The sequence below is a fragment of the Gossypium raimondii genome, chromosome 10 (assembly GCF_025698545.1).
Source record: "Gossypium raimondii isolate GPD5lz chromosome 10, ASM2569854v1, whole genome shotgun sequence".
NCBI lineage: Eukaryota > Viridiplantae > Streptophyta > Magnoliopsida > Malvales > Malvaceae > Gossypium > Gossypium raimondii.
In genome coordinates this window covers 12,142,043-12,214,131 of record NC_068574.1, presented here as the reverse complement: position 1 = coordinate 12,214,131, position 72,089 = coordinate 12,142,043, and the positions used below count along the sequence as shown (strand labels likewise).

At 34.4% G+C, this 72,089-nt stretch overlaps 5 protein-coding genes across 5 annotated transcripts in view; 4 read left to right on the top strand and 1 right to left on the bottom strand.

The window, feature by feature from the left end:
• Positions 1-93, bottom strand: part of LOC105778310 (protein RALF-like 34) — an 865-nt gene extending 772 nt beyond the window's left edge. Inside the window, exon 1 of the mRNA XM_012601996.2 lies at positions 1-93. This exon is cut by the window's left edge and continues 772 nt beyond it. The gene's annotated coding sequence lies outside the window, so the exon portion shown is untranslated.
• Positions 94-12,268: 12,175 nt separating this feature from the next.
• Positions 12,269-14,338, top strand: LOC128033881 (uncharacterized). The gene is made up of 3 exons (XM_052622366.1): positions 12,269-12,477; positions 12,696-12,843; positions 12,950-14,338. The coding sequence occupies exons 1-3, from the start codon at positions 12,269-12,271 to the stop codon at positions 14,336-14,338; spliced, it is 1,746 nt and encodes a 581-aa protein (XP_052478326.1).
• A 22,283-nt stretch (positions 14,339-36,621) lies between these two features.
• LOC105778225 (uncharacterized) lies at positions 36,622-37,703 on the top strand. Its single transcript, XM_012601888.2, has 2 exons — positions 36,622-37,117; positions 37,208-37,703. Exons 1-2 carry the CDS (start codon positions 36,676-36,678, stop codon positions 37,285-37,287), a joined length of 522 nt encoding a protein of 173 aa, XP_012457342.1. The 5' UTR covers positions 36,622-36,675; the 3' UTR covers positions 37,288-37,703.
• Positions 37,704-44,153: 6,450 nt separating this feature from the next.
• On the top strand, positions 44,154-45,951 carry LOC105778021 (heat shock factor protein HSF24). The gene is made up of 2 exons (XM_012601569.2): positions 44,154-44,763; positions 45,062-45,951. Exons 1-2 carry the CDS (start codon positions 44,560-44,562, stop codon positions 45,710-45,712), a joined length of 855 nt encoding a protein of 284 aa, XP_012457023.1. The 5' UTR covers positions 44,154-44,559; the 3' UTR covers positions 45,713-45,951.
• A 23,560-nt stretch (positions 45,952-69,511) lies between these two features.
• On the top strand, positions 69,512-71,729 carry LOC105777903 (caltractin). The gene is made up of 7 exons (XM_012601415.2): positions 69,512-69,661; positions 70,247-70,367; positions 70,455-70,491; positions 70,582-70,609; positions 70,708-70,860; positions 70,948-71,050; positions 71,443-71,729. Exons 1-7 carry the CDS (start codon positions 69,659-69,661, stop codon positions 71,505-71,507), a joined length of 510 nt encoding a protein of 169 aa, XP_012456869.1. The 5' UTR covers positions 69,512-69,658; the 3' UTR covers positions 71,508-71,729.
• Positions 71,730-72,089: the final 360 nt, after the last annotated feature.

Genomic DNA, 72,089 nt, shown 5'->3' with positions numbered 1-72,089 from the left:
ATGCTCTCATTTTAACGCGTAGCGCTTTGGTTTACACATAGGTCGGGGTTTAGCCATATCAAGTTGGTCTATGTTTGATGAGTTTAGAGCAATGTGTATGTATGTATGTCGGAGAGAGACAAGTGATGCTGAAAGCAGCAGACATGGCGCACATGCGATGGATGGGAAGCGATTGGGTTGCTTCATTCCCTTTTGAAATTTAATTAATTAGAGGTATTAATGTTGCAAATTAGAGGTGTTTTGGTGAGGGCAGCTTTCACTTTCTTCCTTGCAGCAAGGGAAATGAATGATCTGAATTTTAGTAGGGTAGGGTCGTCCTAGTTAGTATTTTTCAAACATACTAGTCCTATGTGTATTAGAATAGAAAACAGTAGGCATTAGTGGGAAAAATATACTCACAGATTTTTAGGGAATTGAAGTTCCCTGCCCCTATTCTCTACCCCATTAAAATCACGCCACCTGTTTCCTTTTTAAGTTCTACCTCATTTTACTTTTATAATAAAAAACATTTTTTCTTTATTAAACAAAAAAAACCCTCATTCAAATGGTAATTTATTTTAAATTATATATTAGTGACAGAAAAATATAATAGAAAATAAAATAAATTATAGTTATAATAACAATAAAATAACTCAATTCATAATTTTTTATTTATAAAATAGAAAAATAAAAATATCAAATATTGAGTTAGTCTAATAGTTAAATTTTTGCAAATTAATTCTTCGAATTAACTTATATTTTCTTCATTGATTTAGTTTTATATTTGAAATTAAGAAAATATTAAATTGAAAAATAAATTTTGAAAAAAATAGAGGTTCATAGGTGGAGATTTACTTTAAATTTGAAGTTGTTTATGTGTCAAGTTAGGACGGAATTTTGGTCATACTTATACACGAAGCCAATACCATATATAATTGCGTAAGTCCAACCCATATTGAAATATGAACCTAAAATTTTACTGAAATTCACCATATTTGTAAATGACTAACCTAAATTCATTTAGGCTCATTCATATTTTTAAAAATTTTTAAAATATAACTTAATACATTTTTTGTATAACCACAAGTGTCCTTATAGATTTTTTATTTTACAATATAATTTAATATATTTTTAATATTTTAATTTTTTTGTATGAACACAAGTGTCCTTGCCGATTTTTATTTTAAAATATAACCTAATATAATTTTAATATTTACATTTCTAAGACTAGTTCTATCCAGGCAGGGAGTAGTATTCAAATAAAGTCCTTCCAACAATATTAACTCCAAAATTTGAACTTAGTCCAAATACTTAGGGAAGAAATCAACTTCCACTTCTTCCAACCCATCCACTTGTAAGTTGATATTTAGTTATTTACATAGTATAATATATGAAATTTTTTATTTGCTATAAATTACATATATATACTTATAAATTAAATGAAAAGTAATATAATACAAAGTTGAAAACTAGTCGAGTCGTGTTGGGTTCAAGTTTCTAATCTGAAACCTAAGCTTAATCTATATTTTAAATAAATCTTTCTTTTTCAAACTCATTTTTCTTTTAATATTCTTATCAATCCCTCTTAAATTTGAGAGGAATCTTGAACTAAACGAATAACTCGACTCTTGAACAAATTTATTTAAATTTAACTCTTTTGATTCTACAATACTTATTATATTCATTATTTAATTTATATATACTAAGATAAATATAAAAACTTAATTGATAAAAAATAATGGTTTGATTTAATATTTTAGATTTAACTTAAAAATAATGTTGTGAAAACTCAATCTATTAAGCTAGTATAAGGCACTTTTCAACTACTTTTATTTGTATGTTGTATAAATTAAAAATATTATGATGAATTAATTTAATATTTAAGTTATTATTATAATTTTTTTTAAATTTTAATTCATTTACGAATAATATGTAATCTAAAAAATGGATGATATTAAGACTAGATAGTATTTGTGTTACGTGAAGGATGGGGAAATGGAGCAAGCTGCTTTCAGTCGTATGTAGCACCTAAAATGCCGCAAAAGTTAGCGACAAGTTCAATAGTGGCATTTTTTGCGGCCCTTGTTGAAGCGCCAGAAATACTTTTAGCGGCACTAAAGGCTTAAAAAAGCGCCGCTAAAAGCCTGTTTTAGTGTAGTGATTTTAGATGTTGAATAGAATTTCAATTTTTGGATTACATTACATAAAACTTTTATTTTAACGTTAAATGTTAATATGCTCTCATTATGCTCTGGAAAAATATGATTACAATTTTGAATGACTAATAAATATTTGATATATTGTCGGTAGAATTTTTATACTTTTAGATTAAGAAATTGACAAGCATCCTATAAAGTTATAATAAAATATTAAAAATAAATAAATACTTTTAAAAAGAGACATAGGGTAATTTTTAAGACTATTTATGGAATAAAACGTACACTCTAGTGTACCAAATACTAATCCTTATTTAAATATTTTCTCAAAAAATATTTATATAAATATAATGGTAAACTATTTAGTTGGTCACCCTACTTTTAGGGTGCTTTTATTTGCTTTTATTTTGGTCACTCAAAATAAAATCCTTACATTTTCATCGCCCAACTTAAACGTTAAATTTCTGACAACAATTAACTATACATATCACGTCATGTTTACACTTTCATTTTGGTCACCCAAAAAACATCCTTTTTTTAGTATTGATTTGGGCAATTAAGCACATTAAGGATTGAAGTGAAATAACAATAAAGACTAAAATAAGTTATTGAAAAAATTTATCCCTTGACGGTGTTAGCCGATTTATTACTATAATATTGGAATTAATTAATTTAAACTCCTAAAATTTAAAATTTTATTTTACGTTTTAAATTGAAATAAACTCAAATAACTAATCTTTAATGATTTTCTCTGAAACTCAAATTTCTTTTGATTATATGGTCTTGAATCCTCCATGCTAAGCTAAAAGTAAAGGAAAATCGTTGCAATTAATTAAATTAATTAATTTAATCTTCCATACCAAACAAAACCCGAAAATGTTTCATTACTTATTTACCCAAATGAAGAACAAGCAACAAATTCAATTAATTGCAAAGAATTTTTTCTTTGCTTTTAGCTTAGTATGGAAGATTCAAGATTATATAATAAAAAGAAATTGTATAACAAGCTCCAAAAGCAGATGTAAAAGAATGTTACTAGAATTTTGTAACACCCCCTCCGGCTTGGAAGTTGTGGCCAAATCTGGTGGTGTTACATGGTAGTGTTTTTCGAAAAATGAGTTGTCGTCGAAAACCTCTTATCTTTACCATCTCTTTACACTATCTTATGCTTAATTCCAAGACATGTCAATCAATTTTAACGTGATTCGTATTCAAAAGTTATTCTCTTTCAAAACGTCATTAATTTTCAAAACGTCACTTACTGCGGAAGTTTTTCAAAACAGTTTGCATGTTTGTGCAAATTTTGTTAAAATGTTTGATCCGTTTTAAAAAATCGATTATCCCTACTACTAGCAGCTGTAAATCAAAACAATAAAAACCCCAAATTAAAAATAAAAACCCAAATAGGCCATTATTACAGTAAAACACCCCAAAATAAAATCAAAATTATAATTAATTACTAAGTCGAACTAAATAGGTTGTGTGGCCACCACTGAGTCCTCCGTCGCACCGATCTGCCTATGTCTGGGGATTACCTGTACAGTCAAATCAGAAGGGTGAGTTTACGAAAACTCAGTGTGTAATCCCATATAAAGCAAACAGTCAGAAGGCAATCGTAATCTAGGTCTAAGCCCATTTCAGTACAGTTTCAGTTTCAAATAGGGTCATAGCCCATTACAATACAGAAGCAGTCATGCATTTGGGCCTTGGCCCATTACAGTATCAATAATAAGTGCAATAACATATATACAGTTTCAAATCCTACCCAGCGAGCCTCTACACTCCAACTCCGTCCATCCCTGCACTCCATGTGGGGATATAATTAACCCACCCATCCCTACACTCCAAAAAGTACCGAATGCGACACTAAACAGTAGTTCGCAGCAGAGCTGCTAGGAACTTAGGCTCGAGGCCTTTCAGTACACTTCCTCCGAACATTATAACTCCCTAACCTAATGTAATGCAATATACAGATATGACATGATGTAACATAATATCATGCATGTAAACAGAGCATACAGTATCAAATCATTGAGACATCATCAGGCTTAATCATATCAGTCATACAGTCGTTTCAGTCAGTTATGGGTCTAGGTAAACTTACCGTCCCTATAGTAGGTTCACAGTCGACTTGGGCGACTTGTGCAACCTTATTAGTCAAACAATGAAAATGAGCCTACAAGCCCAAGAAGTTCGCCCGTGTGGCCCACATGGCCCAAATTGGCATTGGCCTCGTGATCCATTTTAGTGTAACCCATGCTAGATAATTATTCATATGTGTTTCCACTATTTACTTATAATCCTTCAAAGTTGTCTACTTGAGTCACTGTTACTAAATTATTTGTATCTTAAGCTACAGAATTCTGAACCAAGGTCTACAAATTTTCCTTGAAACTAGGCTCACATATCTTCTTACCATAAAAATTTTAGAATTTTTGGTTTAGCCAGTAAGTACAGTTTATTCTTTAAAGTTTCCCCTACTCTGCTGTCTGGCAATTTTGACCTTTCTGCACTAAAAATTAATTATCTTCTTGTACAAATTTTGGACGATGTTCCCGTTTGTATATCTTGAAAATAGACTCATTCAGAATTTTAAACATATAAAATATAACCCATAATTATTTTTATAAAATTTTTAATAATTTTCAGAAGTCAGGATAGGGGATTCCGAAATCATTCTGACCATGTCTCACAAAAATTCCATTATCTCATAATATGAAATTCTTTTGCTTACTTCGTTTCTTCCATGAGAAACTACGCTCAAATATATTTAATCCCATATTTTTTTCACCCTCTAACTCGATTCCCACAATTTATGGTGAATTTTTTTAAAATAGCCTACTGCTGCTATTCATACAACAAGCAATATCGGCTTTTCGTCGAATCCCTTATTTTTGTGTTTTGGGTACACACCTAGTATCAATTGATGCTACAACGATCCCTGAGCACTCCAGAACCTATAATTGACCAATTTTACTCAATTTATCACTTAATCGATCGAACTAAAACTAAATCCGAAACGATAAACGCATCCCTTAAGCGATGAAAAGCTACCCCAGCACCTCAAAACAGTTGGTTACGCAATAGCACGATGAGACCCCTAATCCAAGCGAGATGCTACTGCCAAACGCCACAAATCCCTGAATCAAAGTTGGAAAAAAACCGTAAGTTAAAGAGAGCAAAAACTCTACTTACCAGAACGTGCGACGAAAATTGACCCAACGGAACAAAGGTGTGGTAGCCAACAAAAGAGATGGAAACAGAAAGAATAATGGAAAGAAAAAAAAAATCGGGTTTGACAACAAAAAAATAAAAGGTGAAGAAGAAAGGGAGAAGAAACGTCAGAAAGGTGGGGAGTTTTCGGAAAATCAAAATTTTACAAAAAGGAAACGATAATGCTCAGAAAATATGATAACCCCAAAATCCACTCCCCTAAATTCTCTCTATTAAACTCCCACTCATGCAAGGATTTGAACTCCTAACCCTCTGCCAACCAACATTACCCTTAACCACCAGACCAACAAGCCCATTCTAATAAGTACTTACAAACTTTTAATTAAAACTAGCCGAAAATAGGGGTTAAGTGAGAAAAATACTAGAATTTGCCATAGTTAGGACTTGAACTCAAGACCTCCCAAACTCACCTAGAACACTTAACCACAAATGTCAATACACAATTGTATCACATTTTCACTATAACAAAAATAAGAATTTTGGGGCGTTACAAATTTGACATAAAACTAATATAAAAATCGGTTGTATAACAAGCTTAACAGTTACAATAAAATATTATTATAAAAGGGTTAATTGTATAACTATTTATAATTGATTAAGTTTTAATTTAATTGACATCATTGCTATTATAACAGTCATGAGTATATGGTTAAATATTTTTTCTTTTATTTAAAAATTAACTTAAGTAAAAGTAAACATTTTATAAAAAAATATATTTATATATATGTCAAACTAATAAATCTATTTATCTATGCAAAAATTTATTACAAGTTTAACCATATGTAAAAATTATATTAAAATTGTAATAAGGCCCAATTGGCCTGGGTCCGAACAAAACAAAAAAACAGTTCAAACCCAACAAATAAGCGGCCCAAAACAAATCCAAGCCCAGAACAAAAAAACAAAAAAAAGAAGCCCTAGCCCTAAGCAGCAAGGAGCGCCACAGCAAGCCCTCAAGCGCACCCAGCAGCCCCACGTCGCACCCAACGCCTCCAGCAGGAGTCCAGTCACCGCAGGACTCAGAGATCGACTCCTCTCCATGCACGTCGCTCCGCGACACCTGCAAAAACGTGGACTCAAAGAGTCCCGAAAGAAAAAACAACAATTTGTATTCAGTTTATTTTCTTTCTTTCGACCTATAAAAGGTCATTCTTTAATCTGTAAAAGGACTAATAACAGAGAAATACACAAGAAAATTGAAAGAAACACTGAGAGTACAAAGTTTCTAAGGTGAACCGATTTTTTTAATATATGCTTTATTCTTTTTATTTTGTTTTTTTTAAGAAATAATACAAAAAAGGGTGAGGGGTTTACCTTCGAAGCTTCGCCGATGAAGCCCACGTTTGCCGCGCTCAAATTGGAGGTCCGGCGGAGGGCTGAGGCTTGAAGCGATGGCGTGTTGCGGCGGTCTGGGTTTAAAACCCTAGCAGAAAACGATTTTAGGGAAAGGGGGGTTCTTTTTATTTTTATTTTTCTTATCCTCTGTTACAAATGATTTTAAGAAAATGTTGTTTTAAATAGAAATACAAAACGACGCCGTTTTGTCCAAGCCTTGACCAGCGCGGTGACCGACCCGAAGGGGAGGATCCGCGCGTTTGGCTTTAAAGGTCTAATTGCGCATCTAGGCCTTCCCTTTTGCAACGTGCTTCAATTAAACCTTTTTACTTGTTTTAAATTTGGGCCGCACATTTTAATTTTGCCTCAATCTGGTCCCATGCGGCGCAGCGTTTAGGAAGGCGGGAATAATTTCCCTTTTGGTCCTCCACTATTGCGCGCATATACAATGTGGTCCTGTCTTTAAATTTGCTTCGAATTTACCCATTTTTTTCTTTTTAAGTTCAATTTAGTTTTTTTTTTGAAACTATTTTCTTCATTTTTTTATTATAATTATGTTAAACTATGGTTTTATTATTATTATTATTATTATTATTATTATAACTATTATAATTATTTTATTCATACATGCTTCGTTCTTTTATTTGATACATATCTGCATTTTTTATCTAGTATACTTGCATGTTTTTATAATATATAAAATATTTATGCATGTTTTACGTGGCACGCCTACCTATATTTTTATACATATATATATATTTATGTTTCAACTTCTATATATATATATATATATATACTCTTATATTTTGATTTCGAATTCTTTTTACTTTTGTGAATATATATTCATGCATCATTCAAAACTTTTATAAGCATTTTTTATATACCTATATATCTATATTCTCATAATTTACTAATACATTATGTTTATTATTTCTAAAATGTATGTATATTGTATTATTGATTCATTCTCATGATTTTCGTATACATATATATGCATTAACATTTTATCATGTTTTCAAAGGAAATATACATTTGGTTTCGTCGAAGCATTAAAATCGTTCTTATTTTTAAATATTTGGCATTCGTGATTCTCGAGAAAGATCGTGTCCTAACTTACTGGATCGCGGTTATTTTTCGATGAATTTAGAACGCTAAGTATTCATTTTGCATTAAATTTGCAAATTTTAAATGAAAATTTATTCTCGGGAATTCAAAAATGTTGGGTCCTAACTTACTGGTCCTGAGATTTTGACATCTCGAGATAAGAATTTCCAAAAGCAAAAGGCAATATTCCGGTATTTTGAAGATTTAAAAATATTGTGCCCTAACTCACTGGGTGTGGTATTTTATTTCTTTGAAATAAGAATGTCCTATTATTTTGATGCATTCATGAGATAAAAAGTTTCCTTTTAAAATCTTTTCAATTTTTCGACACCAAGACATTAAAGAATCAATTTGGTACCGATTTTGGGCGTTACGAGGGTGCTAATCCTTCCTCGTGCGTAACGGACTCTCGGACTCATTTTCTCAAATTTCGTAGACCAAAACCATTTTAAGGTGAGCCGATCACACCTTAATAAAGGATCGGTGGCGACTCTAGTTTTTATTTTTTAAAAGTCGACAACTAAATTTTTATTTTCAAAAGATGGTTTCGACAGCTTGGCAACTCCGCTGGGGACATCGAGAGTCGAGCCATAAACTGATTATATTTGTCTTTGTGTCGAAAATCAAAAGTTTTTTAAAAAATTTCATGAGTTCTCTTCGCATTCATTGATTTTTCATCTTGAAAAGTTGACAACTTTGCATTTGCATTTTGCATTTCACCCTTTAAGTGGGGGCGAGAAACTAGTCCTTCGTGAGGTTTTCACCTCCGTGCAGGGTAGTGGACCGCTTCCGGGATACATCTGTACCTATGTCTTCGTGAGATTTTCATCTCCGTGCAGCCATAGGGAAATGTGTCCCCCTGAACTGAACTCGATCCACATGAGCCTATAATGGGTGAGGATCGAGGAATCTACTGGTTTGAGTACCCTTACTCTAGAAAGTAAGCCTCATATAGTGAGCTTTAGGAACTTGCCCTAGGTAGAACTATTCCAAAACCCTAGTAGATTCCTGAATAAGTGTTCTTGCTATCTTATATTGGATTATATCTCTATATGTGATACTGACTTGGGTTATTTTGTTTTGATTGCATGACATCATGAATGCATGACATTTCATTATAAAGGTGTTGGTTCATATTCGGTTGCCAAATAGAAAGCTTATCATGGGAAATGGGTTTCTTGATAGAGTGGAAGACAATGCGGCTGCCCGAACTTGGTCTGAGAAGATACAGCGTGAAAGAGGTGATAGTTTGGCTGTGGTGTACGTATCAGAGTTATGAGACTTCACTCGTGTTAGCGTAGCTCAAAACAACTTGCAGGAGTTGAAGGAGATTTGGGATCAATGGGATAATGAGGTTAGGCTGTTATTCTATTTAAATTATGGGGATCTGCCTTATTTACTTGACATGAAGGTAGACAAGCATCTATTTCGAGCTCTTGCTCAGTTTTGAAATCCGGCCTACAATTGCTTCACATTCGGGAAGGTTGATTTGGTGCCTACAATAGAGGAGTACACGGCTTTACTTCGGTGTTCGAAGGTTCAGGTAGATAGAATTTATTCGAAAGCGGTAAATGTGCCGACCTTCTTGAAGAAGCTGATGAATATAACAGGGATGAGTGAGCAGTGGGTTACAGCTCGGATTAAGCAAAAAGGGGATAGTAGGTGCATTCCTTGGAAAAGTTTGGGGGACCTCATTTTAGCACACCCAGATGCGAGGAAGAAAGTAGATGTCTTTGCCTTAAGTATATATGGTTTAATTGTGTTTCCTAAGATTTTGGGACATGTTGACGAGGCGGTCACTGATTTATTTGATCGGCTTGATAAGAGAGTTACACCAGTCCCGGTAATTTTGGCAGAAACCTTTAGGTCATTGAATGCATGTCGAAGAGCGGGAGAGGGTAGATTTATTGGATGTGCGCGGCTACTACTTGCGTGGTTCCACAACCACTTTTGGAAGGTTGATAAAATTTCATATCAGGTCTTTTCTGAAAGTTATTCACCATTGAAAGAGATAGTGGCGACGTCAAGGAGAGATGACATCCCAGAGGAGAAATGGATGGCAATCTTTTAGAATCTGCAAGAGGAGAATATCAAGTGGAGAGCTCCGTGGTTGCTTCCAGATGAGATCCTATATCGGTGTGGGGATTTTGACAAGGTTCCGTTGCTCGAGATTTGGGGAGCTGTTGGTTATGCCCCATTGCTAGTACTAAGACAAGACAGGTCAAGACAGTTTGTGCCTGCCACTCAGGGACTAGCTGAGTGTGAATTCTCGTATAAGGATGATAGCTATAAGAGGAAGGCTCGTGAGATGGCCAATGCATGGAATCAGACTCGGCAAATGAAGAGATTAGCTGTGGGTCCAATGACAACTTCTGAGTATAGCGAATGGTGTGTTAGGAGGATTAATGACAACATTCCTAGGCCAAGTCTAGAAAATAGTCAGTCGATAGAGGAGCATTTGCGTGTCGTCCCTTCTGAACTAGAAATCATAAAGCAAGACCTCGAAAGAAGGAATGCAGAGCTAGAGAAGAGAATAGAGCAAATGGAGGAAGAAAAGGTGAATTTAAAGTTAGACATAGATGTTCAGAAGATGGAAACCGAAGGCCTGAGAAAAGGGAAGCGCAAAGTCGAGGAAGATCTGAACAGCTTGAAGACTGATTATAAGAGACTACGTTTGTCAGTGAGAACTATTGGGTTGGGAAAAACCTCAGAACAGTGGCGTCAGGAGGTTCAAGAAGAAAATGCCAAATCTGACAGATGGGAAAAGAAGTTTCAGGAGTCTCAGACGCAAAATAAGTCATTCGAAAAGAGTTTGTCAGAAAGCCAAAAGGACAGGGATGAGCTAAGGGCTAGAGTGGCCGAGCTTGAGAAAATAGTTCATCAATATCGAAATCGCAATTCAGTGGTGGAACTGCAAGCAAGTTTAAGCAGGATCGAGTAAATGAAGAAAACTATAGAAGAATTAGAGGTGGCATTTCAGAACTGTGAAGCCAGAATCGAGTATTTAGAGGCAAACGAAGATCGTCAAAGCGAACAGTTTCACCATTTGCAGAATTAGGTCAAAAGTAGAGATCGTGTTATGGGAGAAGCTTTGGTTCAGATTCGAGAAGTAGCAGATCACCTACAAACTTTGGCAGTACAAGCTGACACGTTGAGCGTAACGTATGAATTGGAGTCAGACGGGGGACAAGAGTTAGCCTCGTTGCTTAAAAAGATCAAGGTCTTAAGTGTTAGGGTGAAGTCGTATTTGTAGTCTATTCTATGTAAAGAGATGTGTTTTCTAATAAAGTTTTCCAAGTGGAATTGAATCATAATTAACGCCTTTCTTGCATTCATCTCATGCATCGCATCATATGCATTGAAAACTTTTAATTGATCCTAATTAACTAAAATCATTGCTCAGTTAACCTGGAAACTAACTAACCAACCCAACACCGATACAGCACTCGGGCAAAGACGAAAGATATGGATCAGAGATTGGAAAAACTCGAACACTGTCAAAAGGAGATGCAGGACCGACTTACTCTGAAAAGCGGAGGCGGTTAGACAAGATGAAACAAGAGATGTCTGAGAAGATGCGAGAATCCCAAGAAGATATAGTGGCAAACTTAACCCAACTGATAACTAAGGGAAGTGATAAAGGAAAGGGCCCCATGGCAAATGTCGATGAGGGAAATGATGATGAACCTCTCTATCCTCCAGGTTTCACCCCTCTACATGTATACCCGTACAAATCTACTGTCACCATCATGTCGCAGCAGTTTCGGGCTGGTGTTTCGAGCTTCCAAGCTGGACTGGGATTTAATCCCGAAAATAATCCTATTAACTCTGTCATTCCTGACTTTGATGAAGTGGTTGAGAAGGAAAGAATGAAAGAGGAGTTACCGAAACAGTTAGAAGAAAGATACAAGTGGCTTGAGGAGAAGTTCAAGGCAATGGAGGTGGCTGAAAGTTATCGAGGCACTGATGCCAAAGAGCTGAGTTTAGTTCCGGACTTGGTGCTCCCTCATAAGTTTAAGATGCCGGAGTTCAAAAAGTACAATGGGACAAGTTGCCCAGAAGCTCATATCACGATGTTCTGCAGAAGAATGGCGAGATATGTTAACAACGACCAACTCTTTATACATTGTTTTCAAGACAGCCTTGCAGGGGCAGCATCCAAATGGTACAATTAGTTGAGTTGTGCCACGATTGGTTCATGGAGGGACTTGGTACAATTGTTCATGAAACAATATATTTATGTGACAGACATGGCTCCTGATAGAATCACCCTTCAAAACATGGAGAAGAAGCCGAGTGAAAGCTTCAGGCAGTACGCACAGAGATGGAGGGAGGTCGCGGTCTAAATTCAACCACCGCTCTTGGAAAAGGAAATGACCATGTTGTTCATTAACACCCTGAAGGCACCATTCATTACACATATATTAGGAAGTGCCACAAAAAGCTTTACTGACATAGTCATGAATGGCGAGATGATTGAGAATACCATCAGGAGCGGGAAGATCGATGCGGGAGAGAGTAACAGAAGATCAGCCTCGAAGAGGAAGGAGAACAAGGTGAACAATGCGAGCATGTACAGCAAGGGTTACTCGAGGTCAGTGACAGTGAGTCAGCCAAGAAAGGTGGTTGCCAATCAGCAAAGCTCGTCAAGACAGGAGGCTGGTACAAGGTAAAATACTGAGAGGCCCCAATTCACGCCAATTCCTATGTCGTACAGGAACTGTACCGAAATTTATTTGACACACACGTAGTTTTCCTTTTCTATCTGAAGCCCTTACTGCCCCCGTACCCCAAATGGTACAACGCAAATGCACAGTGCGATTACCATGCGGGAATCACAGGGCATTCCATAGAAAACTGTACTACCTTTAAAAAATTGGTGGAAAGGCTCATTGGTATGGGTGTTGTTAAATTTGATGAAGTAGCTAAAACGGAAAATCCATTACCAAACCATACTGACAGTAGAATAAATATGATGGATGAAAACAGAAGGATTAAGACAGATATTGCGGATGTGAAGACTCCTTTGAGATGGGTCTAGAAGGAGATGGTAAAAATGGGGACTAATTGCTGTAGAAGGAAGCTGTAAAAAGAGAGGGAACTACTGTGAGTTCTACCATGAAATAGTGCATGAAATCCAGGAGTGTACGGAGTTCAGAGCCATGGTACAGGGTATGATGGATAATAAGGAGATGGAATTCTGTGAAGGAGTTCAGAGGGAGAGTCATATATGCGCGTCAGAGTCGGCATTGGGAGTCCCGAAGGCTAACCATCCTGTGGTCATCATTTCGCGGCCTCAGAACAGTGAGGTTGGGGCACGAGTAACACCAAAGGTAATCATTCAAAGACCGACTGTGTTTGCATATAAGGATAACATGAGGGTTCCTTGGAATTACAATTGTAATGTGACAATCCCGGGGAAGGAGGATACAATCAGTAAAGAGGATCAGGATGAAGGAAGGCATTACGAACAGATGAAAGCTCGAGTAGAGCCAATAAGAGAAGAAGCTTCGGCTGGAAAGAAGAGGAATGCGGTTGAACCCGAACTATTGGTCAATGAACCAATAAAAGAGGGGGAAGCTAGAGAGTTCTTGAAGTTCCTAAAGCATAGCGAGTACAGGGTTCTGGAACAACTGCACAAACAACCAGCTCGCATATCTGTGCTAGCTTTACTCCTGAACTCGGAGGGACATCGAAATGCACTACTGAAGGTGCTAAATGAAACTTATGTGGCCGACGATATCTCTGTTAACAAGTTGGATCGACTGGTCGGTAATATAAGCACTGATAACTTCATCTTCTTCAGTGATGTTGAAATACCACCTGGGGGTATGAGATCTACTAGAGCTTTACACATCACTACAAGGTGCAAAGGGTACACATTAGTAGGAGTGCTGGTAGACAACGGATCGGCATTAAATGTATTGCCCCTATCCACGCTCAACAGGTTACCAGTGGATAGGTCGCATATGAAGTCGTGCCAGAATGTGGTTCGAGCATTTGATGGTACCAAGAGGAGGGTCATGGGAAGAATCGACATTCCCTTGTTAATTGGCCCAACTGTTTATGAGGTGGACTTCTTGGTTATGGACATCAAGCCTTCTTTCAATTGTCTATTAGGAAGGCCATGGATTCATTCAGCAGGAGCGATACCGTCATCATTACATCAAAAGCTGGAGTTGGTGTCAGAGGGTCGGCTAGTGACGATAAATGCTAAAGAAGATATCATTGCATCTGTGACCAATGATGCGCCTTATTTGGAAGCAAGTGATGATGCAATTCAGTGCTCTTTCCGATCCTTGGAGTTCGTAAATGCAACATTAATCCTTGAGGGAAACAAGATCCCAACACCGAGAATATTAAAGACCACAAAGATGGGTCTTCAGTTAACAGTTGGAAAAGGAGCCTTGCTAGAGAAAGGATTGGGGAAATATCTTCAGGGCCGAGTTGAGGCTCCAGTGTTGAAAGACAAGCAGGACCGTTTTGGCTTAGGATACAAGCCAGATACTAGGCAGAGAAGGATAGAGTAAGAAAAGAAGCGAGAGAGAAGAAGGGCTCGTTTGACAGGTGATGAAGTCAAATGGGAGCCCATGACCTTTCCTCACCTATCCAAGACTTTTGTATCGGGAGGATTCATCTATCAAGGAATGCTAGGAGTCAGAAGTATTAACACGGAGTTAGAAAGTATTCATGCCGTGTATGAAGAAGCGACGGGAGGAGGAACATTGCTGGATATTCACCCTTACAAACCGGGGAGTGTGCTAAACAACTGGACTGCAGAAGAAATACCTGTAGTTTTTAGGATTTCCTCAGAGTAATGTCCAGAACACCTTATTGCTTTTAGCCTAGAAGTGATAGGGATTCCTTTGTGAAATTGGCTCATGTCCAAAAAATCGTTATTTTAATAAAGTTCATTTTTGCAGTCATTTTTAGAGTAAATCTTTCTTTCCATAAGAGCAGTTATTTTGAATTTCTCTCAAACTACACTTGCATTTCATTCATAACCATACTGCACCAAACAAATTCCTGAATCCATGTTGCTTTTCATACCTATAACAGGTCCTACGATATCAATGATACGAATGTCACTCTTACAAATTTAGAGTCTCCTTTTGAACGAAACATGTGTTTAGAGGGATCGCATGATTTTGAAAATAACGAAGACTGTGGTTTGTCTCCTGACTTGTTGAAGATGGTAGAAAGGGCCGAGAAGCAAATCCTACCTCACAGGGAATCAATAGAAATTGTGAGCTTGGAGGAAGGAAAGGAGGTGAGGATCAGATCGAATATCTCTGCAAAGACAATACAAGGCCTCATCGAGTTACTCCGAGAGTTCAATGATTTGTTTGCATGGCCGTACCAAGATATGCCGGGGTTGAGTACCGACATTGTAGTCCATCGCCTTCCTATAAGAGAAGATTGCAAGCCAGTGCAGCAAAAGCTTAGAAGGATGAGGTCTGATATCGTGTTAAAGATAAAAGAGGAGGTCCAGAAGCAGTTTGATGCCGGATTTCTGCAAGAAGTCAAGTATTCTGAGTGGGTGGCCAACATCGTACCAGTTCTAAAGAAAAATTGAAAAGTACCAATGTGTGTGGATTATCGGGATTTGAACAAGGCTAGTCCAAAAGACAATTTCCCATTACCTCACATCGACACATTGGTAGATAATACGGCAGGCTATTCATTATTCTCCTTCATGGATGGTTTTTCGGGGTACAATCAGATAAAGATGCATCCTGAGGACATGAGAAAGACTACGTTCATTACGTTATGGAGGACGTTTGGTTATAAAGTGATGCCGTTTGGATTAAAGAACGCGGGAGCGACGTACCAAAGAGCCATGGTAGCCTTGTTCCATGATATGATGCATAAGGAGATCGAGGTTTATGTCGACGATATGATCTCAAAATCTAGAACGGAGGAGGAACATGTGCAGGTCTTGAGAAAGTTATTCTTAAGATTGAGAAAGTTCCAGCTCAAGCTTAATCCAGCGAAGTGCACTTTTGGGGCCAGGTCAGGAAAATTGCTAGGCTTCATAGTCAGTGAAAAGGGAATCGAGATTGACCCAGACAAAGTCAAGGAAATACGAAACTTACCTCCACCTCGCACTCAGAAAGAAGTTCGAGGTTTCCTCGGAAGACTGAATTACATCGCTAGGTTCATTTCACAACTAACTGAGAAATGTGACCCTATATTTCGTCTTCTGAAGAAACATAATCCTAGTACTTGGGATGAAGAATGCGAAGAAGCTTTTAACAAGGTGAAGCAGTATTTGTCTAATACTCCAGTGCTGTCACCACCTAGCCCGGATAGGCCGCTGATATTGTATCTGACAGTATTTGATAATTCCATGGGGTGTGTGCTAGGCCAACATGATGAAACGGGGAAAAAAGAAAGGGCGATATATTATCTCAGCAAGAAATTCACTGACTGTGAAATGAGATATTCGCCTATTGAGAAGTTATGTTGTGCCTTGATTTGGACAGCCCGAAGATTAAGATAGTACATGTTATACCATACGACTTGGCTAATCTCAAAGTTAGACCCGTTAAAGTATATGATGGAGTCAACTACTTTGAATGGGAGGATGGGCCGATGGCAGATCTTACTGTCTGAATTCGATATTGTCTTTGTGAGTCAAAAAGCTGTAAAAGGGAGTGCAATAGCTGACTTTCTGGCCAGCAGGGCTTTGGAAGATTACGAACCGTTAAGTTTTGATTTTCTGAATGAAGACTTGTTGTATGTAGCCGTTACTGAAGGAAATCCCCAAGAAGGTCACAGTTGGAAGCTAAACTTTGATGGAGCCTCGAACACTGTGGGTAATAGAATTGGGGCAGTCTTAGTATCCCCGAATGGTGATCATTATCCGTTCACTTGCAAATTGGATTTTGATTGTACAAACAACATGGCAGAATACGAAGCGTGCATCATGGGTATTCGTGCAGCTATAGAGTGAACAATCAAAGTGTTAGAGGTCTATGGAGATTCGGCATTGGTGATATACCAGCTTAAAGGTAAATGGGAAACGAGAGATCCCAAATTAGTCAGTTATCAAAAGTTGGTCCTTGAATTGATTAAAGAGTTTGAGGACATTACTTTTCGCTATCTCCCGCGAGACGAAAACCAGATGGCTAACGCACTGGCTATGTACAAGCCCAAATTTACCCATTACAGACCCATAACCCAAGCCAAAGTATACCTACACTAAGCAGACCCAAAATAATCCATGGCCCAATATCTAGCCCAACAACAACGGCCCACAAACTAAAAAAATTAACAGCAAACCCTAATCCCCCTAACCCTAGGTGTGCCGCACCTAGGGCCTTCTCACCAACTCCTCTGCTCCACCGTTCACTTGCCCTCTGCCTGCGCCACCTGCTCTGGGTCAATTACCTGCAAAATCAATCAAGTACACAACCAAAAATAGAGGTTAGCCGAATCGGCTATATAGGAAAAGAAAAAAGATTGTAATGGCCACTAGCCTTTAGACGAGTAAAAAAAAAGAGAAAATAAATAAAAGGTGATTTCTTGGTGTTCGAATCGGTTCCTAACATTTATTTTCTGTTTTATTTTTATCTTTTACACAGAATAACAAAGAAGCAAAGAAATCTTACCTGCGCCGCGCCGGAGGAGAGAAGACGAGCTGTTTCCCCTCGTTCTTCGGGTCTCGGGCTCTTTTTTCTGGGATATGGTCCTGGATTCGTGTCCTAGAGATACTCAGCTTCAAAAAAGGATCAAAAAGATCCGATTTTGAGCCATCGGCCGCCGCACCTGGCGGTGCTTGGGCGAAAACTCGCCGGAAATCTAGGCCGGACTATGGCCGGGCCTGAGAGAGAGAAAAGAGAGTTTTCTCTCTGTGTTTAAAAAAATAATAATGATGAAACTGCTTTTTTATGGCTTATTTCTTAATATTTATATTAAACATGAAACGACGCTGTTTTGGTGAGGAGGATCCACGCGTTGACTCGACCCGACCTGAGGGTCCGCGCGTTTTGGGACAATTGGGTTATTTACCCATTTGCTCCTTTCGCCTTTTGGGGTGTTTCAATCTAGGCCAATTTGCACTATTTATATTTTACAAATTTTGCCCTAATTGTTTTTAATATTTTCAATTTGGTCCCGCGTTCACTGAAGCGACACGTGTCCCAATAATTGGAATATTTTCTTATTTGACCCTCCGTCCTTTCGCGCACGTCACATTTTGGTCCTTCTTTTTTTTGTTTTTGATTTTGCCCCAAATCTTTGTTTTGGAATTTAAATTAGTCCTTTTTGGTTATTTTGTTAATTAACTTAGTTATTATAATATTTTTATATCTCGGTTTTATATTATTATATTATGTTATTAGTTTTGTATTATTATTGTTATTATATTTCTATTTTGTTTATTTATCTAAGTTTAAATATCCATTAATCTTGTATTATTATTATTGATTATTATTATTTACTCATTTTATCTTTTAATCTCAAATTTTGTTATATACATATATATATATACATACATACTTATATATATTTTTATATTTTATAACTTATATACATATATCTATATTTATATTCTTTATCTTCACAAATATATGTATACGTACCTATATATTTATATATATATATATTATTTTATATATATACATCCTTTTACATTTTAGGTTTTTATATTTTGTTCGTTTTTTATTTATTTATATCTTTGTTATTATTTTAAAAGATTGCTTTAACTTTATTTGCTTATATATTCATTTTGTATGCTATTGATTTGTCCTTTTTATTTATCTTATCTTTGATGCTATTGCTCGTGTTATTTTACTTACATTATCATCATCATTCCATTACACCCATTTTTTATTTAGATTTCAAAAAAGAACTTTTAAAAATATAAGTAATATTCGGTATTTTAGATCTTCGAGAGAATCGAGCCCTAACGTATTGGGTTCCAATTTTTTTCGTTGAATCTAAATAATCGGGATTACTCTTTTAAAAATGATAAAAAGCTCGTTATCAAGAATTCAATATGTTGTGTCCTAACGCATTGGATGTGACACGTTGTTTTCTCGAGACGAGGATTTTTCGAAATAAATACAATATTCAATGTTTAATATTTTGAGAAATTGTGCCCTAACGTATTGGGTTGCGATTTCTTCATTTGATTTAAACAATTGAATATTCTTTTAAACTTTATTACGCGAATCTTTTCAAACTCAAGTTTTAAACGATATCGAGAACTAAAAAAGGATCGTGTCCTAACTTACTGGTCGTGATCCCTTTTTAATCCAAGATAGTTAAAATATCTTTTAAAATAAGCTTTTGCATTCGCGTATCGGGAATTCGAGACATTGTGTCCTAACTTATTGGATATGATTCTCTTTCTTGAATAACGTGAAACATGCCCTTTTCCTGAAAATTTTGAACTTTTTAATACAAGAATCGTATTTTTTAATTCTTCAAAGTTTTCACTCATCGACACTAAGACATTAAGTAATCAACTAGGTACCAATTTTGGGCGTATCGAGGGTGCTAATCCTTCCTCGTGCGTAACCGACTCCCGAACCCGTTTTTTTTAATTTCGTGGACCAAACTTGTTGTCTTAATAAAATCAAACCGTTTATTAAAAACAACCAGTTTTTGAGGTGATCCAATCACATATCATAAAAAAGGATTGGTGGCGACTCCCGTTTCATTTTTCAAAACCCAAGTCGACCCTATTTTTCATCCAGAAAATGGTGTCAACAGCTTGGCGACTCCACTGAGGAATTTAAATAAGAGAGTCAAGCCACGAGTTGATTATTTCTTGTCTTTTTGTCGAAAGTTAAAAATTTGATTTAAATATACGATCCTCTCATTGCATTTCATTTGTTTTGAGTTATAGTTTTCATCATGTTTTGTATTTTAAATTTTTATATCTTTCTGCATTGCATTGCATGACCGTTGGTCACACCTTTTAAGTGGAAGTGAGAAGCTAGTCCTTCGTGAAGTTTTCGCCTCCGTGCAGGATAGTGGATCACTTTCAGGATACATCCGTACCTATGTCTTCGTGAGATTTTCATCTCCGTGCAGCCATAGGGAAATGTATTCCCCTGAACCGAACTCGGTCTATATGAGCCTATAATGGGTGAGGATCGAGGAATCTGCTGGTTCGGGTACCTTTACTTTAGAGCCATACCTTATGTAGTGAACCTTAGGAGCCCACCCCAGGTAGAACCACTTTGAACCCCTAGTAGTCACCCGAATAGGTGTTCTATTTATTCTTGCTTGCTCTTGCTTTGTACTAACCTATTTTCTTTTGTTTTGGTTATGATTGCATTTCATTTTCATCATAAAGAGGTGTTGATTCAGGTTCGGTTGTTAAATAGGGAGCTTGTCATAAGGAAATGGGTTTTTTGATAAAGTGGATAATAATACGGTGGCCCGAATATGTTCTGAGAAAACACAACAAGAGAAAGATGATAACTTAATAGAGGACAACACAACTATTGCTCCGTTGCCCGAGGATTCAAGGTGACAAAGATTATTCGAGAGCCGCTGAACTTTCTTAAAGAGAAGCCAATGAGCATCATGAGGATGAGCGAGCAACGAGTCAAGGCCCGGATCAAGCAAAAAGGAGATAAAAGAGACGTCCCTTTTGAAGAGTTTGTGAGATTTATCTTAACGCGCGAATGAAGAAAAAGGATCGTTCTCTTGGAACATAAGGGCAAAGCCGTATATATATCCGCTTTATGTAAAGAGATTTATTTTCTAGTAAAGTTGTTATAATAGAATTGAACCAAGAATCAACATTTTTTTTTTGCATTCATTTCATGCATTTGCATTGCATTTCATTGTATACATCAAATTTCACTAAAAGACCCTAATCAAACGAAATCATTTCAGAGTTAATGGAAACCAACCTACCAAACCAACACCCTTGCGCTACCCGAACAGGAACTAGAGAAATGGAACAAAGGTTGGAAAAATTAGAGCGAGTGCAGATACAGATACAGGAGCAATTGATCGAATTTCAACAGGAGATGAGAGATCATATGCTAGAATTACAGAGAACTATGATAAGCCAATTCAACCGATTGCTAGCTGGAGAGTTAGAAAAAAGGAAGGACCTGATAGACCACTCTGAGGTTGATAATGAGGATTTTGCTTATTTCTTAGATTGCTCTCCGACAAGTGTCCAGTTCCAGCCAGATGGGCACCCACAAGGGGCACTCTTTACCATAGGATCTCAACAATATCAGACTGGTACAACAGCACCAATGAGTGGCTTGACGGGCCCAGTAACCAATTTGAGGAACAATTTTCTTGTTGCACGTGATGATCCAGTAGAAATGAAGCAGGTGAGGGCAGAGTACCCAGATACTATAGAGGCCCCAAGGAAGAAGGGGAATAGGGGGAATAATGCGAACAGATATAACAAGGGCCACTCAAAACCAATCACTATGGGCCGGTCAAAGACAGAAACCACCAGACGTCAGAGTCCTTTAAAGCAAGAATCTGGGGTGAAACCAGGTACCGAGAAGCTCCAGTTTACACCAATTTCGATGTCATATAAGGAACTGTATCAGAGATTATTTGACGCACGTGTTGTCTCTCCTTTCTACTTGAAGCCTTTACAACCTCCGTATCCCAAATGGTATGACACAAATGCGCAATGTGACTATCATGCGGGAATTACGGGGCATTCTATAGAAAGTTGCTCTGCCTTTAAAAAACTGGTGGAAAGGTTTATCAATATGGGCATTGTCAAATTTGAGGATTCACTCAGCACAGAAAACCCTCTACTCAATCATACGGATAATGAAGGGAATGCGATGAATGAAAAAATGTTAGGAAATGTTCACATCAGTGCCGCATACGAAGAAGCAACTGGAGAAGAGATCTTATTAGATGTTCGCCCTTATAAATTTGAGAGTGTTCTGAATAATTAGACTGCAAAAGAAATCCCTGTAGTATTTAGAGCTTACTCAGAGTAATATTCAGAATACACTTGTTGCTTTCAGCCTAGAGGCAACAAGAACTCTTTTGTAAAATAGGCTCATGTCTGAACGTCGTCAATTTAATGGAATACATCTTTGCAATCTTTTGAACCAATATTCTTTCATTTCTTATGAATGATTATTTTTATTCTTTTAATCTTTCATCCAAATCATTCTTTCATTCATTCATAATCATACTGCGCAGATAATTATTCTTAAATTCATACATTCTTTGTTTATTCTCTTGTACCTACAATAGGTTCCTGAATATCAACGACATGAATGACACTGCTACAGACTTAGAACCTTCTTTTGAGCGAGACATGTGTTTAGAGGGATCTCACGACTTTGAAGATGACATAGATTATAGCCTATCTCCAAACTTGTTGAGGATGGTAGAACAAGAGGATAAACAGATCCTACCTCTCAAGAAATCATTAGAAATTGTGAGCTTGATAAAGACTAGAATTGACCTGACCACAGAGACAAAGCAAGACCTTGTTGAGTTACCTCTAGAGTTCAAAGATGTCTTTGTATGATCATACCAGGGCCAATGCCTCTCTCGTCGAGTCAGCATAGCTTTGCCCATTTGAAGTCGAGTTTTCATCCTTTCAAAATATTGTTGGATTTTATCCTGATTAAAGAGGAAGATCCAAATTTTTCTGTCGTAGTTGCGTCCCAAAAGGGCTTTATGAAAGAAATCTGGTACCAAAGAAGGTTTTTCACATACAAGATGAAAGTGGAAGATCTTATGTGGAAGACTTTAAAATAACATTGATTCTGGTCGAAGAGCATGACCAGGACTTGCCTGATCTCATGAGTTCAGACTAAAAAAAAAACAAAAACAAAAACAAAAACAAAAACAAAAACAAAAACAAAAAAAAAAGAAAGAAAGAAAAAAAAAAGGTAGAGGTCAAGGCGAAAACCCGCAAAGGGCGCTTTGACCAAAGGTGGATCTGAGTTGAAAACCTGAAAAATGGTGACTCAAATTTTGAGCAAAATGGGGCATGGACATCACCATTATCGAAGACTTCTAATGGGCATTGCTTCATTTTTGAGAGGCTACTTCATGGATTAAGGTCATCCTATACCGATACAGAATTTCAGAGAGGATGGTATTGGAAAATGCATTGAACTTAAATGATAGCACGATAACTGAGGTCTGAAATCAATTCAGAAGCAGACACCACATTTTGTCACCAAATTACCTAGAGGTGAACAAGGACTGGCATGAGAAATTACTGTTTGCCCTCATCGTTTGTCGAGCATCTGTACTGGGGCAACACTTCTCTTTTTGGTTTACAGGATTGAGGTAGTTTTACCTATTAAAATCCCCTCACTGCTTGTTGGAGGGATCCAATTGCGATGTGATCAGTTGGCCCTAGGAAAAGGGTTAAAAGCTATTCATCAGGGTCGGATGTACCATAAATAAATATTATAAGCCCATAATAAACAGACTCGTCTCAGAGAATTCCACGAGAGGGCTAGATGTTGAAAAAGATTCTTCCTTAACGAAAGGATTCTAAAGGGAAATGAATGCCAAACCAAGAATGTCCCTATGTTGTAAAGAAGACCATTTTCAGAGGAGCACTAATCCTGAGTGAGATTGTCAATCCTATAAACTCGGGTCCAGTTAAGAAACACTTCGTTTAAAGAAGAAGGAAGGACCAATGTGAGAACCTGCAAAGGGCACTTTGAATCAAACAAAAAAATAAAAAAAATGAATGAAAAAAATGAAAAATGAAAAAAGAAATGAAAAAGTAAAAATGGAGAGGCTAAGGGGAAAACCCACAAAGGGCATCTTAGGCCAAAGGGGATTTGAGTTGAAAACCCGAAGGGCGGCTCAAATATTGATCAGAATGGGGCATGAAGTGATCAGATTGGGGCATGTGGTAATCTTGCTATACCTGAAAGGGTAAGGCGACATCTTGGGGCATCGACAGAGTCCTGTAGATCTCCTAAACACATGTCAAACTTAGGAAAGTCTTCAGAAAGTTTGTACAGAGAAGTTCAAGCTGCGATATATGGGGCACCTAACCTTCATACTATTTATATATTGAATTTATTGTTGTTCTTGGAATACTTCATTCTTTTTCAAGATACGTGTTCCAATCAATTCCTCTTTTATTCTTGCTACCCTTGATAATTCATTCATTTCGAGCTTGCTCTCAAATCAATTCTATTTCATCCATCGTTATATCCTTTTTTGCAAACATGTTGCATTGGAATAATGATTAATGGACTAATAAAACTTTCACAAAGAAAGTTTTGCATATTACTCTGAAAAGTTTCGAAATAATATAGGAACCTGAAACAGGATTATTGTTTAGAAAACACCAAGTTTAAAGGGTGAAATATCTAAGAAGGAAGAGTTTAAGTTAAAGGTTATCTTTTCAGATTTTGTTGTCCAAACATTGATTGAACAAAATAACAAGATGTCGTGTTGGTGACAAAGCTTCAATGAACAAACAGGCAATGATCACCGAGTGATAAGAAAAGGTTTTCTCGGTGATGAAAATTTTGCAATTGTGCATGAGCATTTGGTATGACACCTTGGGAATGGGGTAAAAGAACCAAAAAAACTTCACATTTTGTATCCTTGAATTGCGATAGGAGAAGATTGAGAAAAGTCATATCTTTCTACCCTTAGGTTACAGTGGGAGATTGATGGTACAAATTTTATGTCCTAGTGGATTGAACTTTGACGTTCACAGTGGGGGCAATCAGATTAAGTGTTTCTTTGGATATGCCAGCTGAGCAAGAAGGCGTTGTAGCACGTCAGTGATAAAGCTTTAATAAGCTTTTGCGTGATGATAACCTAAGCATTAAGAAATCATTTTCATGACATTTTGCATTCATTTAAATGTAATTCATACACATCTAATTAGGAGCATTTGATTCATTCAGATAATGTCATCCTAATCACTAAACACAATTAGGTTCAAAAAATAGAACATACAGGTCATGTTCCCCAGAGAACAGATCAATGAAGTTGCAGATTTTGCCTTCCTGTATTGACAGCGAAGCAGGTCGAAGACACAAACCTTGCCTCTCTCGATTGTGACGGAGTTGGTTGAAGACAAAAGATCTTGCCTTTCTGTATTAACAGCGAAGCAGGTCGAAGACACAAACCTTGCCTCTCTCGATTGTGATGGAGCTGGTTGAAGACAAAAATCTTACCTTTACGTATTGATGTGAAGCGGTCGAAGACACAAACCTTGCCTCTCTCGGTTGTGATGGAGCTGGTTGAAGACAAAAGATCTTGCCTTCCTGCATTGACAGCGAAGCAGGTCGAAGACACAAACCTTGCCTCTCTCGGTTGTGATGGAGCTGGTTGAAGATAAAAGATCTTACCTTTCTGTATTGACAGCGAAGCAGGTCAAAGACACAAACCTTGCCTCTCTCGGTTGTGATGGAGCTGGTTGAAGATAAAAGATCTTGCCTTTCTGTATTGACAGCGAAGCAGGTCGAAGACACAAACCTTGCCTCTCTCGGTTGTGATGGAGCTAGTTGAAGACAAAAGATCTTGCCTTCCTGCATTGACAGCGAAGCAGGTCGAAGACACAAACCTTGCCTCTCTCGGTTGTGATGGAGCTGGTTGAAGACAAAAGATCTTGCCTTCCTGCATTGACAGCGAAGCAGGTCGAAGACACAAACCTTGCCTCTCTCGGTTGTGATGGAGCTGGTTGAAGATAAAAGATTTTGCCTTTCTGTATTGACAGCGAAGCAGGTCGAAGACACAAACCTTGTCTCTCTCGGTTGTGATGGAGCTGGTTGAAGACAAAAGATCTTGCCTTCACTGCATTGACAGCGAAGCAGGTCGAAGACACAAACCTTGCCTCTCTCAGTTGTGATGGAGCTGGTTGAAGACAACAGATCTTGCCTTCCTACATTGACAGCGAAGTAAGTCAAAGACACAAACCTTACCTCTTTCGGTTGTGATGGAGCTGGTTTAAGATAAAATATCTTGCCTTCCTGCATTTACAGCGAAGCAGGTCGAAGACACAAACCTTGCCTCTCTCGGTTGTGATGGAGTTGGTTGAAGACAAAAGATCTTGCCTTCCTGCATTGATAGCGAAGCAGGTCGAAGACACAAACCTTGCCTCTCTCGATTGTGATGGAGCTGGTTGAAGACAAAAGATCTTGCCTTCCTGCATTGACAGTGAAGCAGGTCGAAGACACAAACCTTGCCTCTCTCGGTTGTGATGAAGCTGGTTGAAGACAAAAGATCTTGCCTTCCTGCATTGACAGCGAAGCAGGTCGAAGACACAAACCTTACCTCTCTCGGTTGTGATGGAGGTGGTTGAAGAAAAAAGATCTTGCCTTCTGGTATTGACAGCGAAGCAGGTCGAAGACACAAACCTTGCCTCTCTCGGTTGTGATGGAGCTGGTTGAAGACAAAAGATATTGCCTTTCTGTATTGATAGCGAAGCAGGTCGAAGACACAAACCTTGCCTCTCTCGGTTGTGATGGAGCTGGTTGAAGACAAAAGATCTTGTCTTCCTGCATTGACAGCGAAGCAGGTCGAAGACACAAACCTTACCTCTCTCGGTTGTGATGGAGCTGGTTGAAGACAAAAGATCTTGCCTTCCTGCATTGACAGCGAAGCAGGTTGAAGACACAAGCCTTACCTCTCTCTGTTTTAGTGGAGTAGGTTAAAGATTGCATATTCTGTCACCCTATGCAGTAGTGGAGTAGATCAAAGATGGTGAATCTTATCTTCCCAGTACAGTGGGGAAGCAGATTTAAGCCATTAGTCCTATCACCCTAAGTAGTAGTGGAGTAGGTTGAAGATTGCAGATTCTGTCACCCTAAGCAGTAGTGGAGCAGATCGAAGATGGTGAATCTTATCTTCCCAATACAGTGGAGAAGCAGATTTAAACTAGGTTGAAGATTGCAGATTCTGTCACCCTAAGCAGTAGTGGAGCAGATCGAAGATGGTGAATCTTATCTTCTCAATACAGTGGAGAAGCAGATTTAAGCTATTAGTCCTATCACCCTAAGCAATAGTGGAGTAGGTTGAAGATTGCGATTCACACACCTAGCGAGAGTGGAGCGGATCGAAGATGGTGAATCTTATCTTCCCAATACAGTGGAGAAGCAGATTTAAGCCATTAGTCCTATCACCCTAAGCAGTAGTGGAGTAGGTCGAAGATTGCAGATTCTGTCACCCTAAGTAGTAGTGGAGCAGATCGAAGATGGTGAATCTTATCTTCCCAATACAGTGGAGAAGCAGATTTAAGCCATTAGTCCTATCACCCTAAATAGTAGTGGAATATGTCAAAGATTGTAGATTCTGTATCCCTAAGCAGTAGTGGAGCAGATCAAAGATGGTGAATCTTATCTTCCCAAGATAGTAGGGAAGTAAATTTAAACCACTAACCTCACCCCCTGAAGTTACAACAGAGTGGATTGAAGCTAAAAGTCGTATCTCTCTGAAGTTGCAGTGGAATGGATCGAAGCAACAAGGCACAGTGGACTGGAGTGAAGCTACTTGAAGAGAAGCGTCAAGAGAAGTCCAGACTCGGTAAGACCGGGCAAATTTGGTCTTTCTTGGTCTTTGCTCTGTTCTCGTTACACGACAACGAGCAAAGAGGGGCAGCTGTACAAGCCCAAATTTACCCATTACAGACCCATAACCCAAGCCAAATTATACCTACACTAAGCAGACCCAAAATAATCCATGGCCCAATATCTAGCCCAACAACAACGGCCCACAAACTAAAAAAATTAACAGCAAACCCTAATCCTCCTAACCTTAGGTGCGCTGCACCTAGGGCCTTCTCACCAACTCCTCTGCTCCGCCGTTCACCTGCCCTCTGCTTGCGCCACTTGCTCCGGGTCAATCACCTGCAAAATCAATCAAGTACACAACCAAAAATAGAGGTTAGCCGAATCGGCTATATAGGAAAAGAAAAAAGATTGCAATGGCCACTGGCCTTTAGACGAGTTAAAAAAAAGAGAAAAGAAATAAAAGGTTATTTCTTGGTGTTCGAATCGGTTCCTAACTTTTATTTTCTGTTTTATTTTTATCTTTTACACAAAATAACAAAGAAGCAAAGAAATCTTACCTGCGCCGCGCCGGAGGAGAGAAGACGAGCGGATTCCCCTCGTTCTTCGGGTCTCGGGCTCTTTTTTCTGGGATTTGGTCCTAGATTCGTGTCCTAGAGATACTCAGCTTCAAAAAAGGATCAAAAAGATCCGATTTTGAGCCATCGACGTCCTTTGGCGGCGCTTGGTAAAACTTCATGGAAATCTAGGCCGGACTATGGCCGGGCCTGAGAGAGAGAAAAAGAGAGAGTTTTCTCTCTGTGTTTAAAAAAATAATAATGATGAAACTGCTTTTTTTTAGCTTATTTCTTAATATTTATATTAAACATGAAACGACGCCGTTTTTGTGAGGAAGATCCGCGCGTTGACTCGACCCGACCTGAGGGTCCGCGCGTTTTGGGACGATTGGGTTATTTACCCATTTGCTCCTTTCGCCTTTTGGGGTGTTTCAATCTAGGCCAATTTGCACTATTTATATTTTACAAATTTTGCCCTAATTGTTTTTAATATTTTCAATTTGGTTCCGCGTTCACTGAAGCGACACATGTCCCAATAATTGGAATATTTTCTTATTTGACCCTCCGTCCTTTCGCGCACGTCACATTTTGGTCCTTCCTTTTATTTTGTTTTTGATTTTGCCCCAAATCTTTGTTTTGGAATTTAAATTAGTCCTTTTTTTGTTATTTTGTTAATTAACTTAGTTATTATAATATTTTTATATCTCAGTATTATATTATTATATTATGTTATTAGTTTTGTATTATTATTGTTATTGTATTTCTATTTTATTTATTTATCTAAGTTTAAATATCCATTAATCTTGTATTATTATTATTGATTATTATTATTTACACATTTTATCTTTTTAATCTCAAATTTTTTATATACATATATATATACATACATACTTATATATATTTTTATATTTTATAACTTATATACATATATCTATATTTATATTCTTTATCTTCACAAATATATGTATACGTACCTATATATTTATATATATATTATTTTATATATATACATCCTTTTACATTTTAGGTTTTTATATTTTGTTCGTTTTTTATTTATTTATAATTTTGTTATTATTTTAAAAGAATGCTTTAACTTTATTTGCTTATATATTCATTTTGTATGCTATTGATTTGTCCTTTTTATTTATCTTATCTTTGATGCTATTGCTCGTGTTATTTTACTTACATTATCATCATCATTCCATTACACCCATTTTTATTTAGATTTCAAAAAGAACTTTTAAAAATATAAGTAATATTCGGTATTTTAGATCTTCGAGAGAATCGAGCCCTAATGTATTGGGTTCCGATTTTTTTCGTTGAATCTAAATAATCGAGATTACTCTTTTAAAAATGATAAAAAGGTCGTTATCAAGAATTCAATATGTTGTGTCCTAACGCATTGGATGTGACACGTTGTTTTCTCGAGACGAGGATTTTTCGAAATAAATGGAATATTCAATGTTTAATATTTTGAGAAATTGTGCCCTAACGTATTGGGTTGCGATTTCTTCATTTGATTTAAACAATTGAATATTCTTTTAAACTTTATTATACGAATCTTTTCAAACTCAAGTTTTAAACGATATCGAGAATTAAAAAAGGATCGTGTCCTAACTTACTCGTCGTGATCCTTTTTTTTAATCCAAGATAGTTAAAATATCTTTTAAAATAAGCATTTTCATTCGCGTATCGGGAATTCGAGACATTGTGTCCTAACTTACTGGATATGATTCTCTTTCTTGAATAACGTGAAACATGCCCTTTTCCTGAAAATTTTGAACTTTTTAATACAAGGATCGTATTTTTAAATTCTTCAAAGTTTTCACTCATCGACACTAAGATATTAAGTAATCAACTAGGTACCAATTTTGGGCGTATCGAGGGTGCTAATCCTTCCTCGTGCGTAACCGACTTCTGAACCCGTTTTTCTGAATTTCGTGGACCAAACTTGTTGTTTTAATAAAATCAAACCGTTTATTAAAAACAATCACGTTTCGAGGTGATCCAATCACACATCATAAAAAAGGATTGGTGGCAACTCCCGTTTCATTTTTCAAAACCCAAGTCGACCCCTTTTTCATCCAGAAAATGGTGTCAACAGGCTACTCTAGCCTCCATGATCAAGGTGAACAGACAATAAGACATGAAGCCAATTCAAATGAGTATCTACGAAGACCCAGCTCATTGTTACAATATAGAAGAAGGAGAAATCGATGATAACCCTTGGTATTAGGATATACTACGATATGTAAAAAATCGTGAGTATCCTGGCCAGGCAACGGAGAATGAAAAGAGAACTCTGAGAAGGCTAGCCATTGATTACGTCTTAGATGGGGAGATCTTATACAAGAGGGGAAAAAATCAGGTACTGCTAAGATGTGTGGACGTCGTGGAAGCAAAGAAAATCCTGGAGGAAGACTATGAGGGCATCTGTGGAACGCATGCTAGTGGTTTCACAATGGCCAGACAGATTATGAGATTCGGGTATTACTGGGCCACCATGGAAGGGGATTGCATCAGTTATTCCAAAAAGTGCCATAAATGTCAAATCTATGGTGATAAAATGCATGCACCTCCTTCGCCTCTTCATGTCCTGACTTCTTCATGGCCTTTCTCCATGTGGGGTATGGATGTCATCGGGCCAATATCGCCGAAGGCTTCAAATGGGCATCGTTTCATATTTGTGGTTATTGACTACTTCACCAAATGGGTAGAAGCTACTTCGTATGCTAACGTTACAAAGTCATCAGTCAGTAAGTTTTTGAAAAGAGAGATCATATGTCGGTATGGAATGCCAGAAAGAATCATATCCGACAATGCGTTGAACTTGAACAATAGCTCAATAGCAGAAGTCTGCAGTCAATTCAAGATCAGACATCACAATTCATCGTCGTATCGCCCAAAAATGAATGGTGCAGTGAAAGCGGCTAATAAAAATATAAAGAAGATTGTGGGGAAAATGACCGAGACTTATAGGCACTGGCTTGAGAAATTACCGTTTACCCTCCTTGCTTATCGAACGTCAATCAGGACCTCCACCGGGGCAACGCCTTTCTCTTTGGTCTACAGTATGGAGGCAGTTTTGCCCATCGAAGTTGAAATCCCTTCTCTTCGGGTGTTGGTTGAGCTAAAGCTGGATGAAGCAGAATGGGTCCAATCTCAATACGATCAATTGAACTTAATAGAGGAAAAAAGGGTAAAGGCTATTCAGCATGGTCAAATGTACCAGAAAAGAATGATGCAAGCCTACAACAAAAAGGTCCGTCCCAGAGAATTTCACGAGGGGGACCTAGTGTTGAGAAAAAATTTTCCTCTACAAAAAGATTCTAGGGGGAAATGGATGCCAAATTGGGAATGTCCTTACGTTGTAAAAAAGGCATTTTTTGGAAGAGCCCTGATCCTGGCTGAAATGGATGGAAGAAACTTGCCTAATCCAGTAAATTCAGATTCGGTCAAGAGATACTTCACTTAGGAAGGAGAAGGAGCCAAGGTGAAAACCCGCAAATGGCATTTTGATTCCGAAAAAAAAAAGGAGGGACTAAGGTGAAAACCCGCAAAGGGCACCTTAACACCAAAGGGGATTTGAGTTGAAAACCCGAAAAGGGCGGCTCTAATTGCGATTGAGACACGTGGTAGTCTTGTTCGGCAGAAAGGAATAGACGACATCTTGGGGCATCAACAAAGTACTGTGAATCTCCTAAGCACGTGTTGAATTCAGAAGGTTGTATACAGCCATTCAAGCAAAGATATCTGGGGCATTTGTTCATAGTATTTATATTGAACTTGTTGTTTCTAGAACACTTCATTCTTTTTCAAAATAAGTGTTTCTAGTCAATTCCTCTGTTAGACTTGTTTTCATTGATAATGTATTGCAAGTTATGATCTCAAATTAAATTTGTTTTATCCATCGTTATGACCTTTTCGTACGCATGTTGCATTAGAATAACGATTAATGGACTAATAAAACTTTCACAAGTGAAGTTTTTCATATTACTCTAGAAATTTCTAAATAATACAGAAACCTGAAACAAGACTATTGTTTAGACTTCACCGGGTTAAAAGGTTGGAGATATCTAGAAAGGAAAAATTCAGACTAAGAATTTTTGAGTTTTGACGAAGCGTTGTTGTCACAAAGGAAGCCTAAATGAGTAATAACAACTTCAACATTCAACATTAATAAATCATTTTCATGACATTGCATTCAAATGTCATTTATACACGTCTAGTTAGGAGCATTTGATTCATTATGTTCATGACATCCTAATCATTAGGCATAATTAGGTTCATGAAGTGAATTATACAGGTCATGTTCCGCAGAGAGCAGATCAGTGAAGATACCAGCCTTACCTCCCTCGGTTGCAGTGGAGCAGGTTGATGGCAGATTTCCCTCCCTGAGGTAACAGTGGTGTACATTGAAGTCAGTAATTTGATCCCCCTGGGCAACAGTGGAATAGATTGAAGATTATAGATCTTATCTCCCTAAGCAGTAGTGGAGCAGATCAAAGATGGCAGATTTTACCTCCCTGAGGTTACAGTGGAGTATATTGAAGCCAGTAACTCTATCTCCCTGGTCGGCAGTGGAATCGATCGAAGAAAGCAGATCTTGTCTTCATGTATTGGCGTGAAGTAGATCAAAGATAGCAGATCTTGTCTTCCTATACTGGTGGCGAGGTAGATCGAAGAAAGAAGATCTTGTCTTCATTTATTGGCGTGAAGTAGATCGAAGATAGCAGATTTTGTCTTCATGTATTGGCGTGAAGTAGATCGAAGATACAAATCTTATCCCCCTGAAATTGCAGGGGGCAAATTGAATATTACAGATCTTATCTCCCTAGGCAGTAGTGGAGTAGATCGAAGATGGTAGATTTTACCTCCCTGAGGTTACAGTGGAGTACATTGAAGCCAGTATTCCTATTTCCTTGAAGTTGCAATGGAGTGGATTAAAACCACAGATCTCATCTCTCTGAAGTTGCAGCAGAGCAGATCGCATCAGATTTATTTTTAAGTTGTGGCAGAACAAGTTGAAGCTATAAGTCTTATTTCCCTGAAGTTGCAGTGGAGCAGATTAAAGATAGCAAATTTTGTTCTTTTTGAGAAGCTACAACGTACGAAGCCTATCTCCCTGACATTGCAGTGGAGGGGATTGAAGCACTAGTTCCTATACCTATGAAGATGCAGTAAGAAGGAATAAAGCTATTTGAAGCCATTTTTGCGCTGAAGAAATCAAGACTCAGGCACAATTGGGCCTTAGGTCTTTGCTCTATTCCCGTCACACGACAATGAGTAAAGAGGGGCAGCTGTAATAAGGCCCAATCGGCCTGGGTCCGAATAGAAAAAAAATAGTTCAAACCTAACAAATAAGCGGCCCAAAACAAATTCTAGCCCAGAACAAAAAAACAAAAAAAAGCCCTAGCCCTAAGCAGAAATAAGCGCCGCAACAAGTCCTCAAGTGCACCTAGCAGCCCCACGTCGCACCCAACGCCTCCAGCAGGAGTCCAATCACCGCAGGACTCGGAGATCGACTCCTCTCCATGCACGTCGCTCCGTGACACCTGCAAAAACGTGGACTCAAAGAGTCCCGAAAGAAAAAACAACAATTTGTATTCAGTTTATTTTCTTTCTTTTGGCCTATAAAAGGTCATTCTTTAATCTGTAAAAGGACTAATAACAGAGAAATACACAAGAAAATTGAAAGAAACACTGAGAGTACAAAGTTTCTAAGGTGAACCGATTTTTTTAATATATGCTTTATTCTTTTTATTTTGGTTTTTTTTAAGAAATAATACAAAAAAGGGTGAGGGGTTTACCTTCGAAGCTTCGCTGATGAAGCCCACGTTCGCCGCGCTCAAATCGGAAGTCCGGCGGAGGGCTGAGGCTTAAAGCGATGGCGTGTTGCGGCGGCCTGGGTTTAAAACCATAGCAGAAAACGATTTTGGGGAAAGGGGGGTTCTTTTTATTTTTATTTTTCTTATCCTCTGTTTCAAATGATTTTAGGAAAATATTATTTTAAATAGAAATACAAAACGACGTCATTTTGTCCAAGCCTTGACCCGCGCGGTGACCCGACCCGAAGGGGAGGATCCGCGCGTTTGGCTTTAAAGGTCTAATTGCGCATCTAGGCATTCCCTTTTGCAACGCGCTTCAATTAAACCTTTTTACTTGTTTTAAATTTGGGCCGCACATTTTAATTTTGCTTTAATTCGGTCCCATGCGGCGCAGCGTTTAGGAAGGCGGGAATAATTTCCCTTTTGGTCCTCCACTATTGCGCGCATATACAATGTGGTCCTGTCTTTAAATTTGCTTTGAATTTATTCATTTTTTTCTTTTTAAGTTCAATTTAGTTTTTTTTTTGAAACTATTTTCTTCATTTTTTTATTATAATTATGTTATACTATGGTTTTATTATTATTATTATAATTATTATAATTATTTTATTCATACATGCGTCGTTCTTTTATTTGATACATATATGCATTTTTTTATCTAGTATACTTGCATATTTTATAATATATATAAATATATATGCATGTTTTACGTTGCACGTCTACCTATATATTTTATACATATATATATATATATATATATTTTTTTTTTATGTTTCAACTTCTATATATATATATACTCTTATATTTTGATTTCAGAATTCTTTTTACTTTTGTGAATATATATTCATGCATCATTCAAAACTATTATAAGCATTTTTTATATACCTATATATCTATATTCTCATAATTTACTAATATATTATGTTTATACATTCTTATGTTTATTATTTCTAAAATGTATGTATATTATATTATTGATTCATTCTCATGATTTTCGTATACATATATATGCATTAACATTTTATCATGTTTTCAAAGGAAATATACATTTGGTTTCGTCAAAGCATTAAAATCGTTCTTATTTTTAAATATTTGGCATTCGTGATTCTCGAGAAAGATCGTGTCCTAACTTACTGGATCGCGATTATTTTTCGATGAATTTAGAACACTAAGTATTCATTTTGCATTAAATTTGCAAATTTTAAATAAAAACTTATTCTCGGGAATTCAAAAATGTTGGGTCCTAACTTACTGGTCCTGATATTTTGACATCTCGAGATAAGAATTTCCAAAAGCAAAAGGCAATATTCGGGTATTTTGAAGATTTAAAAATATTGTGACCTAACTCATTGGGTGTGGTGTTTTATTTCTTTGAAATAAGAATGTCCTATTATTTTGATGCATTCATGAGATAAAAAGTTTCCTTTTAAATCTTTTCAATTTTTCGACACCAAGACATTAAAGAATCAATTTGGTACCGATTTTGGGCGTTACGAGGGTACTAATCCTTCCTCGTGCGTAACGGACTCCTGGACTCATTTTCTCAAATTTCGTAGACCAAAATCATTTTAAGGTGAGCCGATCACACCTTAATAAAGGATCGGTAGCGACTCCAGTTTTTATTTTTTAAAAGTCGACAACTAAATTTTTTTTCAAAAGATGGTTTCGACAAAAATGTTAATTGAGTCTTTATTTGATTGATATGGGTATTTGTTGGCAAAGCAGGAGGATTTTAGTTTGAGTGCGTTGAAACACATCATCCTCCTATTTATGTGTTGGAGAGAAATTATGGGTTGTTTTAGGCATTATATCAAAAAGAAAACCTATAATGAAATTTTTAAATATATATATATATATATGCAATTTACACAATCAAATTTAATATAATACAAAATTAATGTAATTTTTGGTTATGTAAACATCCTTTGTCTTATGGTTTGTGGGACCAAATATAAGGTAAGGGGTAATTTGAGATTGATGAGACCTTGACACAATGATTGTCTCCCTTGACCATGTCTTTCATGAAATTATGTAGCAAGAAGACAGGAGGTATTTTGACGTTGATGACCCATTTCAGCAGCACATAAATTTTGTGAAAAAAGAAAAACAAGTGTAAGATACTTCCATTGTACATGAATTTAAGTGAGTTTTTGTTGCTCTACCTACATTAATTGACTCTCTCTATCCGTTTTTTTTAAACTGTGATATCAGGAATGACGGTCTAAACAATCTTACTTAAAAGTAGATATAACAATATTTAATTTAAGAAGTAGAATGCATGCTTATGTTTTACAATCACGCTGCAACGAACCTATCCACTCCAATCATTTTTGGACAAGGAAAAAGAAATTCTTATTGCCAGCCGCCAGAGAGTTTTCTACCACATCACAACATTAAGTTATTTTAATATGTGACAATATTATTATTATTGCCCAAGTGTAGGGCATCCACTTGTAATTGTATTTTGTACCCGGAGAAGAAAAAGAGAACTGATAAGAGACAATTGTAAAATAAGCGTTAGCCATAGGCATAAAAAAGAAAAATCTAATATTGAAGTAGGGCTATAATATTTTGATTTAAAAAAGAAGAAGAAGGAATTAAAGTGGGCATCAAGATATGGAGGAGATTCCAAACTTTCATACTTATCAACATGATTTTAAAATTGTGAAAAAGTGTAGCATTCATCCCACTTGTGGAGGTAAATCATCTATACTTTGCTTCAATCCAGAGAAGCAAATATATAAACATATAATTATGTAAAAATTCGTTTTTTTAGGTTCTCCATTTTTATAGACTCTTTTTCTTTGTTAATGTTTATACACATGGATTATAAAATACAATAAAAAAAAATTGAGACAGGACAAGTGAGGCTGAGTCGGATGAAGCCAATGAGAAGCCCCTCAGCCTCCCCCCCTGACCCACCCCCCACCACCTCACCCCCTTATTACCCCATCTCCCTTTAACCTCCCCTCTTCACTTTCCAACCTAATCTACCCTCTTAGGGGCACCGCCTCTGCCTATGTCCCCACCCCAACCACCGCCATCGGCACCGCCCTTGCCACAACTGGAACCATCAGATCATTCACCACAACTTCCGGCGTCGGCGGGGCTGATGCCGCCGCCGGTTCCGCTTTACAAACATCCATCATGGTCGCCAGACATTTTCCGGGACGAAGCATGGCTTAGAAGGAAAGGAAACAGCAAGAAAAGGAGAAGCAAGAGCGTAACAGATGAAGACCTCGATGAACTCAAGGCTTGTATTGAGTTGGGATTCGGCTTTGATTCCCCTGAGGTGGATCCACGTTTGTCCCAAACTTTTCCTGCTTTGGGTCTTTATTATGCTGTTAATAAGAGCTACAACGACGCCATCTCCAAGCCTTCCACCTCCCCTCCTTCAGTTGTATCGGATTGTGATAGTATTCCTTCCCCTATTGGCAGCCCCCACGCCATTGTTGGCCCTGGTCTGTCTCTCATTATTCAATCCAACTTACACCATCTTTGGTCTGATTTTATTGATTTTGATTTCGTTTTTATCTGGTGAATTGGTGAAGGAGATAATCCGCGAACGGTGAAGACAAGGTTGAGGCAATGGGCGCAGGTGGTTGCTTGTTCGGTGAGGCAAAACTCATGATGATGGATGTGTCCTATAACTTGATAAAGTACCAAGGGTTTCAAGATGAAATGATAAGAAATCAAAACCAATGAAACCAGAGTCGTTATGGATGTAAATCAAACACCAAACATCTTTTTGTTTGGTAACTTGGGTTAGAAAAATTAAAGAAAAGAAATCAGAAAAATCCACAAGTTACTGAAAAAGAAGAAAAAAAACACAACCCTGCTAGATTGACTTTTCTTACCTTTAATCACAGAATTCTGCAATGCTGTCGTAGTTTGATTTATGTTTTTTTCTCTTTTACTTTTCCTTAGTTTTGCCAAATTTTACAATAGTTTCAGTCTGAACATGATCTGCACAAAAAGAAGAAGGTGAAAACATGTTTGCAGCTTGATTCCTTCTGCATCAAGAAATTGTTTGCCCTCACTCTTTCATTTTTCTTCCACGTATATGTTTTCAGATCTGATTTGATTTCTCCTTTTTGAAGATTCTTCAATTTTTAGCCTATCTTCTAAAATTTAGATACAATTAATCACCATCAATTGTGCATAATTTTGACTTGTATAATACAAATTTAACTCTTGATTCTAACAAATTCAACAAATTTAACCTCAACATCTACACATTTGTAAAATGTTTACCAGTCAAATTTATTTAAAATTGACGAAAATCATTAACATTACAATTAATTGTCCTTAGTTGCTCACTTTTGAAATTGACAATGATTAAATTCCTCCAAGTTTTATGAGGGCCAATTTGCTCAATATTAAAATTGAGAGAAACTAGAGATGTATTTTACCTAAAGTTAAATATATCATATTAGACACATACTTATATTCATTCATTTTTAAATTTACTTTAAAAAATCTGAAAAATGAATTTTTTATATATATTAAAATGTTAAAATATGCTATTAGTCTCTATATTTTGACAAAATTAGATTTAACCCATATAATTACCAAGATAAAATTAAGTCATCATATTGTTTTTATTTAAAAATTTGAGTCCAGTAATTGACATTGATAGTATTTGTTATCAAACTGCCAATTTGATATGTTCATTAAGCTATTATTCATATGACGCGGCATATAATTAACGATAATTACCAACAACGATAATAATTGGATTAAAATCGAAAAGATAACAAACCTGCTGTGCCAAGGGCAGACAAATGAATCATTTTAATATCTTGAAAGGAAAGGCAATTAGGAGTAAAGTTGTTATGCTTAGTCCTTAATGCCAGACAGTTAATTAAACACCCTTTTTATTTGCATTTTGCATCCTCTCATCATTAGCTGCACTGCTAAGAGTAGATATTTTGATTCCCATCATACTAAACCCCAAAACAAACTCCACAAATAATTATTAACTTTAAAACATAACCCATCACATATGTAAACACATACTTAAACCTCAATTCTTATACCTATTATTCATGGTACTTACAAAGTAGAGGAAAATTGTTTAAAGAAAAGTTAAAATTATAAATTTTTGGAGGGGTTAAAATATAATTTTATCTTATTGGAAGACAAGACTACTACTTCCCCTAGAGCTTCCCTTAATTACAAGGTCGGTCAAAAAGCAGGGTTGATAACCTTTCATGCTTAAGAATAAAGAAAAATTTAAATCTTAATAACACAAAGTCGAGGGTCTTTGACATAAGTTGATCAATAGCACTAAATATATTGTAATTTTAGAAGGTTAAAGTAACTGGGAGGTCCATGTATTAAATTAGTCCCTCTATTATTAATCAGATTGCCTATATTATTAAAAAGATTTAAATAGTCTAAATTGTAACTGAGCTAACATTTACTACATAAAAAATGTCTTGAATTTTATTTATTTTTAATTGCAGTTCAATTACAAATAAAAAATTTCATTTACAAAACCATAAAAACTTTATAAATATTAATGTTGTAATTTTTAAACAGTAAATGTTTAACTCTATTCCAATTTGACCTATTTAATTTATTTTAATAGTATAGAGACTACAATTAGTCCATTTAATAATAGACAGTTCCTTATAATTAAACAACGTTTAAGGTACTACATTCACCAATTTTAGGGGCAAGAAAAAGAATGCAATGATGGGGGAAACGAATTTTAGGCCCAAAAGAAACTTGACTTCCCAAGAAGATATTGGCCTCATATCTTATATGATCCAAGAACAGCAAAAGCAATTTCAGGCTTTTATCACTCATGAATTAATGGATGAATTAAAATCTCTATTTACTTTGGATAAACGGTAAATGAATTAAAATAGATAAATTAATTTTTGTGAAGAATCGGTATTTTTTTTAAAATTAAAAAAAAAAACACTTTTGAATGATGAATTTTGAGCCTAACTTTTATGGTAGCCTTTCATTCCTGGTTACACCATAGATGAGATTGGTAGTTGCTTGCATGAATCCCCTCATATATGCCCCCACGTATGCCAAATTTACAGATCGCCAATAAGTGGGAGTTTAGCTGGGAAAGGGTGCAAATATGGACAGCAAAGAAGAACCCACTAGGGCAACTGGTCGGCATCCTAAGCATCCATGTAAGAAAAAGGGTGCAATTCATGACAAAACACACATGCTATCTTATTAGTGCTCACTACTCAAATCTTCCAACTTATAAAAACACCCATTTAAGTGCTTCACACTATTTAACTTTTCGGCCATGGTTTACTCATTGGATGAAGATAAAGTTTCAGACACATATAAGGGTCCAGTGAAGGGAACTTGATGGATCTTGTTCCAATGAATTTAACACCTTCTGCGCCATTATTCGCCACTCCTATGATAATGTGTCAATTCTTTCTTATTGCAATTGTTGGAGACTAAAAGCTATGGCTTAGGACTTGATTTTTATTTATCACCATACCAACCTTTCTAGTCCTCTAATTTGTGTCGGGCCTTTCTAGTCCTATAATTTGTGTCGTGCCTAAGTATGATATTAATATACTTTATATTTGCCTAAACTTGACCCGACTCGAAATATGAGTCTAAAATTTTATGAAAATCTGTCCATATTTGTAACAGATTAACCCAAACCTATTTTAGACCTACCCATTTTATTTTTTAAATTTTTTTTAAAAATATTTATTTTATTTTAATATTTAATAATTTTATATTTTTTAATTGATTGAAAGATTTTTATATAGTTATCTTAACATTATTTTGATGTTTATGTTAGAGTAGTATTATATATCTAGTATAAGTTTTTTTTTATACAAAAGAGGGATTAAACCAAAACAAATTAAAATAAGATCACACTACATTAGATAGATCATCATGCAGAGATTGAATGACTTCATCCAGGGGTTGCATGGATATAAGCTTGCCCAAAGGTCTTAAGAATATCATTTTTGCCAAACCATCCGCTACTTTGTTGGCCTCTCTGAAAACATGTATTAAGCGAATTGTCCAATCACGTTGCAGAAGCTCCTTGATGCTACAGATCACCGAAGAACCATGCTACTCCTTTCCAGCTTCTTGAACTTGAATAACTTCCTTATTGTCCGTCTCAAGAATCACTTTTTTCAATCCGAGGTTCCATGCTAATTGGAGACCATCAAGCATACCCCAAAGTTCAGTCATGAGCACCGAACAACTTTCAATATTTCTTATGAATCCTGCAATCCATACTCCAACCTGATCACGGATTATTCCTCCTACAGTAGCACTCCCTGAAAGCTGGCACACAGCACAATTAGTATTCACCTTTTTCCATCCGGTGATTTCCATCTTATGACTTTACAAGAATCACGATTTCTACTCCTCCATGTCTGGTTGGATCCATGGTTAGCTGTAGGAAAATTGTCTCTCATCCAACAGTTTTTCACCAAACTACTATTAGCTTCCATATATAAGCTCAACATTAAATATATAATTGTTTCTCCTAATCCAAAGTTGCCAGCAAATACTACCAAACACTGTTAACCATCTGCTAGTCTCACAAGCAAAATATTTAGGATTAGAAAGATTTTTTACAAACCATTCTTTAAAACTGAGATTGAAAAATTCCTATCTTGTTTCCACCTTAATAACAGAAAGCCATGTTGCCACAACTAGGGTACAAAACCGTAGCACATGGTCAGTATTTTCCAACGAACTTCCACAAATCATGCAGCTTGTATTAGTAGCCAAATGTCTTCCCACTCTGTTTTCATTAGTTAGAATTCTATATAAAAAAAGCTAGCCAAATGAAAACAAGCACCTTTTGAGGAACTGGAATGTGCCAAATCCGATGCCAAATTTCATCGCTCCTTCTCAACTCCATCCCACAATTAGTAGCATAGGCAGATCGCACCGAAAACACACCTTTTTTGTCATGAACCCAACCTACAGAGTCAACAACGTCATGATCTAATGGAGGCTTATAAGTTGAGATGCTTAGGATGATTGGGTTTGGCAGAACCGAGTTAAGGATAAGCCAATTTCAATCTCCATTTGGTGAAACCAACTCCTTCACAGGGACATGCTGCTTAGGAATGCATTTGAGCTTTGTACAACTGTCAAAAGCAGGTGGACCCAATACTTAATCTAGTTATCCCTCCAAAAATCAACACTTGCACCATTCCCAATATTCCATATTATACCATCTCGGACCATACTCCGAACTCCACAAACTCCCTTGCACAGATGTGAGGCGTTCCCTTTATATAAAGAGATAGGCAATTTGCCCTTCCATCTATATTTTGCACTAAGCACTTGCACCCAAACTTGATTAGGTTTTTTAATAAGATTAAACCTAATTTTAATGAGAAAAGCATTGTTCAGACAGTCAAAATTTTTAAATTTACATAATATATAAAAAAAACATAATATAAAATATTATTAACATAAAAACGGGTTGAGCTCTATCCCGGCCGTTATTTTAAATGAGTCTAGTTTTTTGCCCAAACCCATTTTCGGGTCTAATATTTTTGTCCAAACTCTCTCAAATTTTGGGCGGACCTTCGAACCTGGATGGATAACCCGACCCATGAACATATCTACCTTTAATTCTTGGGATTTAGCAATATGTTGATTTATTCAATTATGTATATTTAATGTTGTATTGTTATTAAAAAAAGATAATAAAACCAATAAAAAGTAAAAGCAGTGGAATATCAAATGTATGAAGCAGCTGTGGTGGAAAACGGAAATTATTAATGTTTGACCAGAGAAATATTTTCGAGGATGAAAGCTTCTGGAGGTAAAAATATACAAAAGAGAACAAAAGCGGGCTTTAATGGAGTGCTGCTTCTGACCACTTCATTGCTTGTGTGTTGTTTCAGTTGTTTTTTTATGCTGAAATCGATTTATTGTGTGGTAGTAAGAACTAAGAAGGATAGAAAAACGAAATAAGAGGAAAAAGTAGGCGGCTGCAGAACAAGACAAAGGAAGAGTAAAGAAGAACCAAAAACACTTTCAACTCACCAGACATTGATGACAACGATGCCATTTGTTTATATCAGTAAAAATGGAATTTTGATTGCTTAATCCTATCATTATCCATCTGTTTTTTTAAACATAAATTTGGGAGTAGTCATTGGTTTGCATTATATGTTACAATGGCTGTATATTATTTGATAGAAACCAATCACTACTTCTTTCACACACAAAAAAAAAGGTCCTTTTATGCTGGAAATTTAAAATAAATGATATCTCTTCATATAAATTTTTTATTTGAATTTTTGTAAATATCAAGATACCATAAAACTCAAAAATATTCAAACAACGTTTTTAATACAAGTGATACAAAAGGGAGCAGCTTAGACAAGACATACGTTGGGTGATTCAATTCCTCGCAATCTCTTCCCCATCTTCATTCTTCTTTATATTTTTTTCCCAAAAAGAAGGGTTTATACTTACAAATTAATATAGAATTTAATCGGATTAATTGTACTATTCAAGTTGAAAATGTTGATCAAGATTTTCTTTTTCTGGGAAAAATGGATTCCAACTGCTACTTATTTTACTGTTTTTCTTTAGTAAAATTCTTTCTTAAAGATAAAAGGGAAAAAATAGTTTAATTTGTGTAGAATATAATTTTCTACAAAATTAAGATATATCAATTATTTTGATAAATCAAACATAGTTTCTTAATCACAAAATTAGTAATATAATGAACAATAAATATTATATTGGTGAATTAAAAATCTCTATAAATTAGTTTTAAATACATATATTAATAATAATGAGGGTATACTTGTTTCTTATATTTAAAATTTGCTTAGCCAATAAATTTCAATTAAACCTATCCACAGGTCAAGTTTGGATAAAATTCTTTTATGTTTCGAGTTAGCTTGAATTCAATTTAAATAATAAAATTAACTTCAATAAAGTCTAATATTATTATATTAATAATATTTTTATTTTAAATTTAAAAATATTAACATCAAACATTATAATGTTGAATATTATGAAACACATATTAAATTACTTATATTTAATAATATAATAAATTAATTAAAATTACAATTTTGTTTTAACAGTAATTTTAAATTTTAAACACTATTCTTAATATATTATTGAAAAATAGTTATATTAATATTTTAATAATAAATATATATTACAATTTATAAATATTTAATGAATTATATAAGTATGATGCTTAACTTCATTTATCCTTTCCAGTTTTAACGTGTCACTATGGACTCTCTTATATGTAATTATTGAATTTAAATAAGAATATTAATTTATTATAAAATAAATTTAATTATTAAAAGAAGTATGTTTTATATTCAATTTCCTATTTTTGGGCAAAATCATAGAAGGATGTTTTATATGAAGAGATATGAGGGAGTTGGGTTGGGAAAAGGAAAACCATCATAAGTGCAATAGAGGAATCCCGTAGCAATGTGATTTGAATGAATCCAATCTTAATTTATTAAATATGGAAGACCAACTCTAGTGGGGGGACCTTCCTTTTTCTTTAATACAAGGCGCCTGTTTCTCTAATTTTCTAGAACCCAGCCATTTATCCTCTTCCTCCTCCTTTTATACCAACTCACCACACCATCTCTCTCTTACCAAAGTTATGGTATTGTTAAGATTCAAAAACCCAGAGAGTTGGTTGTTTTAGCTCATGGAAAGGGATCCAACCATCGTTCACCGATTCTTCCTATCTGGTTTCTATTGCTGGGGTTGGGAATTCTTGACCGCTCTTCTTCTCTTTAGTTCTTCTCTCTAAACTCCATACCCACCGCCCTCCTTCATCTTTAAACCTGCCTTTCCTTTTCTTTTCTTTTCTTTTTCTTTTTCTTTTTAATATTCTTTGTTAGATTTTCTTCCAAGTATAGTTTGGGGGGTAATTGAAATGGCGCAAAGGTCAGTTCCGGCGCCCTTCTTGACGAAAACGTACCAGCTGGTGGATGATCCGAACACCGACAACGTGATTTCTTGGAACGAAAGCGGCACCTCTTTTGTCGTTTGGAAAACTGCTGATTTTTCTAAGGATTTGCTCCCCACCTATTTCAAACACAATAACTTTTCCAGCTTCGTCCGTCAGCTCAACACTTACGTATGTTCCCTTTAATTTCCTCATTTCTAATCTTGTATGTGATTGCACTTTCACAAAGCTTTAATGGATGTAGTCAATAAATATATTACAAATTATTTTAATTAAAAAAGGGAATCACGGGGATCGATTGAGTAACCTGTCAACTACTCTTTCATTTTAAGAAATTTTTTCATCTTAAAAACTCAAGTTTTACCAACTGGTTTTAGGTGAAGGTGAGGGACATGACCGTCATTTCCCACACATTAAATTTCCTTACCTATCACTTACGATTATTTTAACTTTTATTGTATTCGTACAGGGATTTCGAAAGGTTGTTCCGGACAAATGGGAATTCGCGAACGACAACTTCAAGCGAGGGGAAAAACAGCTCTTGTCCAAAATCAGTCGTCGGAAGACGGCGACATCACCGCCGGCTGATGCTCCGGCGAAAGGCAAAACATCTGGTGCTGCAACTCCCTCTCCGACAGACTCCGGAGAGGACCTAGGATCCACTTCCACGTCATCACCGGAATCGAAGAATCCGGGATCGGTGGAGACGAATCAATTCACCGATTTATCAGAAGAGAACCAGAAACTGAAAAGAGATAACGAGATGCTAAGCATTGAGCTGGCCCAGGCCAAGAGGAAATGCGACGAGCTGGTCGCTTTTTTAACTGAATGCGTGAAAGTGGGGCCGGATCAGATCAATCGAATCATGCCGCAAGGAAGCTGTGGCTCCACCATCAACGGCGAAGGTCCTGGCCGTATCTGCGGTGTCGATGATGATGAAAAAACCAGTGAAGAAGATATGGGGGGTTTGAAACTGTTTGGGGTTTGGTTGAAGGGCGTGGAAAAAAAGAGGGCTCGCGAGGAATCAATCATGTACGGGGGACCTCACGCTAAGGAAATGAAGACGGTAGATTTTCGGCACGTGCCTTTGGTGATGGAGAGCGGCAAGGTTTGCAGCTGAGCAGTCACGATAGCAAGAAACATTCTTGGTTTTTTAATTGTGTGATAATTTTAGTGTATTTTCATAAGAATACAGATGAATTCTTATTATTTCTCTTGTACACAAGATTAGGTGGGTGAATTAGTCAGCATTCAGCAATTGCGGGAGGCAAACATCAAATCTTGTTCTCCATCTACAATATTGGGAAATTAATTACCCTTTTCTAGTCTCTTTCCTTTCAATATAATTACCTTCTTCTCTTTTGCCTTCTCACATGTAGGAAATAGCAATAACCAAAATATATAAAGAGTAATTTAAAATTATTTTATATTCATTTAAGAGTATAAGCACAAAATACTACTTTTCCAATTAAATTATGGAAATAAAATAATTTTTTACTCTTACAAGATCTTACCTATAGAATAATTCATTATAATTCACCCACTAAAGTATAATCTCAATCGTATACTCAATGAGTCTTTCAACCAGAAAATTGGTAGACAAAATAAGCACGATGCTTTTTCTCTTGCACATTAAACCTAAAGAAGTTGTCTTACATAAAACGTTAACTATTTAATTCCACAAAATCACTTTCAATTTGATTGCTTAACTTTGATTATTGCACAATACTTCTTCAATAATGGGTTGATAAAATCCTTAAAAGTTAACTAATTGAATTCTCAAATAATTTTATTAAAATATTCCAATTAAATAAGACAAATTATAATGACTTGTCAAATATTATTTAAGGCTCAGCTTGTTTCAATATAAAAGCTTTTACATGAAATATTTTTAGCCTTTTCTTATATTTGTTTCATGTAAAATAGGATGATTAACGTAAAATTACCCCATTATTCCCGTAAAATGTTTTATCGTTTTTTTCCCGTAAGACATTTTTCAAAATGATAAGACTTTGTTCACTGTAACACCCCCATACCCAACCCGAACATTGGGTCAAAGCACCGGGATGTTACATTCTCTACTACATTCTTTACTTATCAAATATTTTCTTATAAACTTTCATAAATTTTCAATTTAGTTCTTTTTGTCATAAAAGTTTAATATTTAGTAATTAATCATATTAAATCAATTTTCTTTATTGTTGCACATTAACCATATAATTTATCTCAATATCTTGTTCCACATATCAAATTTCTATTTATTTCACTTCTATTATTTCATCCACATATTTTCTCAAGTTTGACAATTTAGTCATTGTCATCATAAAAATTCCATATTTTTCAGCAATTTTACTTTTACAATACTTTATGTATATTTTATCATCTCATAACACATTCATCAAACTTATATCATAATTTCCTTATTCACATATTAAATTGTTTCACACTTAAACTTTTGTACAATTTTCAATTTAGTCCCTATTGCCATGTAATTTATTTTTCACCATATAAGCACTTTAATCAAATAATTCATTATAATATCTTATTTCACATAACAAATTTTCATGCATATCACTTCTCGGTTTCAATTATAAATTTCACAAAGATTACAATTTAATCCTTAGCATCATGAAGATTCATTATTTACTATAATTTCACATTAACATCAATTTGTAATCAATTCACTACTTCATTTAAACTCTTCATCATACATCTCAAATGTATGTTTGTTCCATTAAAACAACTTTTATGAAATATTTGCAAGAAATCATCAAACAACGTAAAATATTTTACATGATTCATTCAAACACCGAATATATTAGCTTTTCCAAAAAAAAGTTATTTTCTAGAAATTATTTTCAATGAAACAAACGGAACTTAAGCTACAACCAACACTACATACGACTCTTGTAAGTAACACCAACAAAGTTTTTCATATAATATATTTGAAAAACAACTTGAATTACTACTATTAAAAACAACATCCTATACATATATAATTAAATTACAACTAATAAATTATATAAACAATTTCAATCAAAATCAACTTATTAGAAGTTGTGAACTGTTAGCCTATTACAACTACTTTTGTTAAACAATTTTTATAACTAGTTGTTCTATTTGTGTATAAATACATCATATTAATGTTCATTCAAGTCAAGCAATAATAATTTCAGTTTAAAGTTCATTTCTGTTTCTATTTTCATAAGCATTCTTTCATGGCATCAGTCGCTAGTTAGTTACCTGGGCCGTTTTTGTTGTGCCCGATGACACCGTTAAACTTACAGACAAAACGTTCGTCCAGTGGCAACATTAGCTGACGCTTATTATCGAAGCCTATGGGCTTACTGATTATATACATAGGATAGTCTCTTCTCCATCTAGATTTGTCAAAGATGCTGAAGGGAAGTTGGTTCTTAATTCTGCGTTTCTTTCATTTCAACAGCAAGACAAATTGCTTGCTTCATGGCTCTTATCTACAATCAGTGGAGATCTTTTGTCCTGTTTTACAAGTACTGCTACGGCTCATGATGTCTGGAGCAAAGCATGTCATCTTTTTGGAGCAATGTCTAGTGCCAAAGTTTCTCGCCTTAAACACGAGTTCCATTCGATCAAGAAAGGCCACTTGTTTGTAAAAGAATACCTGGGTCAAATCAAGAAACTTTGTGACTTACTTGCTACTTCTGGTCATCTTGTATCACTTAAAGAACATATGAACATCATTCTTGCAGGCCTGTCGTAAGATTTTGACTCCGTTGTGACATCATTTTCACCGGAACCCCTAGCGTTAGATCATCTTATGGAAATCTTGTTAGAATGTGAAAGCAGACAAAAACAATTTGTGACAGAGATTTTTCCCCAAGCCAATCTGGTCCAGCAATCTTCACCATCTGGTTCGGTATTGAGGGTTTTAGTGAGTTCACCGTCTGGTTCTAGTGTCGCGGGCTCATTTTCTCTTGGAAATCGTGGGTCGTTTCATGGTTATTGCCGAGGCAATCGTGGCCAACCTCAGTATCAGATTTGCGGAATGATTGGGCTTCTGGCTCAAAGATGCTACTATCGTTTTGATCGTTCTGTTGATGGCCCTCCTGTCTTTGCATTTGGCTCAAAGATTTGGGGCCACTTCATTATTTTTTAGGTGTTGAAGTGCATCGTTCTTCTGCTGGGGGGAGCTCTACTTATGTCAAGGGAAATACATTCTCGATCTTCTTGATAGGTGTCGTATGATTCAAGCCAAAGGTGTTCCAACACCCATGATTAGTTCCTCTTCTCTATCTAAGACTGATGGCACTCCGTTTGATGATCCTCGAGAGTATCGTAGTCTTGCGGGCGTGTTACAGTATGTTGTTCTCACTCGCCCTAACATCACTTATGCTGTTAACCGCATCTGTCAGTTTATGCATACTCCAACCGGTGTCCACTTTGTTGTTCTAAAACGCATCTTGCGCTATCTCTGTGCCACTGTCGACTATGGTTTAATTGTACGACCATCTGTTAGGTTATCTCTGGTGGGCTATGCAGATGCGAATTGGGGGCACGATTTTGATGATTGCCGCTCCACCACCGGATACTATGTGTTTTTTGGCGGCAATCCTGTCTCGTGGTGTTCCAATAAGCAACAAGTCGTGTCTCGATCCATGGCTGAAGCCGAATATCGTGGGTTAGCTGCAGCTGCTGCTGCTGCTGACGTTACATGGTTAGAATCTTTGTTGAAAGAACTTGGGTGTGAGTCTGTTGATACACTGACCATTTGGTGTGATAACTCTAGTGATGTTGCAGTTGCGACAAATCCTGTTCTTCATCCGAAATTTCAACATGTTGAGCTTGACTTGTTCTTTGTTCGGGAGAAGGTCACAAATGGTTCTCTTGTGGTTGGCGAGGTTCCTGCCTGTGTGACCAGGTTGTCGATGTTCTTACTAAGCCATTATCTACTTCTCAATTTTGTAGCCTTTGACACCTTCTTTGAGTTTTGAAATTGGGATAGTTAGGTGAATATTAGAAGCTGTGAACTGTTAGTCTATTACAGCTACTTCTGTTAAACAGTTTTCATAACTAGTTGGTCTATTTGTGTATAAATACATCATATTGGTGTTCATTCAAGTCAAGCAATAATAATTTCAATTTAAAGTTCATTTCTGTTTCTATTTTCATAAGCATTCTTTCACAACTAAATTAAAAAAAATCGAACTCAACTAACCTCTAACACATAACTTTCACCTTGTAAGATTTGAACGTTTTTATGCCACGACCACAACCTTTATTAATAATGCCAATGCCTTAAACGACAATATATCATTTGTTTTAAACATTATGGGTTTTTTTTTTTTCATTAATAATTCCTTGTGTGTTACTTAAAGAAATTATTAGTGTTAATGACACATTGGTTATGATTTATGACTCAAACTGATACTTAAATTAAGATTGTTAAGTTAATGATTCATTAACTCTTAATAGTTAAAATTGTTCCAAAAGAAGAAGATAGATATTGATAAAAATGGAAATGTTGGTTGCGTACAAATTTCTAAAGTAGGTATAACAATTTGGAGTGAAGTGTTCACATTCAACTTGCTTCTTCATATCAAAATACATCCTATCATCTTTCTTCCTTATCTCTCACTCTTTTACGTATCAAAACAGGGTAATTGGGAGCAGGAATTAAATTTTATATTTTTACGATCATTTTAATAATTTTAAAAGACTAAATCAAATTTTCATCATCTTTAAGAGATTAAAATATAATTTTACCGTTACTAGAAAAAATATGTTAGAACTTCATCATAATACAGTGGGTCCTTTTCCAATTGGTTTTCCACAATTGTTGTGAGTCAAATTAGGATAATTATAAAATAATTAAGTAAAATCGTTTATAAAACAAACTCATTCAGATATAACAATTTTATTTATTGTATTTTAAATGATATACGTGTCACTTTTATCAAGTCTAATTATTTTAGTAATATCAAATAATTTGTCATATTCGTGTATTATTGCACACTAACAAAGTTAATTGGTTTATTAGGTTATAATAAATTTTTATTTCTAATTATTTTTGCAAGATTACTTTGACACTTACACGTGTCGAGTTCTATTATTTATGTTGAATAATATATGCATGACCAATTGTTTATTTATTTGAACACTGGTGAGTGTTGAAATATATGGACAACTTTTTAAATATTCATAAGCTTTCTCCTATTTTTTATTCTTTTATTTATATTTTCGTTTCTCTGATCAATTAGCAATTGTATAAATATTTGAATAATTTTTTGTGTTTATTTCGTATCTTGCATGATTCGACTAATAAATTGATTTATTTGTTAAGTGATTATTTATCTAAAATTGGTTATTTATTTAAGAGTACTTAATATATTAGAGAGTGATGTCCCTAATAGAATATTGAGACAAGTGATATCGAAAGGGTATCTGTTTGCCTAGGAAAAGATCGGAAGAGTGACTTAGGTGGTAATCCTTAGTGAAGATGAGCCGGGAGGGTATTCTTAGCTAAGGGTGATAAATAACTCAATCTAGGATAATTAATGATTTAATTAGATAATTAGGGATTTGATCGATTATAGGCTAAAGGCTCGCATTGTTGACACTAGGAACATAAAAGTCCATTAGGTTAATTTAGGTTAGTTAATTTAATTAGTTTAATTAAAATTTTAATTTGGATTCACACTACTAATTCGTGACTCAATTAGATTAGTAATTATTTCCTGTAATTAATTTAATAATAGTTTTTCTGAACTACAATCCCTTAGATACGATCCTTGAAATACTTATCAGTGTTTTGTTGTACATTTTACTATATTACAATTTAACCTGTACACTTGCGGAACCACCGATTTAATTATATATATTTTTGTGTAATATTTATACTATAAACGATAACAGGTTTATAGGTAAACAATAACTTGACTCATGTGTGTCGAATTCAGACATTTTTCAGTGAATGATGTCTTTTTTGTCCCAAATTGGTGTTCTAACGTTTTTTGTCAACTAACTTGATACTTTTTTATAACGCTATTAAATTTGAGATAAGCGATTTAGTGAAAATATTGATGACATAACAATGACATCATCATTAGAAAGTTAAATATAAATTATAAAAAATTTAAAAATCATAAAAGTAAAATTTTAAATTTCATTAAAATTTTAAAATATATAAAATTAAACTTAAAATATATAAATTCTATCTATCTATAATATATTTAAGTACACGTTTAGAGAAACTTTTAGACCGCGAGAATATCCTTTATTATTAATTATATTACTAAATTGACATTGGAATAATAATTTATTAATATCATTATGTGATAATAATAAAAGTAATATTAATTAATATGATAGTATATTAATGTGAAATAATTATTCGATCACATCTTTTAAAAGCTCTAAATGAAAAAATAACATAATATATTATTAATTAATAAAAATATAAATTTATAAAATCATTTAATATAATTGAATAAATTAAAATAATAAAATCCAAGTTTTTAATTAAATAAATATAATTTTTTATATAAATATAGTTTTATATTAAATATGATAATAATTAATAATGTTAAAATCAACTTTTTATAATTAATAAAAGACAAATGTGTGATGTTAATATTATATGTATATAAAAGATTAATATCAATATATGGGTAATCTAATTACTTAATATTTTTTATCGGTTGTATCTCATTTTTTTATTTTCATTAATCTCTCAATTATTTTTAAAATTAATAGATTTTTATAATAAATTAAACTAATTCTCATTTAATTCAAAAATATATTTTAAGAATTTATAAAAATACATCATTTAATAAATTTAAAAATAAACACGTAAACATGTGAAATGGGAACTAATATATATAAAAGCACGAGTTTTGACAAATTTTGAATTGCTATGAATACCCTTTATTGTTAACTATATTACTAAATTTATATTAGAAAAATAATGTACTAGTATGATTAAGTGATAATAATAAAATTAATATTAATTAATATGATAGTATATTGATGTGAAATTAATTAATTTGGTCATTATATATAAAAGCACGAGTTTGAAAAATCTTTTCAACCAACGAGAATACCCTTTACTTTCGGCATATTACTAAATTTATATTTAAAATAGTTATAATATTTCAGTTAGAATTATTAATTACAAAAGTTGGCGTAGAATAGAATTTTGATAATACATTTAAAATAATTATAATTTAATAGTTGTGATAATTACACTTTAAAAATTTTATAATATAATTTACAATTATTACTTAAAATTAATTAAAATAATTATAATTGAAGCAAATGTAAAAGGTTTTACAATCACAATTATTTAAAAAATTAATTTATTATTTTTACTTATATACTTTTTAATACTATATTCTATTTACAAATTATTATAGTCAGTATTAAGAAAATAAAATAATTAAATAGGGAAGAGTTTATTTTACAATATATTATTTTTCTATTTTTGTACAAATACTTTAAAGTAATTGATATTTTACATTTATTATTTGATATTTTATTATTCAAATACTATAATTATTTTAAATTTGAAATTGTAGCATAAGACTTAGGATTTGAGTTTTGTTTTTATATTGCATGACATTTAATTTAAAATTTTAGAATGCTTAAATATGATTATTAAGTAGTTATGCATGAACCCGATTTCTATTAAAAACATTAGTAGATATCACCTTTTCCGCTGTTGAACCATAATTTAAATTATGAGTAATAAGTAATTCAATGATTAGTGAAGTTTTCTTCTAAAATAATCAAATGTTTTAAAATGTCTGTTTTCAAAACTCTGATAGCTTACTGGGTCATTTCGGTGGCTAATATAATCTTCCGAATTTGAGTCTAACGTTTAGGCCGGGTTGGGGAGGTTACACGTGACAATTTTTTAAGACTGCTTATAGAGTAAAAAAATACACTGCCAGTGTACCAAATACCAACTCTTTTTTAAATTCGTTATTTTTAAAATTTATCTCTCAATTTTTTCATTGTAAATGAGACCTATTCTCATTAATTTAGTAAATATGTATATATATTTTAAAATTATAAAATATATTATTTAATAAAATTTTAAAATAAACAAATACGATCATGTGCAACACATGTAACATGGGAACTAGTGATTTTAAAAGGTTAAAGCATGACTATAGTCCTTATATTTTTCGAAAATTAGGAATTTAGTCTATGTGCTTTTATTTTCAAGAATTTAATCTTTTACTTTTCAAATTTCAGATTTTAGGTTCAACTATTAATACTATTAATTTTTTTAGTTACATGGCTACCAAGTGAGTAGTTTTTTTTAATTTCAAAATGTCACAACAACAAATTTAGTAAAAAGTTAATAAGATTTATAGTTGGACCTGAATTTTGAAATTTGAAAAGTAGAAAGATTAAATTCCTAGAGATACAAATAAAAGGACTAAATTCCAAATTTTCAAACAATACAGGGACTATATGCACATTTTAACCAATTTAAACTCCAAACATGTAAAAAAAAATTACGTTGTATCACACTTCTCGTAAAAACTAACACAATTTCTAATCTAAAAAGAAGCCTCGGAACCCTGATTTGGGTTTTCCAACATAGGGAAATGTTGAAGCTTATTGTCTTCCACTCTCTTTATTGATAGTGTTGTGACATATTCCGTAGACTACTGAGTGTTGTTCCACAATTAGCAGATTTTCGCAAATCAGGTTGCTCCAGATTTTTCACTCTCTTTTATTTTCTAAAACTCATCTTTGAAATCCACAAATATTGATTTGGGCATCAATTACAGACCATCACGTAAGGGACTCTCCCAGCATTGCTTGATGTGATGTGGTTCTTTGAAGATTATTAGAGTGAGTCTCATGATTGCAAGAGAAGGTGTAATATTGAAAAGAAAAAATAATAAGAATGAAGAAGTAAAACAAATGAAATGATATTTTTTACAATGTTTATCAGTTAATTTTTTTATTTTTTAAACTCCAAGGATGAAATCGAAATTAAATTATAATTTTTATGATAAAAAAATATAATTTCATTATAAATTAAATTTTAAAAATTTTAAAGGAGTTGTATAAAAAGAAATGATTTGGGGGCCACCCCTTAGGACATCATCAGTGTCACTTGTCCCATAGAAGATGGAAAAAAGTTGGGATATTAGTGTAGAAAAATAAACCTTAAAATAAATAGAAGAGGAAGTTTGAATATATACTTAAGCATTAATAAAAAGCTTAATTTTAATTTTAAAAGATTTCTATTCATGTTCTCCCGTAATACCTATTCAACACCATAACCAAAGAATTGACTGTTACATGTTATAGTCTCCATCTTTCCTCAGTTTATAATAATCTCACCATCATCTCTTTCCTTGAAAAGATTTTCAACGTAATTAATGATAATGTTTCGAGGATGGGGATCATAAAATTTTAAGAGAGAGGATTTAGTGTTAGATATCGAAAAATATTATTAAAGGTGATAAAATATAATTTATTTCCACATATTGGGTTTTATTTGGAAACTAGAATGATTTAATGAGTTATTTTTCCTGATTTAGGAAGTTGAGTAATTTATAGAGGAATATTTTGTTAAAGAACTATCAGCAATTAAGTTCTCCTTTCTGGGAGAATATGTTGAATTTCCCACTACTTTATCCTCTTCAAAGTATAATGAATTCTTTTGAGTAAGGCAGAATTAGAGGAATTAGAGTTCCTCAACGAACCTTCCATGATGGCCTTGATAGCTTCAATGCTATCTATTTGGATTAAGATCCTCTCAAAATGTCTATCCAAAATAAGGTTCAATCCATTCAAAATCCCCCAAAGCTCTGCCTCCATTACTGTACAGTTACCCAAATATCTGGAGAACCCAATGATCCACTCGCCATTATGATTTCTCATAAAATTTCCATTAGTTGCAAAGCCCTCTTCAATCCTAATCGAACCATCTGTAGTCAAACACACCCAGTTGCTAGTTGTAGGCCAATTATGAAGATAACTCCGTGCTTTATGATATGGGGGCATTGAAACTGAGGAATATTGTTTTATTCAGTTATATGAGATTTTAATGATACCATCAAAACTCCACGAAACCTTGAAAAATAAACGTTTATCAAAATGAGGTAGTTTTGTCTTTTTTTATTTGGATTTTTGGATAGCTCGGTTTGTGTAATTCATATTCAAGTTAAATCGAAAATTTTAAATTTTTTATTCGAGTTGATCCAAATAACTTGAGTAACTTAAACTATTTAATTCAAAATTTAAATTTTTATCAAGTTTTTAAAATCGAATCAAATTTTGTTCATGGTTGTACATCAACCCCCAAATCAACTAAAACTAAAAGCGGAATGTAAGATCTTACCTCTTCCAATTCCATAAATTCAATGCATCAATTATTGGCCTCAACAAGGGAAAGCGAATTAAAATGGTCCACTGAGGGAAGAAAACACCCCAAGTAACGTAAACCCCAAACTTGGATAACAATAAATTATGAAGATTGCATCCATTCTACCTTTTTTACTTTCCAAATGGTTTTCTTTCTTCTGCATAACAATGATGGTTATTTTTAAGGAGGATAAATACTCGACTAATAGAGACTCTTTTTAAATGGGTTTTCCAAATGGAGAATTAAGTTATTGAGATCGTTTTTTGAGACAACAAGAAGTTATTGCCAAAGTTACAACTAGATCCGACACAAGGATACAGAGATCTGGTTAGAGAAAACTGAAATGGAAAATAATATTACTCCAACTATTTGGATATATATACATATATATTTTTGAACTTTTTAAAATTTTATCATAATTTTATAAGTTTTTTCATAAATTTTCTTAAGGCAACGTTTGAAAATTAGGATTTAGGATTAGAAATTTGGATTTCAAAATTAGTATAAATTGAGTAGTAAACTAATTAGAAATGTAACATTTATGATAATTTTTAAATGCATGAATTTGTTAGATGCCTATTTAGTAATGACTTTGAAATTCTTAAAATATTTTTGGATTTGACAAATCCATATTTTATTCTTTTCTAAGTATTGAATCTCAACTATTTGCATCTCCTTTTACTATTTATATAATAAATGATATCCAAATACAAAATTTGAAATTCATGTTCCCAAATGGAGCACACAATTTTTCTATTTTACTTAATTTTGAATTTCTTAATTTTTTAATAATTAATAGTTTTTAAGTTTTATTTTAAAAAAATTAAAATTGAGATTTTATAAAGTTTCTATTTAAAAAATCATAATCTTTTAAAATATTTATAATTTCAAAATGATTGTTAACATATAAAACAAAATAGTGCCACAACTTTCCAGCCAAATTCAATCTATTTGATAAAAATTGAAAGATTAAGAGTCCAAATGAACAATAAAAAGAGTCAAATTAAAAAAATGCAAATCTTAAGGACAAAATTTGTAATTAAGCCTTAATAATATTAAAGTAAAAATCGAATTTAAAGAGGAAATGTGAAGTTGTGCCAATAACCTCTTAACCCAATGACAAGAGTATTGTGTTGTAGGTATGAAAGTTTAGGTTTGATTTTAAGCAAATTTCATTTCCCTCCCTTATTTGTCAAAAAAAAAAAATTGAAGTTTTGAACTATCATAGTCTTTTGTTACATCTTTTGGCCCCTGTATTATACCTAAATTATCACTTTGATACCTATACTATTTTTTTCTATCAATTTGGCCCTTATACTTTATTTTTGTTATTAATTTGGCCCTTGTACTTTGATTATGTAATCCTTGTTACCTTAGGCCAAAATTCTATTAAAATATTAAACCAACCAATAACACACTGCCACATGTAAAAAACAAATTCACTTAAAATTAAAAAAAACACAACAAAAAAATCATTAAATTTCTTTAAAAATATAAAAAATTTTAAACCCAAACAATCTTAAAACTCAAAAATTATAAAAACTAAAAAATCATGATATATTTTTGAAAATTATAAGTACGCAAAACTTAAAAAAAATTTCTTTGTTTGGAATTTTAGTTTTTTAAAAGAAATTTATGGTATTTTTATTTAAAAGCTCAAAATTCATACAAAATGCAAAAAATTCCAAAAGAAATTATGAATTTTAAGTTTTTTTTAAGTTTCACGTACTTATAATTTTAAAATTTTCAAAAATAGATTATGATTTTATTTATTTTGTACATCTTCCTAAGTTTTAATATTTTGGGATTTTTTATAATTTTAAAGATTTTTAAATTTTTTTTCTATTTTTTTTAAATTTAAGATATTTTTATCTTTTTGACACGTGGTAACATGTCATAGGTTGATTTAAATTTTTTTCTTTTCACGAAAAATCGAATTGAGTAATGACCTATACAAAATGAAAGCACAAGGGTCAATGTCACATCCCAAAAATAGGGCTAGAAGAAATATAGATAAAATATAAATTTTAATTTTTTTAAGCAAAGTGTAAGAGAATTTAGTATGTCTTAAAAAATATTTTTGTTAAAAATGGTTAAGAATGAGTTTGTTGTTTTAGTAGTAAGGCCTTAGCTTACCCATAAGTCTCAAGTTTGAAACTCTTTGTGTGCATTCAGCCAAAATATTTTATTTTTACACCATAAAAGTGTCAAATTTGAAAAATAGCCCAACAAAAAACTATTTTTTCAATTTAGTCCTTATTTTAAAATAGTCCTAATTCTACATGAATTCCCAAAAACCTATTTCAATTGGGAAAAAGAGTTTATAAATACCCAACCCTTTTGCAAACCCTAGAATTAATATCTAGAGAATTTTTCAAGAAAAGTCCCAAAGTTCCTTCTTTGCCAAATCAATTTTCAACCGACGAATTCAAAGTTTTCAAAATCATCCCTCTCTTCCTGAGTAGATCATCAATCTCCTCATCCGATTAAGGTTTTTGTGTCTCCAAATCAGGTATGAGATTTAAACTTAAAATCATTGTGTATAATTGATTGATGTATTAAAAAGTAAGAAATTAGTATAGGTAAACCCCATGAGAATTGTTATACGAACCTATAGGAAAAAAACATGCGAACCCTATAGGAATTGTAATGCAAACCCCATAGAAATACTATGTGGACACTTAGAAAATTGCATGTGAACCTTTAAGTAGATGCTAGGTGAACCCATGTATGTAACCCATACATACGAACCCAAAGACGAATTTGGGGGGCTGGCAAGGACCTTGGCCCCCCTAAAATTATAAAATTGAATAATTCTTATTTAGCCCCTTAACTTTCGTTCCAACTTTGAACATTAAAAAAATAATCATTTTTTTATTTCTTTTTTCCATATCATATATTTTAACTTTTTAACTTTAAATATTTATATAATATATTATAACCTTCTTTCTTTTTAGATGATAGTTGTTCACTTTTTAATATAACATTAAATGTGAATTTAAGTTAAAATTCAATTGTTAACTAGTGAAAAGAAGTCTCTTTTCCTATTGCTATTAACAACTACCATCATCAACATTTGTCCTTTAAATGTGGCATTGAGTTCATCTTTTAAGGTTTTTCCCCATATTTTTACAATTTTACTATTGTTTTTATTGTGTTTTAAATTTTATAGTTTAATTTAATTTTATAGTTATTATTTTTTATATCTTTTAAGATATTGTAGTTATGAAGTCGAAAACAATTGATTCGTTTTTTAAAAAGAAAAGTACAGAGACAACATAATCACCTTTAGAAATGTCACAAATTGAGGTTCCATCTTCATTGTTTGCTCCTTTAAACTCTGATGCTTGTCCTTCTAAAATTCCTAGAGTTGAAGATGAGTCACTTGATTTGTCTAACTTAGAATGTGAACCTGGGTTATGTAAGCAAATATATGAGTATCCGGTTAATATGCGTGATGAAATTCGAAGAGCTTATATTAAGGTTGGACCATATCAACCTATTTTTTTAGAATATACTGCTTCCAATTCAAAAAAGCATCCTCGTTTTCAACCATCATGATTTAAACAATTTTCCTAGTTACAATATTCACCTTCTAAATATGCAATATTTTGTTTGCCTTGTTTTCTTTTTAATAGCAATCCAAGTAGTCATTTTGGATCAACTGCATTTACTCATAGTGGCTTTAGTAATTGGAAAAAGGTACACGATGGATGTAATTGTGCTTTTTGAACACATATGGGAAAAGATCCGAATTCACTGCATAACAATGCACAATGAGCTTATGTAGATTTAATGAATCAAACTCAACATATTGAAGTATCATTTAATAGACAAACAACACATCAAATTGCAACTAATTGTCTACGTTTGAAAACTAGTGTAGATGTTGTTCGGTGGTTGTCATTTCAAGGGTGTGCTTTTAGATATCATAATGAAATCTCGGGATAAAAAAATCGTGGGAATTTTCTTGAATTATTATCACTATTAGCATATTATGATGAGAAAGTTGAAGATGTTTTGAAAAGTGCTCCATAAAATGCTAGTTATACTTCTTCAACAATACAAAAAGAGATATTGCAAACTTATGCCAATAGAGTTCGTAATGTAATTCGTGAAGAAATTGGTGACAGAAAGTTCAACATTATTATGGATGTAGCGAGAGACAAGTCAAAAAAAGAGCAAATGACAATTATTTTAAGATTTGTTGGTAAACAAGGAAAGATAAAAGAACGATTTTTTTTATATAGTCCATGTTAAAGATACTGCATCATTGACTTTGAAGAATGAGATTTTTAATGTTCTCTTGCAACATAGTTTTGATATACAAAATATCCAAGGTCAAGGCTATGATGGAGCAAGCAATATATATGAGTGAGGAATTTAACGGCTTGCAAGATTTGATTTTGAATGATTGTTGATATGCTTATTATGTTCACTGTTTTGCTCATTGTCTTCAGTTAGCATTAGTTGTAGCAGCTAGAGAAGTGGTTGAAGTGCATCAATTCTTTAAAGAGTTGTATGATATTATTAACATTGCTTCTGCTTCTTTCAAATGGCACAATGAATTACAAAAAGCCCAAGTAATTGAAATAGCTCGTTTAGTATCCATCAATAAGTTAGCAACTGGAACAGGAATGAATCAGATTGGCACTTTACAACATCCTGGTGAGACTCGATGGAGTTCCCATTTAAATTCAGTTACTAGTTTATTGAAGATGTACAATGCTACTAGCACAGCTCTTGAAAATCTAAAAAATACTACTTCTAACCATTCTTAGCGAGGAGATGCTCATAATGCATATAATAGATTCAAATCTTTTAAGTTTATTTTTATTTTGCATATGATGAATGAAGTTTTAGGGGTTACTGATAACCTTTGTCAAGCTTTGCAAAGTTGTTCTCAAGATGTATTAAATGCCATGAGTTTAGTTTTGACAACGAAAGATTTAATTCAAAAGTTGAGAGATGATGGATGGAATGAATTGTTGAAAAACGTGATATCTTTTTGTGAAACTTAGGAGTTGGATTTTCCAAATATGAATGCTCAATACATTGTGAGTTGTAGCTGCAACAAGAAGGAAGATGTTACAGTGAAGCATCATTATCGAGTGAATATACTTTTTGCTACAATAGATACTCACTTGCAAGAATTGAAGAGCAAATTTAACGAACATGTTGTCGAGCTTCTCATTCTTACTACAACTTTAGATCCCAATGAGTTTTTCAAGTTATTTGATATTGATAAAATTTACATTCTTGTAAACAAGTTCTATCAAAAAGATTTTTCTCAACAAGAGAAAGAACGTCTCCCATATAGGTTGAAGCATTATGAACTTGATGTATGTAAGCATCTTGATTTGAGAAAAATATCAACACTTTCTGAACTTTGTAAAAGCTTAGTTGAGAGTGGAAAGTTAGTCATGTACCCACTCGTTGACAGATTGATTTGTCTTCTATTGACTCTTCTAGTTTCAACAGCATTCTCAGAACATGCTTTTTCTGCTATGAAAATTGTGAAGACTCGACTTAGTAGCAAGATGGAAGATGATTTTTTAAGTTATTTGGTTGTGTACATTGAGAAAGAAATTGTAGAAAAATTTGATGTAAACAAAATAATTAATGATTTTAGTGAGGTCAAGGATCGAAAAGTGCAATTCAAATAAATTTTAAAAATTCTTTCTAGCTTATTTTTATTTATTAAATTATTTTTCTTTAATTAATATTTATTTTTAAAATTATTATTGTTCATCATCTCACCCCTCTTGAAATTTTCTAGCTTCGCCCTTGTACGAACTTGTATGTAAACTGTGGATACTATGCGAGTTACACAACGATATGTGAACCTTAGGCACATACGAGCTACATAAGATGAGCGAACCCTGTATAGTATGTGAACCGTACATGTTTAGTTATGTGAAACATACTTGTTTATTATGCGAACCCTACATGATAAAATATGTGAACCCTAGGCACATGCTACATAGGACGAGCGAACCCGATATAGTATGCAGATCGTACATGTTTAATTATGCAAACTGTATGTGCGAGCCCTTATGAGCAAGCCTATGTGCGAAACCCAATCTGTGAGCCCTATGTGAAACATACTTGTTTATTATGCGAACCCTATATGATAAAATATGTGAACCCTAGGCACATGCTACATAGGACGAGCGAACCCGATATAGTATGCAGATCGTACATGTTTAATTATGCAAACTGTATGTGCGAGCCCGTATGAGCGAGCCTATGTGCGAAACCCAATCTGTGAGCCCTATGTGTGAGCCTGTGTGTAAAGCCTGATGTACAAACCCCCTAAGTGTGATCCCTAATGAGTGAACCCCTAGGTGTGACCCCTAAAGTGTGAACCCACATGAGCAAACCCTTGTGAGTGAACCTTGTATGTACGAACTCATTTGTGTGAACCTTAGGTGCAAACCCACCCGTGTGAACCCCTAGGTGTGCAAACCTTGATATGCGAACCTTATATGTGTGACCCCTGTATGTGTGAACCCAGCTTATGTATGTGTTAACCAAACCAAGTGTGTTAGACCACACAAAAACACTGTATACGTGAAACTATTTTAGTTCTAAAATTAATTCTATATATGAAACTGATGAGAATGGACGCATGTTCACATGCCATTAAATGTGAGTATGAAATATTGAATGTAAGCATAAAAAAACGATAAATAGCATGATATGCTAAAAATATGTGCATAATTATATGAAAAATAGGTATAGAGGATGGAGGAGTTCTATAGGAGATAGTGACAATTTAAGTCCACACCGAAAGTCAGTACTGCACGAAGTAGGCAGTAATGTCATCAAAACCAAATAAACCAGGATGGTAGTTTAAAAAGCCATCAAAACTAGTGGACCGTGATGGTAGTTTATTATAGTAAAAAACCATCAAAAATGGGCAATCGGGATGGTAAGTTATTATAGTAAAAGTCATCATCACAGATGACAAGTGAACGACCATCTTCACCAAAAAATCCAAGATGGTTTATATGTGTTTTGGTGTGTCAAGCGATGCTTGAGGGCGGTTAGGATAGACGAGTGGGAAATTTGCATTTGCATTGCATCATACATAAATGATATATACATTGATTTGCTAAATGTTCCATAAGTTATGCTTAACTTGCTACTATTTCTATGCTTTTTTTGTTTGTGCAATTATATATATTTATTTATAAGCTAGTCTCACATTGAGTCGTTGTAAGCTCATTCCCCCTTTTTCTTTGCCTCTTAGGTAACGCAGAAAATTATGACTCGATATAATAGCAAGAGGACTCTCGAATTAGCAGCTTATTTTATTATTTAAAAAGTTTACATTTATCATTTATTATCAGGATTGTAATTATTAATTTCTTGCTTCTATATCTTAAGTTTGGGATTGTTTAGTTTGTTTACTTTAAAGCATGACACTTAGTTAATACTTTGATATTTCCATGCTTTTCAGTTTAGAAAATCATTACTTTGAATGTTTTCCGCTACTTTGCAAAATACTTAAAGTTTTACTAAGGTCTTTTCTTAAATACCTAAAATTCGTTTTCCTAAAACTTAACATTAATAATGTTGTAATCAATTTATTAAGTAAAGCCATTTTAAATTAATGAACGTATTTCTTAAAAACAAAAGAGCGTTTTCCATATAAATCAACGCTTCAAAAAGAATGACTTTACACGATCACCTCGGTGATCGAATGTAACGCGTTCGACTTAGCTGAAACTCCTAGATCGGATTGGGTGTGTTACAGTCAAACTAATAAAAAATAGTATAAATACCAATGTGATAATTTAACCATAGTTCAGAGGCCAAAAATAGGTATTAAAATTAAGTATACTGAAGCAAAGTACGAGTTTTTTAAAAGCATAGTCAAATACTTGATATGGTTTCTAGGTTTTCTTTTCTAAAATAGGCAGCTATTTTGTGTTTAAATTTTAACATGTTATTAATCCGGCATAAATCTTAGATACAATTAAAACTAATATTTATACAAGATAAATCAAGATTCTATTGTCGCAAAGCTTAAGATTGTTCAATATTGAGACATAAGAATGAAAATGATCATTCAATAGAATCTAATAACAAATTAAAAACAAAACAAAACAAAATTAGTAATATCTTCAAGTTGAGTTCCATGATATTAAAGAACTTCTTCCGAATCGATATTATAGAGATTTGTGAAATTAACTACGGTACCATTATTTTAGAAAAAATACAAAATATACCACAATTTTTTCAAACTCAATTCAAAAATTCAATTTAGTTAAATTATTTTTCAAAACCCAAATCTCGAAAACAAATTATATTCCAATTCTTTTTTTGAATTTTCTATGTAAATATAGTTTTTTTATATATTTTAAAAATAATTTCAATTTTTATATATTTTTAAAAATAATTTCAATTTTTTATCATTTTATATAGAATTGGGGTCAAATTAATGGAAAGTATAAAAGTTGAAGACTAAAATTGTTATTATACCAATTAAAAAGTGTCATTGTTACCACTTAACATTAAGTGACAAAACTAATAAGGGTTGGTTCACGTGGTCCAACAATAGAGATGGCTCTGATTTTGTCAAAGAGCGCTTGGATAGGTTAGTGGTCTCGGCTTCGGGGGTGGAGAAAATGTCGTTCCTTTCTACTGAGGTCGTGAGACAAAGCTGTTCGGATCACAACGCTATTCTCCTTGGTTCGACAAGTCATAAGCCCATTAATGGTTTTAAGGATACTAGGTTGCTCTTTAAATTCGAGGCTTGTTGGGCCAAATATAGAGACGCTAAGAACCTTGTCAGAATTGTTTGGGATGATAACAAAAATAATTGCAATTTCATTGAGTGCTTTGATAAGATCTACTCGAGCCTTAGTCCTTGGTCCTTGCCAGCACGCTCGGTAGAACAGGTTGAAGAGTCGCATGCATCGCTTAGTTAAGAGGATTGATAGATTCATTGACGAGCCTAATGTGATGTCGAATACTGAGTTGCTTAGAACCAGTCGGTCGGAGTTGGGTCGCCTTTATGCTGAGGAAGAATCTTATTGGGCCCAGAGATCCCATATCGCCTGGCTTAAAGAGGGGGACAAAAATACTCGATTTTTTCATGTTCGTGCGACGAGCAGATTTTAGAAGAACAATATTGAGGGTATTATTGATATGGATGGCAATTGGGTCGAGGGGACGACTAACGTTTGTAGGGTGGCTTGGAATTATTTCAATAATTTGTTTAGGTTTGAGGCTATGAATGATGAGAAGGTTGTGAGCCATGTTAGAAGGTGTATCTCTCCGGAGATGGATGAGGCTTTGTTGGGCTGTTTTATTGATAAGGAACTTTTGAATGCTTTCGCTCAAATGGACCCCCGTAAGGCCTTTGGCATCGATGGTCTCTCCGATCTTTTTTTCTGTGAAAATTGGGATGTGGTTGGTAAGGATGTTCTTCAATTCTATCATGATTCTTTGAGGGTAAGAAAAATATCGAGGAGATTAACGACACGGTGGTTATGCTTATTCAAAAAATTAAGGATCTTAAGGACATGACGAATTTCCGGCCCATTAGCCTTTGTAGTGTCATCTTCAAAATCATTTCTAAAGTTTTGGCCAACAGACTCAAGAAGGTTATTCACTCTTGCATTAGCCCTAACTAGAGCGCTTTTGTCTTCGGTCGTATGATTCATGACAATGTCTTGATTACTCATGAGCTTGTGCATTACTTACAAAGTTCCAAAAATAGGCTTAATAAGGGCTTGGTGATCAAACTTGAGATGAGTAAAGCTTTTGACAAGGTCGAGTGAGACTTTCTTGAAAATGTTATGCTCTGGATGGGTTTTGCGGATGGTTGGGTGAAGTTGATTATGCATTGTGTCTGCTCAATTAAATACATTATCAAGTGCAATTTGACTCTTTCTAAGGAAATTATCCCGAACTGTGGCCTCCGTCAAGGGGACCCTCTATCGCCTTATCTTTTCTTTTTTTTACATGGAGGTTTTTTCTTGTTTCCTTTATGATGCTCAAGATTGCGAAAATATTCGTGGTGTTAATGTGAGTCAAAATGACCCAAGAATCAATCACTTATTTTTTTGCAGATGACGCGTTGCTCTTCGTCAAGAATAAGAAGAAGGAAATCGAAACTGTTGTTAATATCCTTACACAATTTGAGCGTGTCTCCAAGCAAAAAATTAACCTTTCTAAATCTATGGTGTGGTTTTGCCCCAAAACACCGAGGAATCAGAGGTAATTTTTTGATGACATGCTTGGGATGCGGGTGGTTAGGAATCTTGATCATTACCTTGGGATTCCTTTGTTTCTTGACAAGTAAAAGACGGGAGCTTTTAAGCATATCCTTTATCGCTTCTCCAATAGGATTAATAGTTGGTCTAAGCGTTTGCTTTCTTATGGTGGTAAAGAGGATTTCATCAAATCTATCTTATAATCATTACCTACTTATGCTATGTTTGTATTTCTTGCTCCTAGGGTAACGATGGAGGAGATAACCTCGAAAATCCGTCGGTGTGGTAGACAAGTAAGGAGAAGGGTCATGGTTGGGCCATGCTCGCGTGGGATAATCTTTGCCTTCCAAAAGGCATGAGTGGAATTGGTTTTCAAGATCTGTGGCTTTTTAACCTGGCCTTGCTTGGTCGACAAGTTTGGAGGCTCATATTGCAAAAGGATACTTTGTGCTTTCAAGTTCTCAGCTCGAAATACTTCCCTGATGGTGATCTTTTTCATCCAAAAAAGGTTGATAAACCTTCCTCCATTTGGTCAGCATTTCAATAGCGGTGAAAGCTCTTGACAAGGGTTTCGGTTGACATTTAGGGGATGATTGTAGCATTTGACTTGATAAGGACAAATGGAGCTTTAAGGGTCTCGATGGTGATGCCTTACAAGTCCTGAACAATGTTTTTTTGGAGGTGCACGTCTGTGATCTTTGGTTTCCGCATCATGGTGGTTAGAATGTGAGTCGTGTACGTGAGCTGTACGAGGACTCTTTGGCTAGCCGTATTTGTGACATCTCGATTTTACCTCACGAGCTGAATTATAGGATGGTTTGGCTTCATAATATCCACACTTTTACACGACCAAATCGACATACTCTTGCTTGTTACTTAAAAGTATTGAGTTTGGGCCGCATCGATTCTTTTGGAAATATATTTGGAAGATTAAAGTCCTCCCTAAAATCTGGGTTTTTGCTTGGTGCATTGGTCACGACTTGCTTCCCACTAACATTGAGCTATCGTCTATTAAACGTAATGTGGATGCAATTTGCGCGAGGTGTAGGGGTGGGGAGGAAACCGTGCTTCATGCTTTAAGTGATTGCCCTAAAGCTCGGGATGTCCTTATTGTAGGTGGCTTCGACAAGAGATTGATGATTAGTCAGTATGGGTTTTGTATTGATTGGATTGAAGACTCTATGCGTATCTTGGACAAAAAATCCTTCAAAGACTTCATTTCTACTTTGTGGAACATTTGGAACAATAGAAACAATGTTATTTTTAGAGGTAAGGACAAGGACGCGCGTGTGATTTGGGATAGAGCTCGCAAACTCAATGATGATTTCTGGATTCATAATTTTTCTTTTCAACCAATCTTACCTCGGGTTCCTAGAATTTGCAAATGGGAAAAATCGCCGGAGGGTGTTACTAAAGTGAATGTTGAGGCTTCTGTGAATGCTTATGGAACGAGCTTGGGCATTATTGCTATAGATTTTGATCGCTTTGTTTTAAGCAAAAAAGTGGTTTTCATTAATAAGGTGGTTAACTCCAAGTAAGCGGAATTGAATGCCCTTATTGAAGGTTTTCAGCTTGCTCAATTGTGCAATTCTGATAAGATTATTTTTGAAACGGATTGTGCTTATACCGTCAATCGCTTTTGTAAACACAAGGAGGATATGACGATTTTTGGCCACTGTATTAAAGAGGCTGGAAAGATGCTTGATTCTTTTTTTAAAGCCGATGTCAATTGGTTGGATCGCGGTTGTAATAAGTTGGCCGATTCTCTTTGTACTTGGTCTCTTTCTAATTGTAGTAATTTGTCCTTTGAGATAGGTTATCCTAGTGATATCCATAACATTATAATTTTTGATGCAATTTAATTTGAGGTTGTGGCCTTCAGACCCTTTCTTTGTAAAAAAAGAGAGAGACAATTTCGAAAACGTTAGTAATCAAATTATAATTTTTATTAGTTAATTGACCAAAATAAAAACTTACCTATAGTTGAGTGTCTAATGGTATAATTTACCCTTAATTTTAATTGTATGATCCATACCCTTATCCTTCTATAAAAGAATAAAACTAATGAGCTAATTGAAAGGATATCTTAATTGATCCAGAAATCAATTTTACTCCATTACCAATAACTAAGTTACATCTTTACAACAAACAACCTCTTGCCCTAATGGGCAAGAAAATCATGTTATAGGCAAAAGAGCTTAGGTCCAATCCCTATTGGGGATAAACCTGATTAAACAACGAACAAGTAAAATAACAAAGAAATTGAAAAGATCGAACTCAAATATTTTACGTGAAAAAATCCCTCCGAAGAGGATAAAAAACCACGGGTAAAGATAATTTCACTATAACGGCAAAAGTAAAGAGAATAAAGATGGAGATAAAACTAAACCTTGAAACTCAAAAATAAGAACCCTCAAAATGTAAACAAAAAATTCTCTGAAAGCTTGTAAAAGCTAATACCTAAATGTGTTATGGGTTATCTTTCTAGGGTGGTAAAATGTCTACTTATAGGCTAAATTCGTAGGTAAAATAAGATTAAAATAACCTACACTAATCAGAGTTTGATTGGGACAAATAATCAAAATTTGATTGGAAGAAGAAAACCGAGAAAATTGCATAACATGTCGTCTCGTTGTGACATGGCTGTTGCCTCGTCAGGACGCCCTTCACATGTCGTCGGGACGAGACGTCTCTTCTTGTCGGGAAGTCAATGGTTTTGTCGTTGGGATGACACCTCTTCCTCATCAGGACGTCAACTTTATTTTGGTAAAAAATGCGAGGTATACTCCGCAATCCCAAGCAATCCTTTTCTCCACTCCCAATGTCAAAAGAAAATAAAAGTTACATCTTTAGAAATTTAAATTCATATGATAACTTATAGATAAAAACATCCTGCGAAATGCATATCAAATGACATTAAATTTTCAAAAAGAGATTTAACAACTAAACCGAACATCAATTTGTTGGAATCCTTTCAAAAACAAAGATCAAAGATTTGATTTCTTTCATATTTATTTTATTGTTTATATTCGGAATTAATATTTGATGCACGAATAGTATATAATTTTATGCACTATTAATGAACCGGATTATTACAAATGATTTAAATATATTTAAAAATCTATTTTCGTTTTTAAAATGATATTCTATAATTTAATTTTTTAGCAATAGTAGACCATTAATAAATCAAATATAAATCCAGACCAATTCCATAAATAAATGCAAAACACACCTAAATTTAGTTTATAAGGGCCAACAAAGGCCCACTTAAGCCCATTATTGGCTTATATTAGTTAACAATGGGCCTTTTCATGGAGGAGTCAACAAAGATCAATTAACCGCGTAAAGAGCCAATTCTTTCTCTTTCCTGAAGTTAAAATCTTCAAAATCAAGTCTTTGCAATCGCTTTTCTTTTGAAGTTGGGGGACTTTTCTCGAACTGGTTTAAGATCTCATCTCAGTGAACAATGGTATGTTCTTCATATTTATCTCTACCATTCAATTTACTTTGTTTTAATCAATAATTATACTCCTCTTTCTTCTTCTTTACTATTATTGTTAAAGATTAGGGTTTAGTTTACTGCCTACTGTTTGGTAGATTTTATTTTGGATTGAATTGTGAAATTTTTTTGTTTTATAATAAAATGAAATGGATGAGATATGTGGTGAATTAGCAGGACGTGGAAATTAAAAAAAAGAAATCGGTGATGTCTGTAAAGTGCAGCAATTATGGATGAAACCCTTTAATTTGAAGATTCCTTTAATTTGAGCATAATATTTTCTTTGTGTTTGATTATTTAAGGCTTGCTGAATTTGGAAATATCTATGTTTCTCCGGATCTTCATTTTGCTTGAAGTATCAGTGCCTGAAACCTTTGTCCGACACATTTTTGGATAAGAATCTTGGTAAAAAGAAAAATGCATCTGCACTGTAATAGCATCTGACACTCGCACTCGAGTCTGATTAACATAACCAAGTATACGTGGGATGATGTTGTAAGACTTTTGTCCAACTAGAATTGGTCTTGATCATGTCTTTAATGAATGTTTGATCAGGCTAGTCTTTACAGAGGGGCATCAAGGAAAGACAAGCAGAAGGGAAGACACCATGGATTAAGCCAACAGAAGAGGCAAGAGATTAAGGAAGCATTTGAACTGTTTGACACTGATGGCTCAGGTATGGAATGGCTCGTCTAATACAGGTGTTATATATGATGTGTGGTTGGCATTTTTACTAAATTATGGGTTTGAATTTGCCGGCCAGGTACCATCGATGCCAAAGAGCTGAATGTTGCCATGAGGTACGAGTATTTATGCATGATATTTCATGTTTTTAAATAGATCTTTTAGTTGATATCTTCACATTGTCACTGAAAGTTTTAGCATTACAGGGCTCTTGGTTTCGAAATGACAGAAGAGGTAACTTTTTGTATTTTCCTTTTTATATCTTGCAATAGATAGCATATTAATGTGATTATCTTGGAATCCTTATGTTTTGATCTGCTGTTTCACAACAGCAAATCAATCAAATGATTGCGGATGTTGACAAGGATGGCAGTGGTGCCATTGACTTTGATGAATTTGTTCACATGATGACTGCCAAGATCGGGGAGAGGGACACTAAAGAAGAGCTTATGAAAGCATTCCAAATCATTGATCAAGATAACAATGTAAAATCTGTTTTTTACCTGTTTATTTAGAATGGATGTTGTTAGCTATTTTCTATAAGATTGATTCTTCATTCATTTTGAATTCAGGGAAAGATATCTGCTGACGACGTTAAACGCATTGCAAAGGAGCTTGGTGAACACTTCTCCGAAAAAGATATTCAGGACATGATCGAAGAAGCAGACCGAGATCGTAAGCTAGCCTTTCTTCTTGAATCTCAATACAGTAGACTGACTTTTTACTTTACAATTTTGCTCCAGATGATTGTAATGCTTTGATGTCATTCACATTTTACTTTCTCAAACCTTGTTTGGATATCCCATAATAATGTCGAGCTTACTAGGAGTGAGCATTCAATTTACTTTACACTGGCCTAACCAAAACCGAGCTTCCAAACTGAATAAGACCAAAACCGGTTAAACAGAACCTATTTAATCGAATTGCTTATGTCTCGGTCTGTTTTGTTAGTTAACCCCAATCTTGCATACCCCTAGAGCGGACAAGATTTTGTTCTTTACATAACACGTTAAATCTCATCTCTGTTGAAACAAGCATGATAATCAATGTTCAATTGGTGAATGCAGATGACGGGGAGGTAAGTATTGAAGAGTTCATGAGGATGATGAAGAGAACTACATATGGCTACTAGAAGTTTGACATATGGCCGGAGGGAGTGTTTGATCGCAGCCATGCTGTAGCTGTAGCTGCAGCTGTAGCATTGTTGTATAATTAAACTAAAAAAAACATGTTGTGTATGGATATATGTAATGGGATTGAATGTTTCTCCATGACTTTTAATTATGTTGTTCTTCTCTATTATTTAATTTTTTGGTACCGAAATAGAAGTTTTGGTATGAAAGCCTTGCAACCATCTACAATGGTAATATCATATTTGCCAATCAAGTCACTGTAAGCATAACTCAATTCCTGCATGCATACTTTTTAATCAATCTCTCCAAGCAGCAATGCTTTATTAAGTATACCCATCCTGCGTGGGCCTAGACCACCTTGGACCTTTGGGAGCATTCAAGGTGGATCTTTTTCTTGTTATCTTCATGTTTCCAACTGAAGTTCCCTATGATTCTTCTCTATCATGTTTGAATTAATATCTTGTCGGCTTCCCGTGATGATTTATATGGTGGTGGCAGGCGCAGCAGTATATTTGCAATTATTACAACTTTTGTATTATCTAAATTCATTTATTTTAATATCTAAAAAGAACTTAAAAAGT

Excerpts from the sequence above, each read along its gene's own strand:
- LOC128033881 (XM_052622366.1), top strand. The coding sequence starts at position 12,269 with ATGAATGGCGAGATGATTGAGAATACCATCAGGAGCGGGAAGATCGAT. Across the intron at positions 12,478-12,695 it reads AGACAGGAGGCTGGTACAAG|GCTCATTGGTATGGGTGTTG; the intron begins GTAAAATACTGA and ends ATTGGTGGAAAG. Across the intron at positions 12,844-12,949 it reads TGAAGACTCCTTTGAGATGG|GAGTGTACGGAGTTCAGAGC; the intron begins GTCTAGAAGGAG and ends CATGAAATCCAG.
- LOC105778225 (XM_012601888.2), top strand. The coding sequence starts at position 36,676 with ATGTCCCCACCCCAACCACCGCCATCGGCACCGCCCTTGCCACAACTG. Across the intron at positions 37,118-37,207 it reads CCACGCCATTGTTGGCCCTG|GAGATAATCCGCGAACGGTG; the intron begins GTCTGTCTCTCA and ends GAATTGGTGAAG.
- LOC105778021 (XM_012601569.2), top strand. The coding sequence starts at position 44,560 with ATGGCGCAAAGGTCAGTTCCGGCGCCCTTCTTGACGAAAACGTACCAG. Across the intron at positions 44,764-45,061 it reads TCCGTCAGCTCAACACTTAC|GGATTTCGAAAGGTTGTTCC; the intron begins GTATGTTCCCTT and ends GTATTCGTACAG.
- LOC105777903 (XM_012601415.2), top strand. Across the intron at positions 70,368-70,454 it reads GTTTGACACTGATGGCTCAG|GTACCATCGATGCCAAAGAG; the intron begins GTATGGAATGGC and ends TTTGCCGGCCAG. Across the intron at positions 70,492-70,581 it reads GAGCTGAATGTTGCCATGAG|GGCTCTTGGTTTCGAAATGA; the intron begins GTACGAGTATTT and ends TTAGCATTACAG.